This window comes from Callospermophilus lateralis, chromosome 12 (assembly GCF_048772815.1).
Source record: "Callospermophilus lateralis isolate mCalLat2 chromosome 12, mCalLat2.hap1, whole genome shotgun sequence".
Classification (NCBI taxonomy): Eukaryota; Metazoa; Chordata; class Mammalia; order Rodentia; family Sciuridae; genus Callospermophilus; species Callospermophilus lateralis.
This window is the reverse complement of record NC_135316.1, coordinates 61,512,326-61,584,414: the sequence shown is the minus strand read 5'-3', so window position 1 is coordinate 61,584,414 and position 72,089 is coordinate 61,512,326.

Here is a 72,089-nt window from a genome sequence, read left to right as displayed (position 1 = left end):
TGTAAAGCAAGTTTAATTTTTCCTGATTACCACCTATCTGTATCCAATGAAACAGAACACACTTAGTTCATCAAACCGTATAAAAACAGATTTATTACCAACAAGTAAATAGGTAGATATCAAGATACAAAAAAAAAAAAAAAAAAAAAAAAAAAAGCATGGAATCAATCAATTGTGAACCTGTCCCTAATGGCTGAAGAAATCTGCCCTGGTTGGATAAAATCTTGACTAGATATGCCCCATATAATGGCTAATTTGAATTGTTAACTTGATTGGATTAAGAGCTGCAGAGGATTGAGAAGGTATGGGTGCTTATGAGGGTGTGTTTGGAATCATTGGCATGTGAAATGCCCAACTGAAATGGAGACCCTCCCTAAGTATGGGAAGCACTGACCAATAGGATATGGCTTGTATGGAATAAAAGTTGGAAGTACAAAGAAACAGCAGTAGATGCAAGGGGTTCTTGATTGCTGCTGCAATCCTCTGAAAATATTGGATTTTCACTTCTTCACTCTTCCAAAGTAGATTCTGACAGTGATTTTCAAGAAAGCTTAGATCTCAGACTAGGGTAGGTAGCATCATTGATCTTCCCTGTTCTGGAGCTTCAGCCTCTTGGACTCTTCATCTACTGGTTCTCCATTTTCTCCAGCCTGTAAATGGTCATTTCAGATTATCCAGTTTGTGGTTGCCTAAACCAACCTAATAAGTCCCCTTTATATAATTATACTTCCTGTTGATTCTGTTCCTCTAGAGAACATGACTAATACACCCCATTTGCACCATAGGACTCTAAAAGGTATGATCCAAAACTATATAGCACATGAGCCATGTGACTCACTGGTAAGAGTTTTGAAGAACATCCTTCTTCCAGTAGAATGGAACAAAGTCCGCTCTATTCCTGGATATCCCAGGAAATTCCTTTCTGCTTCAAGATATAACATTCCTTAGGAGGGGCAGGAATAAAGCCTAGGTTGCTTCCCACTATTCTCACTTATCTCAGGACATTGCATTCTCAGTTCATTTAATAGTTATTTCAGATATTTTCAAACAATGAAAGAGATGAGAAGAGGACTGGGCAAGACAGTCCAGGGAATTATTTTGCAAATTAATGAACTTGAGGATATATCAATAGTAACAATGAATCAAAGGATAAAGAAAGAAAAGAATGAAGAAAATAAACATAGTTACAAAGAAATGTAGAAAACTTTAATGTGTGGATATGCCAGAAGGACAGAAGAGATAAAAAATGTTGTAAAAAAATCATTAGAAGAAAGAGAATAGGGGTAGAAAGAAGGGGAGGAAAAGGGGAAGTACTGGAGACTGGATCAGAGCAAATTATATTTCATTATTTTATAATTATGTCAAAATCAACTGTAGTATTATATATAATTAAAGAGAATAAGAAGTTATAAAAGGGGGCTGCAGTTACCGGCTCCGTGGTAGAATGCTTGCTTAGCATGTATAAGGCATTGGGTTTGATCCTCAGTACCACATAAAAATGAATGAATAAAATAAAGGTATTGGGTTCATCTATAACAACAACAACAAAAAAAAAAAATGGGGCTGGGATACTGTAGCTCAGTGGCAATGTGTTTGTTTCACATTTCCAAAGCCCTGGATTTGATCCCCAGTTTTAAAAAAAAAAAGAAGTAATAAAAGAATAGGAAATTATTTGAAGAAATGACTGAATTGTCTCTGAAACTGATGAAAAGATTAAAAGAATAAAATTTTACTTCTCAGGTACTGGATTAACTCTAAGTTGAATAAATGTAGAGATGAATCCCAGATATATCCTAATAAAAATATTGATAAAAAGAAAAATTAAAAAAGGAAATCTTAAAAGAAGCAAGAGAAAACAGCCCTTCATTTACAATGGAGACCAAACAAGATTAAGGAATGCCCTCTCCTCTGGAAAAAAAGAGATCAGAAGTCAAAAATGCTACATCCAGGAGAAGGATATTTTGAAAGTAAAGGTAAAATAAAGACACTTACAAAAGCTTAAAGAGAATTCCTTGCTAGAGGACTCACTTTACAAAAATACTGAAAGAATTTCTTTAAGCAGAAAGAAAGAAAACAGAAATTCAAATCCACATTGGAAAAACAGAAAACATCATTAAAGTTAATCATACGTAATTGTATAGAAGACAGTATAAATGTACATTACTAGGGCTTCATTCTCTTAACTCATTAAAAAGTAATTGTATAAAACAATATCTATATTATTATATTATTGTGCTATAACACAGAAATGTGATGCATTTAGCACTAAGAGCTCAAAGAATGCTCATAAAAATAAAACTGTTTTGAGTTAAGGAAATGATACCAGATGGTAACTAAATCCTCAGGAAGAAAGGAAGAAAGATATAAATGGAAAATAATTAGTTTAATATGAGACAATATAAATAAAAACTTGTTTTCCTGTCTTCTCTCAGCTTCATTAAAAGGCATGAACTTATAAAAATGAATATCTAATGCAAAGTATTGATAGGTTTACAAAATACATCAACATACATATATGTATGCATATCCTGGAACACACATAAATGATATAACTCAAAATGCTATAGTAAACACTAATAAAATAATTAATATGTTACATTAGAAAATATTCACTTAGTACAAAAGAAAGAGAAAAAGGATTGCTAGAATAAATATAATACAAATAAAAAGCAGAAAGTAAAATAAAAGATACAGTTTCAATAATAAAATGACAGATGTAATGTCAATAATAATAAAATTAAATATGAATAAAAAAAAGCAAACAGACTGTAAACACAAAGATTGTCTAACTGGATTGAAAAAGAAAAACCATCCATATACTGGACAGATGAGATACACTTATACACACAGAGTTAGACTAGAAGTGAATGGATGAAAGAAAACAACAAAATGATAATTCATGCAAACAGCAATCATACAGAAGGCTGTACTCATTATTATCAGGTGAATAAAAATGAATACATAACATGTCCACACTCATGAAAGTCAGATAAATCAGTTATTAGAGGGAAATTTATAGCTGTGTTTACAAATATGCTATGGTTTGAACTTGTCTTACAAGGCTCTAAGTATTGAAATTTTATCTCCATTTGTGAAGTGATAAAAGTGTGGAAACTTTATCTTTTTTTTTTCTTTAACTTTTTAGTTGTAGGTAAACACAATAGCTTCATTTATTTTTATGTGGTGCTGAGGATAGAACCCAGTGCCTCACATGTGCTAGGCAAGCTCTCTACCACTGAGCCACAACCCCATCCTGAATCATCTAGCTATTTTATTTGGAGTTGGAAACTTTGGGTGATGATTCAAGTGAGATAATATCATTTGAGTGGAGCCCTTGATTCAATGCTGGTGGCTTTGTAAGCCAAAATAAACATCCCAGCCTGTGGTTGGTATTGTATTATTACAAAAAGAAAAAAAATCAGACTAATACAATACATATGCTAAAATGTCCAATCAATATCAATCTTACATCTTAACACATGGGAAAGAAGTAACAATCAAAACTTAAAATAAGCAGAAAATGGAAATATTAGAGAATATGATAGAAATGAATATAATAGATAACTGGAAATTAATCAATCAAACTCAGTGAATGCAAAGTCTGCTTTTTTGAAAATATCAATAAAATAAGCTAACTTTTCACTAAATTGAAAAGGGGGAAAAGACGTCAACAATTAAAATTAGAAATAAAAGAGGAAACAATATTATGTAGACTTTTCAGAAATAAAAATGATTAAAAGAAATATTATGAGCATTTGCCTGTAAGTAAATTAGGTAACTTTGATTAAATGTGTAAATTCCAGGAAGACACAAACTACTGGAATTGACTCAATTAAAAGGGATAAGTCTAAGTAGATTTATTAAAGATTAGGAGAATAAAGGAAACAAACTCATGATCACTTCAATAGGTGCAGAAAATCATTTTGCAATCTAATTACATAGCAAAATATAAATAATTTCTTTGAAGAAGAAATGGGATGATTTCTTTGATAAAGGTTACCAGCAAAAAAAAAAAAAAAAAGTGGTTATCATAATACTCAATGGTGAAAGAGTGAATGCTTTCCTCAAAAGTTTCCATTTGCAGAAAACTTTCGATCTTTGCGGAAATCATGATGAAATATTTTTACAAAGCTAATAGAAACACTAAGAGAATTATAAAATACGTTGGATATAAGAGTAATATATAAATATAAATGATATTTACTTTTAAAAATTTATTTATTTTTAAATTTTGATTTGTTATATATGGCAAGAGAATACATTACATAAATGAAAGGCATTTCTGTATATCAGTGACAAATCCTCTGAAAGGGAAACAAGGAAAACTACTCCATTTGCAAATAGCATCAAAAAATAAATAAAAATAAAATAAAATACTTGGGAATCAATGAAAGAGGTGAAAGAACTCTACAATGTGAACTACAGAATGCTAAAGAAAGAAATTAAAGATCTTAAAAGATAAAAGATCTATCTTGTTCTTGGATAGGCAGAATTAATATTTTTTTTCATTCTCATGTTTCTTCAAGTTTGTTGAATACCTACAACATCCCAAGCATTGCAGAGCATTAAGGATGCATTGGCCAAGACAAAAAAAAAAAAAAGAACTGTACCTTCGTGAAGCTCAAATATTACTATAGACTCAAGAATTTTATACCAGTCCTTTTTCAAAGATTTTTGCATGAGTTTAGAACTAGGAAATGTTTGCAGAGTGACCAAGAGGGAGTGGTGACTGATTTCATACACCGTGTTGGGGGTGGGGGTGACCTTTGAGCAGACATCTGAAGAAAAGCGAGTGGATGAGGTGTTCAGGTATCTGGAGCCAGAGCGTCCCCCAGCAGGGAACAGCGAGCACCAGGCTCCTTGGGCTGGCTCCTCTGCATTCTGCTGATTCTGCCGGGTTCCTCTCCTGCCAGTTCACATGTCCTCCAAGCCTACCAGGGCCACATTCAGAACCCTGCGAGCCTCTGGGGTCACCATCTTCTTTGGCATTTCTTGGTTCGACTGCAGCCTCTGCTGTGTTCACCTGGCTTCTTCCACACATCTGGTCTTTACATCTTCCCTCTTCTTATGAGGCCCCCAGTCAGACTGGATTTAGAGTCCACTGTGACTCACCGTGGCCTGTTAGCTTGATTCTGTCTTCTGCTCAGGAGTGGCTCAGTTCTGGGAAGTGGATGAGTCATGGCTTTCCACTGTGTGGGCTGACCTTACCTTCAGGAATATTCTTGTTGGTACGAATCAGCGTTTTTGTTGGCTGTCCCTCTACTTCACCCCAGGAGCCACGTGGGTTCATACGAGGGGGCCTCCTGGTTGTGACTTTAGTCTTGTTGGCTACTTGTGTGTTCTGTGCACCTTGCCAATGACGAGAAAATGCATCCTGGACAAACGCATCCAAGAGTCAGTCTATAAGCAGGTGGAACAGGACCAGGACCCAGGTTGGCTCACTGTGAAAACATCACACCTAACTTATGTTCTGCATCCAGATTTCTTGCTTCTCTGGGCTCAAGATGCTATACCTACTATAGGCTTTGGAGAAATTGGCAGCACAGGTTTGTATCTGAGAACTAATATTGTTAAAATGACCATACTACCAAAAGCACTATACTATACAGATTTAATGCAATTCCAATCAAAATCCCAATGATATCCCTCATAGAAATTGAAAAATCAGTCACAAAATTCATCTGGAAAAATAAGAGACCCAGAATAGCTAAGGCAATACTCAGCAAGAACAGTGAAGCAGGTAGCATCACTATACAAGAACTTAAACTATACTATAGAACAATAGAAACAAAAATAGCATGGTATTGGCACCAAAATAGACTTGCAGACCAATGATACAGAGTAGAGGACACAGAGACAAACCCACATAATTACAATTATCTTATATTAGAAAAGGCACCAAAACCATACATTGGGGAAAAGATAGCATCTTCAACAATTAGTGCTGGAAAAACTGCAAATCCATATGGAACAAAATGAAATTAAACCCCTATCTCTCACCTTGCACATGCACTCAACTCAGAGTGGATCAAGGACCGAGGAATTTAGCCAGAAAACCTGCATCTTTTAGAAGAAAAAGTAGATCCAAATCTGCAACATATGGGATTAGGCCCCAACCTCCTCAGTAAGACTCCTATAGTGCAAAAGTTAATATGAAGAGTCATTGTGTGATGGACATAATTATCCAAAGTACATGTATGAAGACGCGAATTAGTGTGAACATATTTTATATACATCCAGAGATATGAAAAATTGTGCTGTATATGTGTAATAAGAATTTTAATGCATTCTGCTGTCATTTATTTTAAAAATCAATTTTAAAAAAATTTTTAAAATATGAAGAATCAATAAATGGGATGGATTCAAACTAAAAAGTTTCCTTTCAGCAAAAGAAACAATCAGTAAGGTGAATAGAAAGCTTACTAATTGGAAATCAATTTTTACCCCACACATTTCAGTTCAATCAGTAAGTAATATTTACTTTTTAAAAATATCTTTGTATATATCTCAGGAATATGGTAAATAGTAATGTACATTTCAATATTGCTGAGATTAAATTTCAAATGTTCTCACCACAAAAAAATGAAAAGTATTTGAAGTATGGATACGTTAATTTATTTAGCAATCATTTTACATTGTATCCACGAATATATACAATCTTAACTTGTCAATTTCCAATTAAAAATAAACAATTTAAAATCAATGGTATTGTACATCAAAATACATTGATTCAAAACTGAATTTAAGAAAATAATTTATTCTTAACAGCAGCAAAAGAATAAAACTACAGTACTTATGAGTAAGTATAACAAAGGAAGTATAAAACTTATACACTAAAAAGTACAAAATGTACTTGAATATAATTAATAAATAGCTAAATAAATTAGGGTGAAATTCCCATTGTCATGTAATAGAAGTCTTAAATTTGTTATGAAAGCAATACTTTTCAAATTGATGAACATATTTAATAAAATTATGAAACTTCCAAATGAACCCCCAAATTAACTTATTTATAAGGGAATTGCCAAACTTGAAAAGATCAAGTTGTAAGAGTGATGCTTCCCATTTTCAAACTTATTATAAGGCTATTATAATCAAGAAGAGTGTTATACTTATCTGTGAATATATGTTTGATAAATATATGGATATGTATCATATTAATTCAGGTGCTGAAAAAAAATCATTTATATATATACATATACAGAGAGAGAAAATAATTTATATATATGTATATATATATATATATATATATATATATATATATATATATATATTCCAGAAAAATTGAGCTGAGAATTCAGAAATAGAATAATTACATGTATTGTCAAATGAAATTGTTGTAAGTATACCAGTCAAAAACAGCTTTTTAAATAAATGCTATTGGGATAAAAATGCAATGAGACTCATTCTTGTCACCACACACACACACACACACACACACACACAAAATAACACAGAAACAGATCATAAACATATATTTAAGAGCTGAAACTATGAAAACCTTAGGAGAAAACATAAGAATAAATGTTTATAACCCTAAATTAGGTAGTGATTTTTATATGATATCAAAAGAAAAGTTACCAAAGAAAATAACAGATAAATAGCACTTCAACAAAAGTAAATACTTTCATGCTTATATCCCTGGGACAGTAGAAGCACAACCTGAAGAATGAGAAACAATATTTACAAATTATACACTTGGGCCAATTTGGAAAGCAGTATGGAGATTTCTTGGAAAGCTGGGAATGGAACCACCATTTGACCCAGCTATTCCCCCTCTTGGTCTATTCCCTAAAGACCTAAAAAGAGCATACTACAGAGACACTGCTACATCCATGTTCATAGCAGCACAATTCACAATAGCAAGACTGTGGAACCAACCTAGATGCCCTTCAATAGACGAATGGATAAAAAAAAAAATGTGGCATTTATACACAATGGAGTATTGCTCTGCATTAAAAAATGACAAAATCATAGAATTTGCAGGGAAATGGATGGCATTAGAGCAGATTGTGCTAAGTGAAGCCAGCCAATCCCTAAAAAACAAATGCCAAATGCCTTCTTTGATATAAGGAGAGTAACTAAGAACAGAGTAGGAAGGAAGAGCATGAGAAGAAGATTAACATTAAACAGGGATGAGAGGGGGGAGGGAAAGGGAGAGAGAAGGGAAATTGCATGGAAATGGAAGGAGACCCTTAGGGGTATACAAAATTACATACAAGAGGAAGTGAGGGGAAAGGGGAAAAAATATAAGGGGGAGAAATGAATTACAGTAGAGGGGGTAGAGAGAGAAGAAGGGAGGGGGGAGGGGGGATAGTAGAGGATAGGAAAGGCAGCAGAATACAACAGACACTAGTATAGCAATATGTAAATCAATTGATGTGTAACTGATGTGATTCTGCAATCTGTATACGGGGTAAAAATGGGAGTTCATATCCCACTTGAATCACAGTGTGAAATATGATATATCAAGAACTATGTAATGTTTTGAACAACCAACAATAAAAATTAATAAAAAAAAATTATATACCTGAAAAAAGTACTTTTATTCAGAATATTTCAAACTTTATAATTCCATGATCAAAAGAAAAGTAACCCAATTCAAAATGAAGAGGATGAATAAACATTTCCCCAAGGAAGATATAAAAATTACCAATAACCCATGAAAATATGCTCAACATCATTAGCTGATAGAGAAATGCAAATTAAAACAGAAAGTTTCAACTTTATAACCACTGAAATAGTATAATCAAAATGACAGATACCAATGAGCATTGGCAAAAAGTGTGGAGAATTTCTGATCTTCATACATTGCTGGGAATTGTGGAACTGTTTTGGAAAACAGTTGTATCCTTCTTTAAATTGTTAAACATTTCATTAATTATCCAATAAACTAAAAATTCCACTGCTCTGAATATCACCAAAAGAAACAAAAGCATATTGCCACACTAACACTGTGTACAGATATTCAAAACAGTTCTGTCATAAAAGATATTTGATCTTTATTCCCGGCTCCTAGCACAGAGTTCTTAAAACTCTTGGTTTTTCTGAGGGATAAAAGTGATAGAGTCTTTTGATCCAATTGGATGATGCTTGGAGGGCCCATAAAACAGCTTTGGGTTAGGGGACAAATATTCATTCAATAATGCCTGCATAACAAAATTTCAAGAACACTGAACTACAGTTTCAGGGAGTTTCCAACTGAAGACCATATGCAATTGACAGGAGGGAGGCACACCTTCTTTGGAGCCAAATATCTCTTGAGTCCTGGATCTTTGTGGACCTGGCTCTGCATATCACTTCTTCTAGCTGTTCATTTGTATCCTTTATCATAAACCAGTAATAGCAAATAAGGTGCCTTCTCAAATTCTATGAAACATTGTAGTAAACTGTCAGATCTGAGGAAATGAAAAATGCTTGATTTATAGCTGCTCAGTTACATATGATGGCATGGGACTTGCAACTAGCATCTGAGGTACAGGCAGTATTATGTAATTGAACCTTTAAACTTGTGGATATAATCCTAACTCCAGTAAGATAGGGTCAGGACTGAATTGAATTGTTAGGCACACAGTGGTGTCATGGAGTTGGAGAAGTGCTGTTGAAAAACATATAACACTCATTGTTCCAAGAAGAATAAAGCAAACATCCATTACTGTACTAGCAGAAAGTATAAATGAACCCAAATGCCCATCAACTGGTGAATTGTTAAGTCAAATGCATTATATGCACAACAAAACATTGCATGAAAATTTAAAAAGTAATGAGACTATTTGAATTTATAAGATGAATGCACCTAGAAAAGATTCCTCTAAGTGAAACCATTTTGGTAAAACACCACAATTGTGCAAATAGTCAAATGAATACTATCGAACCACTAGGATGTTAAAAAAAAGTTCTAAAATTGTTAATGGTGGTAGTCACATAATTATGTGAATATGTTAAGACTATAAAATACCCATGTGTAAGAGGACTAGGTTGAGCCAGCATATCTGAAAAAGCAAGCCATTCTGTCACTTTTTTATCATTTTTTTGCTTATATATGACAGTGGAATGCATTGCAATTCTTATTACACATAGAGCACAAGTTTTCATATCTCTGGTTCTATACAAAGTATATTCACACCAATTCATGTCTTCATACATGTACTTTGGATAATAATGTCCATCACACTCCACCATCATTCCTAACCCTATGCCCTCTCCCTTCCCGTCCGACCCCTCTGCACTATCTAGAGTTCCTCTATTCCTCCCATGCTCCCCCTCCCTACCCCACTATGAATCAGCCTCCTTATATCAGAGAAAACATTTGGCATTTGTTTTTTGGGGATTGGCTAACTTCGCTTAGCATTATCTTCTCTAATTCCATCCATTTACTTGCAAATGCCATGATTTTATTCTCTTTTATTGCTGAGTAATATTCCATTGTGTATATATGACACATTTTTTTAATCCATTCATCTAGATGAAGGGCATTTAGGTTGTTTCCAAAGTTTAGCTATTGTAAATTCTGCTGCTGTAAACATGGATTTACAAAGAAAATATCAGAGAAGAAGGGAGCCTTCAATTTTAGTGTTATTGTTTAATTCAGTTTTTATTCAAGGTCTGTATTACAATTACTAGAAGAATGGAGATAGTATTTAAGTATTGTTCCTTTTACTTCTAACCCTTTGACCCTTGACATTTCATGTTAATCAACATTTAATAATTTCAGATTATTAGATGCTGCTTACTCATTTTATTAATGACATCAGCATTAATTCCTGTCTTTTTAAGAAATTAAATTCATTGTCATTTTAAAATAAACAATGTATTCATATAAATTTCAATGCAACATGTGTGCATATTTATATGTAGTCATGTATATGTAAACAGACATATCTCTCCAATATAGAGGATTTTCTTTATTACACTTATGCTGGAAAACTAACATGTAATCAACACCTTTAATCATAATACATTTATTCATTTATCCTTTTCTTCTGCATAGCAGCCCTGAATTATGAAATAAGGGATAAAGAATGAATGATAAGATTGGTCCTTGTTCTCAAGGAGCTTAAAAATAAGTACTTATGTGATTAAATACAAAATGATATGGCACATTCCATATAAGACCTATATTTAGGATTAAAAGCAATACAGATAAGGAAATAATCTTGTCTGAGGTTGAAAGTTTAAAAGTGCTCCAAAGGGAAGCATTCTCTGATCAGGATTTGAATAATCAAAAAGAGTTCACCAGGCAGACAAAAGGAGATTAGAATTTTATATATTGTACTAAGTTGTACAATAACCAAGTGCTCATATATGCAACTATGTGAAACAAAATGGAATTACTGTGGGATTCCATGTTAAACATATCTTAACCATTTTTTTAGGAAGGGGAAGGAGAAAAGTCTAATAAATTCAATGCTTAGAAAAAAACTTTTAAAATTCGGTACTTTTGAAATATGTGTATATACTTATTAGTTGGATAATTAGTGTTAGATCTCACAACAAACTCAGAAATCTCTATGACTTATTGCACAGAAATCTCCTTGAATTATCACAATACGTATTTCTCACTTATTCAAATGAGTCTGATGTATTTTCCTTTATTCTGAAGCTGTGTTAATTGAACCATGTGGTCTCTAAAGTTGCCCTGATGGAGAAAGAAAAGGATAAGAAGGCACATCTTCATCTTTACTCTCAAGTTATAAGATATGTCATTTCAAGTGGTCCAGTGACCAGTGTTGGGCAGAAGGTCTCAATCTTCCCGAAAGGGAAGCTGCAAACTCTTAGAACGACACGAAATAACCTTTAAAACTACCTCTATTTCTTTAAACACCATGTGTTAAGTGTTTTAGGAAAACGTCAACAGTTTTTTTTTTTCCTTTTCTAGTATTCATGTCACACTTGTGATATAACTTCACAACTCTTTCTAAACAGCATCATGATTTACTATGACCAATAGAATGAGGGAAAATTATGTTTTATTCTCATTCTACCCATAAGACTCAAGGAGATTTGCATGTTTCTTCCTGTTCTTGGAACCCTACCACTGCTATGAGAATAAACTTGGGTGAGACTGCGGTATAAAGGAAAACACATTATTTTCTGGTTGCCAGACCGCAGCAAGCCAACCCCTAGACACATGATTAAAAATGCCCTGGAGGGTGGTTAGTAGATCTCAGGTTATTGAAAACCCATGAGGCAGTCCAGCCAAGATCAGGACTGTCCTCAATCATGTAAAGATAAGTAGAAATCAAGAGTTTTTAAAAAAGCATTTATTCACCCTGAAGCAGAAGGGAAAGAAACTTTTCCACCCCCTTTTTTAAAGCACTTCCTAGAAAACACTTCATTGTAAATTCTTTCTCTGACCTTTGAGATGTATATAAGTCTCTGTAAATGCTAAATAAAGGCTCTTGCCAATTTTAAAACCAAAGAATGCTTTTCTTAAGGCGCTAAGAGTCCATCTTTGATATATAATCATAAGAGAAAATAGTGTTAACCATCTCTAGGACCCTGTGGGAGACTGAAGGGTCCCAATCCAACTAGCTTAACTTCTGCATCTGACTCCAGGTTTGTAAAAGTTGCTCCTTGCCCTGAGGAGACAAAAAGTCTGTGATTCTTTTTGATAAAGGCAATTAGCTAACACTCCTATTAGCAGGTGAATTTACAACCTGTATGTGACAAATAGTACTCTTAAGTCCAGTTGTACCTGCCTATGTAAAAGGGTAAAATTTCATTCTACCTGCAAAATTTTTACCAGTTTGACTGTAATACTGACTTAATGTCTATTTGATTATAAAATTGCTTTCTTTTTCTCCTGTATTTCATGCAGAGGAATTTATGAATTAGCAGGAAATGTGTTATTTTTTAACAATAATCAGCACAACATTAAAAACCCATACAACTTTAAATGCAAGAAGAATAATAAATGGTGGTTGTTCCAACTATAAAGTTTGTATTATTTTAACAAGTAAATTCTGTATAACATTAAAATTATTATATGGAATTCCCTACATAAACAAATCTAGGTAGAGAAATATAATGAACTATATATACCCATCAACTCTGTTAAAAACTGCTCAATTAATGTAAACTCTTGACTCATCAACATACAAAATTTGTTTACCTCACATAATTTCCAAACAAATCAAGATTTCTTATTCATTCACCTATAAACCTGATTTGATAAAATACTTAGTCAACTACTTACTAAATGTATGGTTAATAAAAGAGAAATATTCAAATTAAACAAAAAATATCTGAATAGTATTATTCTTGTTCTATTAAATCTTACATGTATCTTAAATTTTTACTTTATTTTTCTTTCACTTCTGGCTATCAGACTATTAATAGTCACTGGAATATATTTAAAAATTTTGTGAATTATTATAAAAATAAATGCAAAATATTTTCACTTTGCTTTTGCAATTTTTATCACAATGAAATCTGAATTCAAATAACATACTCTCTTTGGTTTCCTTTTCCTTCTCATTTTGTTCTTTATTTTTAAAATATTAAGTTTATTGGTTTTAAAAAAATTTCTAGATTTAGAAAATATATCATCTTGCTTTTATGCCTTTTCATGATATGTAATAATGTAAGCACATTTTTTCTGATATATAATTAAGTGTTCCATAGTTATAGAAGATAAAAATTATATAAACAAAAATGAGAAATATATAGACAATATGCTATGACATTTTAATTTTCCATTTTTAAATTTTTTCAGTGATGCCAAAAATCATAAAATTTGGACATATCAATGGTATACCATTTAATATTTAACATATGTATATATTATATGATGTTTAAATCAGTTTGTTATAAGTTTTTTAATATTAACTTTTAAAATGTTGAATATATTACACATAATTACTTATAATTAATATAATTAATTGATTATCAATATGATGGTTATAATAATTATTATTATTAATTGATATAATTAATCACAATTACATAATTGTATATAATTGATAATTACTTAAAATTGATTATTAACAAGTTGTTAATCCACAGATAATTCACTTACAAAGTTTAAAGGTGATGTGTATTTTTGGACCCTGTGGTATATAGTCATTCATTTATATTTGTGGATTACTATACAGGAGAATTTTATTTGAGCTAAACATGAAGAGTGTTTTCAAAGCATAAGCACTCATCTTCAGGATCTTGTGAAAGGAAGTAAAATGGTAAAAATAAAAAATATTTATTAGAAATTTTTTTCCAGTTTTTGTTATATAAAGCAAAGCAATGTCTCCAGGGATTAATGAACTGACCTTTGGCATAAACCCTTTATTTTCAAGGCTAACTGACATGTTTTTAATACAAGATTCTTTTCTATTTAACCAAAAATAAGAGATAGCATTCTGCTTTCCCAAATGTCCATATATGTCATAATCTCTTACACACCACTGTGTTTTTTTGTGGTTCTTTCTCTATAAAATGAATATAGAGAAACGTAAATTACTCTCTACCTCTTATTTACTCCTACTAGTCCTTCAAGCTGGAAATTTGAATTTCATTAACACAAATGTGAGGATAATCTATATAGTAGACACATAGTAAGTACTAATAATTGTAATGACAGCTACATTCACTATGTAATGCTTTATTTCATATTTCTGTCTCTATAGATTTTTAAGAAACTATGAAAAGTGGACACTAAGTATTTGCTTATGCCATATCTGAGAGAATAATAAAGTGGATGATCACAGGGTTTACTCATTCCACAAAGCAAGATGTAATTAATGCTGCTGTCATAAATGAGAGGGGAGAATGAAAGTATACAAAAACACATTAAATACATTATGAAGAAAGTGTGCTGCATCATATTACCATACCTATGATTTATTCCTTTCTCTGTGACATTCCAAGTCATTGACATGTGACCCCTAATGCCTTCTGCTGACTCTGAATTCACTCATTAATGTCATATTTTGGCATGTTACTTGATTTTGCCAATAAAATATGAATAAAATAAAATTATGTTTTAGAGTTATCAGTCTTTCCATAGTTCTATAACAAGAATATCCTCACAAAAAACACTTGTATATCCTTCAGTCTGAGTTGTGGTATGAGGAAGGTAAGTGAAATAGAGATGGAGAGATATAGGCACCTAAAATTGCAAAGCTTTTTCAACCAAAGACAAGAAACTTATATTGCTTGTTTTAAAACAATCATAGAAACTTCAATAATAGGCCTTGTGTTTTTAATAAGTGAGGACAAACCAAGCCTCTATACCATCTATATTATGTCTGTCTCCTGAGATAATTGATAGCACCAACATTTTACAAATGAAGACTTAGTTACTCTTAAGAATAATAACTTCTTAATGATGCTGAGCTCTAAAACTTGAAATAAAAGTTGCAGCAGAGATTTATGGACACATATTTAAGCAACAGTTCAAGTAAGACTATTAACCATCTGAGCTTTATATTGGGAAAAATTTACAGCGTGGAATAATAAGACCTCATGGAAGAACCAGATGAATACATGAAGATATAATGTGTTCAAAGAAAGCTTTAAAATAGGAACTCTAGTCTTGCTTTTGAAATCTATTAAGTGAAGAGCCAACATACTAACCTGGGTATATGTAAGTAGGTATACAAGGTATTCTAGTAATAGATTGAGGGGAATTTTATACATCTTTAGAATCATATTATTCTGCTTATCACACCATCATTGTTTGTTTACATGGCAGACAGAATTATGAACTCTACACAAAAACAATCAGACAAGTTAGTCAATAGTGGTCAGCATCTGTGCCAAACAACTTGCATTTAATATTTGAAAGAAATTTGTCCCATAATATTCCCTAAAATGACTGAAACAAACAGGTAAAAAGTCTGATAGGCTCTTAAAAATCTAATTAAATAAAATGAAAAATAACATTATCCTGAAAATTTAACTAAAAAGAAGATAAATACAATGAGCAGACTTTAAAAATAAAAATAGATATTCTTTTCCTATTGTGCTAGTTTTCTATTGTTGTAGTATAAATGATCATAAACCAGTGGCTTATAACAACATAATTATCTTATTGTTTTGTAGGTTAGAAATCAAGGGACTATACTAAAATCAAAATCTTGGCAGGACAGTATTATTTTCCTGAAGCTCAAAGGAAGAATCTGTTTCCTGCTCGTTTGTGTCAGTAGAATTCAGATCCTTATGATCATTACAAAGTCAGCTATTCCCAGCTTCTATAGGTCACTTGCATTTCTTGACTTGTGGCCTCCTTCTTCCTCCTTCAAAACCAGTAAAAGCAGGTTAATTCTCTGTCAACCTTTATCCTTCTTCAGTCACTTTGCTTTAACCACTTAAGAAAGTTCTTCCCTTTTAAGGATTCCTTCAAGAGATGGAGCCTATATGAATAATTAAGGATATATCTCAAGATCTATAATCTTAATTCTGTCTGAATTTTTATTTTGCCATGTAAGGTATTCTAGTCACAGATTGAGGGGAATTTTATACACCTTTAGAATCATATTATTCTGCTTATCACACTTTCTAAAATGCCAAACTAAAATTAACAAAAGAGTGAGGAAGGAAATGTATATAGTTAAGAGAACATTTAGGATAAACTCTGACACTTGCCTACATTACAGGGAACCTGAAACTCCCACGCATCATAAATGTGGATTTAAGGGTTCCTCAGATATCTGTGATAAAGAATAAAGGCTGATAGACCCACCTTTATTGATATCCTACTTCCATTTTGCTGCTCCTACTATACAGGATCTAAAAGCTAAAACTGAATGTTCAGATGATAATACTCATAATACTGAATTTTATCTGAATCTATCTTAATGTTTCTGTAAGTATCATTTTGGATACACTTGGAATGATTGTTAGTGATATAGATCTCTTGGACTCCCCTACATATTGATAAGAACTTGGGAAATGTCCAAAATCAATAAAATAATCTCATTTACAATAACTAGCAAAAATAAAGCACTAAAGAATAAATTTAATCAAAAACGTATAAGGAAGGTCCTTCCACTGAAAACTACACTGATGAAGAAATTAGAAACAAGACTTCTAAAGCACAAGAAATAAAATCAAGAATTAATAAATGTAATGAACTCAAACTAAAAAGCTTCTTCTCAGCAAAAGAAACAATGAATGAGGTGAAGAGAGAGCCTACATTCTGGGAGCAAATTTTTACCACACACATGTCTGATAGAGCACTAATCTCCAGAATATATGAAGAACTCAAAAAAGTTAGCACAAACAAAACAACAACAACAACAACAACAACAAAAAAAATCAATAAATGGACTAAGGAGCTGAACAGACACTTCTTAAAAGGTACACATTCGATCAACAAATATATGAAAAAATGTTCAACATCTCTAGTAATTAGAGAAATGCAAATCAAAACTACTCTAAGATCTCATCTCACACCAGGGAGAATGGCAGTTATTAAGAATACAGACAACAATAAATGTTGATGAGGATGTAGGGGGAAAGGCATACTCGTATATTGCTGGTGGGACTATAAATTGGTACAACCAATCTGGAAAGCAGTATAGAGATTCCTTAGAAAACTTGAAATGGAAAAACCATTTGATCCATCTAGCCCACTCAGTCTATACCCAAAAGATTTAAAATCAGTATACTATAGTACCGCAGCCACATCAATGTTTATCGCAGCTCAATTCACAATAGCTAAACTGTAGAAGCAAACTAGATGCCCTTCAGTAGATGAATGGATAAAGAAACGGTGGTATATATACACAATGAAATATTACTCAACATTAAAAGAGAATAAAATTATGGTATTTGCTGGTACATGAATGGAGTTGGAAAATCCCAAAAAAACAAAGGCCAAATGTTCTCTCTCATAAGTGAATCCTGACTCATAATGCCTGAGACATGTAAAAAATGGAGGTGCTTTGATGGGACAAAGGGGAGGAAGAGATAGGAAGGGGGTTTGGGGGCAGGAAAGATGATGGAATGAGATGAACATCATTACCCTAGGTACATGTGTGACTTAATGCACATATGATGTGATGCTACATTGTGTGCAACCAGAGAAATGAAAAGTTGTGCTGCAATTGTGTACAACGAATCAAAATGTATCCTGCTGTCATATATGCCTAATTAAAATAAATAAGTTAACTTTAAAAAAATAAAATAGAATACACAAATAAATGGAAGGATATTTTTGAAAGAAAAATATTCTTAAAATGTCCATACTACTTGAAGTGATATACAAAATCCTTGTGATCATTTTCAAAATTCCTAATAAAATTCTTCTTGGTTTTAAAGGTTTTTTTTTATTCATTGTAGTCACACATAATAATGGGATTCATGTTGACATGTTCTTACATGCATGAAATATAATTTGCTCCATTTCAATCCCCAATACTTCTATTCCCTTTCCTTCTTTCTTTCCCTTCTTCCCCTTCCTCTACTCTACTGGTCTTCTGTGTATTTATTTATTCTTTTTTAATTGAGACTTTATAGTATATATAAGTGGGTTTCACTGTAGTGTATTCACATATGTACATACCAAAATTGGTCAGTTACATTCTGCAACTATCTGTGTCCCTCCCACTCAATCTTTTCCTCTATTCAACTCATCTCCCTTTTATTTATATGGTACCTTCCATTATGTTTACCTTATTTCTTTCTAGCTTCCACATATGAAAGGAAACATTGAATCTTTGACTTTCTAAGTCTGGCTTATATCACTTAGCATGATGTCCTCCAGTTTTATCCATATTTTAGCAAATGCCACAATTTCATTCTTCTTTTCAGTGGAGTAAAACTCCATTGTGAACATACACCACATTTTTCTTTATCCACTCATCTGTTTTCAGGTACCTATTACTTGGTTATTGTGAACTATGCTGTTATCAACATTGATATGCCTGTGTCATCATAGTATGCTGGTATCAGAGGGGGTTTGGGGATAAATACCAAGGAGTTGGATTGCTGAGTCGTATGTTGTTTCCATTCCTAGTCTTTTGAGGATTCTTCTTACCACTTTCCAAAGTGATTGTATATTGCAATGTTATCAAAAATGTGTAAGTTTATTTTCCCCACATTCTTGCCAGCATTTATTATTATTTGTATTCTTGGTGATTCCCATTTTAATTGAAGATGAGATCTTAGTTTTGATTTGCATTCCCTGACTGTTAAAGATGTTGAACATTTTTTTCATATATATGTTGGCCATTCATATTTCTTCTTTTGAGAAATGTCTGTTTCGTTCTTTTGCCCATTTATCATTTGGGCTATTTGAGTTGTTTTTGAGGGTTTTTTGATTTTGCAATTTTGGGGGTGTTGTTTTGTGTTCTTTATATATTCTGGATATCAATCCCTGGAGATGGTGGGGAACATTTTCTCACATTCTGCAGGCTTTCCTTCCTTTGCTGTTCTGAAGTTTTTAATTTGATATCATTCCACCTATTAATTCTTGGGTTGATTTCTTGAGCTTTAGGGATCTTGTTAAGGAAGTTGATGCCTATACCAATATGTTGACCAATAAGTTGATGCCTATACCAATATGTGTTGACCCTCTTTTTTCTTGTAAAAGTTATAAAATTTCTAGTCTAATTCCTAAGTCTTTATTCCACTTTGAGTTGACTTTTAAACAGGGTGAGAGATATGGATCAAGTTTCAGTCTTCTACATCTGGGGATCAAACCCAAGGCTTCACACAAGATAGGCAAATGTTCCACCACTGAGCTGCACCTCCATACCCTCTGATGACATTCTTTACAGAAATAGAAGGGAAAAAAAAAACATTCCAAAACTATATGAAACCAAAGAAGACCCTAAATAATCAAAGAAATTTTAAGCAAAAGCAATTGGAGGAATTGTACTTCTTAATTTAAAAATAGATTATATCCAGAAGCTCAGGAGGCTGAGACAGGAGAATCATGAGATCAAAGACAGTCTCAGCAAAAGCAAGGCACTAAGAAACTCAGCGAGACCCTGTCATTAAATAAAATACAAAATATGGCTAGGGATGTGGCCTCAGTGGTTAAGTGCCCCCTGAATCCAATCCCTGGTATCCTCCCCAATAAAGGAGGAAAATAGTTGAAAAAGTTATTGTAAATAAAACTAAATTCTTTATTTTACTAGCATAAAAACTGATATATAGGCCAATGGATCATAGTAGAGAGACCACAAATAAATCTAAGCATGTACAGCCAGTTTTTTTAAGTTATTAAGAACACACAATGGAGAGAAAAGGTTGTTTCAAATTAGTGTTATTGCAATAACCAGATATCTGCATGTAGAAGAATGAAAGTAGGTCCTAGTTCATATCATAGGTACAAAAATGAACTCAAAATGAATTAGACTTAAATGTAAATAAATATCATTGAGAAAACAGGATATTCACATGCAAAATATTGAAACTGAAGCGTTTTCTGACACAAGGTGATTCAAGACTTCAACTAGAAATAAATCCAGGGAAAAATCTTCAAGGCATTGAACTTGGCAATAATATTTTATATGACACCAACAGCAAAATGAAAGTAAAAAATTAACAGATCTGATTAGTTCAAACTAAAAAGCTCTTGCATAGCCAAGCAAAGTATCAACACAGTGAAAAGACAACCTAAGTAATGGCTGAAAATATTTGCAAACCAATATGTAAAAAGAAACTGATTCATACACAAAATATACAGTTGTTCCTCAGCATCCATAAGGTATTGGTTCCAGAAATTTTTGCACACAAAATCCACAGTTACTCAAGTTTCTTCACATAGTTAATTTTTTGCAACCTATGCACATCCATTCATACACTTTAAATAATATCTAGGTTAGTTTTAACACCTAATGCAAAGTAAAAACTAGGTAAATAGCTCTTATGCTGTCATTTTCAGGGAGGAATGACAAGAAAAGTCTGTACATGTTCAGTACAAACACAATTAATTTTGAATAATTTTAGTCTTTGGTGGAATCCACAGATGCAGAACCCACACATATGGAGAGATGATTATATAAGAGCATAAACAATTGGATAGTGAGAAAGCAAATAATCAGATTAAGAAATGGGAAAAGGACATGAGTACACATTTCTCAAAAAAAAACAAAGCATAAAAGTTGTCAACATGTATATGAAAAAATGTTCAGCATCAATAATAGTCACAGAAATGTGTATTCAAACCACCAGATGTCAACTCACACCTATTAGAATGACTTTTACAAAAAAATCAAAAGATGCAAAGTGTTGGTAAGGATGTGGAGGAATAGAAAACCTTGTAAATTGTCAGTAGGCTTTTATTTATTAGTATAGCTCTTATAAATTAAAGTGTGAATATTCTTCAAAAATTTTAAGTCAAACCACCCTATCATCCAGCAGTTCTCTCACTGATTATATGTCTAGTGAAAAGGAAATCAGGCTAGAGAAGTTTTCTGCACAGTCATGATCACTGAATAATCATTCACAATAGCCAAGATATGGAATTAGAGTAAGTGTCTATGAAAAGATAAACGATCAAATAAACTGTGAAGGAACTGTGTACACACACACACACACCACACACCTCCATAGAATACAGCCTTTAAAAAAGTAAAAAGTATTAGATTAAATGTAGTCATTAGTGACAATATGGATGAATTTGTAAGACATTCTGTTAAGTGAAATAAAGCATTCACAGAGTGACAAATGCAGCATAATCTCACTTATATGTGAAATCTAAAAATGTTGAACTCATAATAAAAGTGAAGAGTGGAATAGTGGTTACCAGGAGCTTGGAGGTAAAGAGAGGCTGAGGAATTGCCATTCAAATGATACAGAGTCTCAGGAGAAATATGCAAAAGGATCTATTTTACAATATAATGACTATTGTTGATAAAAAATGTATTCTTTAAAATTTTTAAAAGAGTGGCTTTTGAGTTGTCATCACCAAATAATAATATGGGAAGTAATATATATGTTAATTAGCTCAATTTAGCCCATAAATAATGTATGCAAGCTTCAAGACAATATTTTATACATTATACACTTACACAGTGTTCAATTAAACAAAAAATATGGATCAAAATTTTAAAAATTTAAAGTAAAAAATATTAGATTAAATACTTCAGGAGATAATTATTCAGTTTAATTTAGTAATTATCTTTTCTTTTAAAATTTAATATCTAAAAGATAAAGAACAAATAATGTTCTAACAGGAAAGGACTATAATTTTATTTTCACTCATCTCTTAAATAATTAAAGGTATAATCTTAGGTAGCATAACCATGTCTTTTTACTTTAAAATTATCACCAAAAATTTTATGTTGATAAATTATATAATCTGGTCTACTACACAATAAGCATATATCTTAATGCTTATTAATGAGAAGAGACAAATCATTGCTGGTTATTTTTAACCTACTCTTCTGAATTAAAAAAATATATATCTATTAATTTATCATCCATTTGGAACAACTATTATACCTACAGGTTGTACATTTAATATTTTAATTTTTATATTAATCCAATACTGCTGTTTTCTGATCTGAAATAAAGAATTTAAGGAGTATGTGGAAGGAACTATTGTTTCCATTCACATTATTTAAACTTACTCCAAAATAGCTCTTTCATATTTTATATCTTTGTAGAGCAAGAGAATTGTATGCACAAAGTTGTTTCACGTAATTTGATTTTCATTCATCTCTTAAATAATTAATGGTTAAAACTGAATCCCACTTTGGAGACAACAACATTGCTGAACTATCAGGTGTCAAAGGACTTTATTTTTCAAATGTAACATGCCAAATTCTGAGGAATTATTAGGTTTGTTGGAAAAACATGTACTAAATGTTGCTGCATAACAATTAGTTTGTCATCTTTATTTCACCTTCCTATACCAACAGAAAACAATTTTAAGGGTGTTAAAAAGTAGGAGCAAATTTCCAATATCATTTTTCTATGCTAACAGTAGAAGAAAAAAAATCTAATTAATTCAGTCTACAGTGGAACCATCACAGAGAGATTCCGATGAGGGTGTTAATAAACAAATGCCTAGCCTTGTAAAAGGTGTCAGTGTGATCTATGCATATGCACATAAGAGGCATGGGAAACTGTGAAGGAGGCCACCAGCCTGAGCTTTCAGTCACCCTGTAAATCATTCTTGCTTTATTCTCTAGATGATAATGGGACCAGAAATGAATGAGCAGTAGCAGAACTCATGAAGATTTACGAAAGATGCAGATAAATCGTCATAGCCTAACTATATCAGAGATAACATGAGACAGCAAACTTAATGTCAAAGTTGGGGGGAAACACTAAGTATTGAAATTATAGTTTTCTAGAATTTGAGGATGAGAAAAGTATCAGCAGGAAACATCCTATGTCAAATGTAGCTATTTTAGAACTTCCCAACTTTTTATACCAGATGTTCTTAGGTGTAAAATGGTGTTCCAGTACATTTGTGTAAGTATTAAATCTAATATTGATTGATTGATCTTGAAAGTAACATAATTATTTTACTCAGTAGATAGATAGCATGTATATAAATCTTGTCTAGTAACAAAATTATATTACCTAAATTTCCAACTCATAAGCTATTGAAAATTTTATTAGGCTGATATCTTTATGTTGGAAACACTGAGATATATATGATCAGGGAGTATAAAACCAAGGGAATTAGAATATTAGGTAAAAACAAAGACTTTTGAAACAAAAACAAAGAATTTAAAGCAAAGTCTTCCAGGGAGATAATGAGTAGTTTCTGGAATTATGTTCTTAGCCCAAGTAATTCAAGATTGTAGATATAGATCAGGGACCTCAGTGTTTAATGAGGGACATAGTAAACTGACAGTTTCAAGTTTTATATACAGAAATTTTTACCTTAATGGTGCTTAATTAATATGCCTACCTTTTTGTTTCTACACATGGAAATATGTCACCTGGTCATTTATCTAAAAGTTATAATCTTAGGTAGCCTTAAAAAATAGAGGTATCTTTATCCATTCATTTGTTGAAGGGCACGTAGGTTTGTTCCACAGCTTAGCTATTGTAAATTGAGCTGCTATTAACATTGGAGTGACTCTGTCACTAAATGTGGTATATATATACAATGGAATACTACTCAGCCATAAAGAGAAATGAAGCTATGGTATTTGCCAGTAAATGGATAGAACTGGAGACAATCATGCTAAGTGAAATAAGCCAATCCCCCAAAAAAACAAAGGCAAAAATGTTCTCTCTGATATGCAGATGCTAACTCACAATAAGGCGTAGGAGTGCAGGGAAGAATAGAAGTACTTTCGATTGAATGAAGGAGAATGAAGGAAAGGAAGGGGGGATGGAATTAGGAAAGAGTAAAATGAATCTGACATTACTTTCCTATGTTCACATATGAATACATGACCAATGTAATTTCACATAATATACAACCAGAAGAATGGGAATTTATAATTCATATATGTAATAATAGGTCAAAATACATTCTACTGTCATATATAAGTAATAAGAGCAAATTTTAAAATTAAAAAAAAATGAAGGAAACAATAAAAACTAGAGGTCTCAGGCTTTAATACCTGCTCCATACTTATGAGGCCATAGTCATTAATAAATCAGTATTCTCTCAATGTTTCAGAGTCCTACCTATATAAGCAAATGGGTGTGTTCCATTCACATTCCTTCAGACCCACTAGGGTATTTCTGAGTCAGTTCACATACCTTTGCTCTTCTTTTGCTTTGCCTCTCATATCCCACAGTTACAACTTCAGAAAACTGACCTTGGTGTCTGAAAGCTGGAAGAGAGTCAGAAAAGCTCCAAAGTCCTGAAACCTGAAGCCAAAATTGATGGGTTAGCAATATGAAGCCCGGTTGCTTGCTTGTGTTTCAGGTAGAAACTGAGGCATAATTTACACCCTAGAGCATCCCTGCCATGTAAGGCTGAAGCAACATTGAGATTTTGCATGTAACTGCACTATTGTCATCTTCTTTGATTTCTCCCCCTTCATTCTGGCTTCCTTTGCTCCTTCACTGGATTTATCTGGGAACACTTCCTTAATAAATAATTTATACAGGCATATGTATCTCAGGATAGGCTTTTTGAAAGCCCATCCTAAAACACTTACCAACTTCTAAAATGACAGTATTTGAACACGGAACTATTTATAATTAGATATTTCTCATGGCTATAATATTCTGTGTGTATTATAAGTTCCAGGTAAGAAATGAAAACAATAGCTTCATACCCTCACACTGAACCTGGGTGGTATATTTTTACTTTCTTTTGTTTGTTTTTTGGAAACTTTCCTGAATCTTCTACTACTAAAAAGGACTTGAAAACCCTTATAAAACTACAAAGCACTATGCCATTGTAACACATAATTGTAATTATATATTCAACAAATATTATGCAATATCCACTATTTGCCACTATGCATATTTCTCTGGCTTCATGGATCCCTGAGGGGGAGGTTTTCCCTAAATAAATAGTCATGTTCATAATTGTTACAGAGGTGATATTGTTATGATAGATAAGTACAGAAAACTACTAAAGTATATGAAAACATGTAATTCATGTTGGAATATCAGGCCAGTTTCCCCTGCAGAAGTAACATTACAGGTAAGACTTAAAGAATTGCCAAATCAAAAGGGTTGAAGTTTAGGGAAGGTTTAAGGTATTTGGAATGGACAAAATTTCTAGGATTCAAAAAAACTAGTAAACACCAAAAAGGAAAAACAAATACTACCTCAGTGAATACAAAATACATTTATATTTTAAATATATCCTTTCTTCCTTTACGGTTTTTCTCCTTATATTTCAGAATAATGCTTATGCAATAAATTTAATTAGCACATAATCAACTAAGCTTCCTAATTCATGCAATGGTGTGAGTTAGAATGTGCACATTCTTCACCGGTCTACACATCTGGCTATTTGTTTTCTAGCTTTGTGAGTTTAAGTTAGTATCTTCTCTAATTATTTTTATTATAATGTACTATGTAATCTACTAGAAATATTAAAATAGAATGTGAATTACTTATTAAAATTATAAATGAAACCTCCATATTTTAACTAACCACCTTCATAAATGTGAATGTTAAGAATGATAAAAAGATGTTTCTATTTAGTTATGACTTGTGGAAATAATTCTGCCTTAAAAAAATGCCAACCCTGCTCAATTTCCCCAAATCTATGATTCAGAGAATTCATGGGCAGCAAAAAAAAAAAATTGTATAAAAATGCATATCCTCCAAGAATAATAGTAGTGGTGGCTATACATACTATTCACAAGTTCACACAATAATAAAATGTGGGAGCTTCATATTTGTATGTAATAAATAATCAATTTTACTTTTTAACAAGTAAAAAAGTTTAAGTAAATTTCAATCTTTAAAATATCTAAAAACATCATTGTACTTACAGAAGATAGATTATTCAAGAAAAAAGTTCCTGATACCATAATTACTCCTTTTCTCTTGTCCAAGAAATATTTTAATAGTTTTCCTCAGATGTCCATGAAGGAAAACAGAGCCCTAAATAGGCTAGGTGTTCTCTTTTATTTTGCCTTAATTTTCATCTATGCGTTCTCCTCAAGAATCTCTGTACTAGTCAATGTGGATTTGGTGTAAAATCAGATAAAGTTAATAACAAAGGTGACTACACATCTGTGCCATTTGCTATGCATTATTCTAATGAAAGAAAACAAGGTATTCTCTTGCATTGCACTCCTCATCCTAGCATTGTGTTTGAAACAAAGATCATACACTTACGTTAACCTTTTTTTAGTTGAGCAAAAAAGAAAACAAATGTTTTGGTGAAGGTGGATGGGAAGATAACTCTAAACAATGCTTATGGACAGCACTTCATATCAACAAGTATTTCCAACAATAACTGAGTTTACAAAGGTGAGATGGAGAGAAAAGCTAACCTTCAGTGGAAGGCATGGTTATACTCATAAATTTTAAAATTATTTATTCTCAGGGACAATGCCTTCTAAAATTTACCCTGAGATATTTATCCCTTTAACTGCCCTCCTCAATCTGACTGACTTCTAAAGAGACCAAATTTATGTGGATTCAAGCAATGCTTCCCAAAAATAAATCATAAGAATAGAGTAGTGTATAAACTGCATAGGAAATGTCAGCCCCGAAGAGTGATCACCCTTGGAGGATGGAATAATAAAGGGCATGAAGGCTAAATTTTGACATAACCTCAGTGCCACTACCCGCTTCCATCTGACGTTCTTCAAATACCTCTTTTATAAGCTGAATTACAGATACAGAAGTACTATATAAAATAATAATTATCTCAATGATCATTATTAACTCTCAATGAGTCTAAGTATCTCAAGTCTTTTGCAACTATAATTATCCCATTATTTAACATTGCTAAACCTCTCTAAAGTAATAGAAAGGTAAAGTACTATTTAACAATGTAATTGAAGAGACCCTAAATGCTTTGACTCTCAAATAAACTGTAGATCTCCAAGAGACTATTGCAATGACTTTCATAATTTAATAGTTATTTTTGTATTTATTATAGTGCTTATGACAGTATTGAAAACAATTTTAGGTGTTCTAAATAATATTTAATGAATTCATGACATATGTATGGCTCCTTTCCTTCTATATTCACCAAATCTTACCAAATAATATCTGAATTAAATTTTTAATTGCTATGTGGTAATAGAGCACAACAAAAACAGTGTATTAATAGAGGAAATATCTTTAATGTGCACACATGGGTGTGCTTGTACACGCGTGTGCGCGCGCACACACACACACACATTCCTTGGCTTATAATATGGGTTATGTACAATAGAGGGAAGATGAGAGGGAAGGGGAGAGGGGATAATAGGGGATAGGAAAGGTAGCATAATACAACAGTCATTAATATGGTATTATGTAAAAATGTGGATGTGTAACCGATGTGATTCTGCAATTTGTATTTGGGGTAAAAAATGGGAGTTCATAACCCACTTGAATCAAATGTATGGAAGATGATATGTCATGAGCTTTGTAATATTTTGAACAACCAATAAAAAAAGAAAAAAAAACGTATTTAATACACATAACCTGCTGAAAATTATGGCTTATCAACACAGAGCAGTGTAGAGTATTGGCCATTTATCTTCATGATCGTGTGGCTGATTGGGAACTTCAGCTTTCTGCCACTACCTAACATCTCCAGGGTGTATCATATTAAGTATTATTAGTTTACAAATTATCAAACTTCAAAATTCAAAGTACATTCTCCACTGAATGCATCTCTCTTGCACCATAATGAAGTCAAACTATCCAAAGTTGAGGACAATCTGTGTTTGCGTATGTGTGTGTGTGTGTGTATGTGTGTATCTATATCTACTCAATACAACTGTAAAAGAGACTATCACATTAACTTTTACACATGAGTCAACAAAGTTCTAAAAGATGATGTAGTTGCCTTTGAACTCATAGTACTAACAGAGAACAAATTTGTTGGCTGCCTTAGATTAAGGACTTTTTCCCAGATTCTTTAATTGAACATTGAATTCCTATTCTCTTTTCATTCTCTCTACCGTTCTTTTCCCCTCCTATACACATATGTCAGACATCATCTTTCATTACAAGGAACAGTGATCAAACTAGTTGTATGTCTTTGACAAGTTCTCCATAGATACATGACCACAAAATTTCTGTGGTTCATGATTACTGAAGTAATTGATAGAATTCTAGAGTACGAACTGGATAATAAGTAGCATAAAAAAATTCATTGATTCATAATTCAAAAAAATGGCTATGTTTATTTTTCTCCCAAATCACACACTGATAAAGCAGGAATTAGTGTGCTTGAGTCATGACTCACTATTATGTATTTTTATTCACCTACACTGTGTTGAGACATTTACTCTAAAATCAGTGTAATATCTGCATATATGAAAGCAAAATATCACAGGGAATTGGGCTGACTTTAAATTGAGGAAGTTTGGTAACTTTGAAATTGTTACATATGGTTATGTAAGCTCAAACCAGGGTTGGTTACCACAGAAGTGATTTACTATACTTTCCCTTAAATATTCCTTACCTCTCAGTGTTCATATATTATAGTTACTTTGTAGTACCCTAAAGGGTAAACAAGGGATCTGAGAATTACTCCCATATGATGAAGACATTATATTTTCATCTTTCACCAAAATATGAGAAATAATTCATCACAAAACTAAGATTTTTTAAATAACTATATAACTACTAAGCTATCACTTATGAATCTTATATGGATAAAAATATATAAATTATAATATTGCTCTTCAAATATTGCCTAAATTGAATTTCCTTAACATGTTTTAGAGAAAGCTATGGAGAACTCAACACAATAGCCTCTTCAAAATTCTTGACAGTATGAAATGGAAGGTTGTATTCTTAGGCAGGTTTTATTACTTGAATATAATGAAAATATATCAAAATAAAACTTTCCATTTGCAATTTTCTCACATCAGCAACTGATTTAGCAATTTATTTTGAAATTCTTTTTTATAGCACAGATAATTTATCTAGCCCCTGAAACAAAGAGATAGAATTGGTTTTGTTTGTAACTGAAAAAGCTTAGGATACTTGGAAATAGATATTTTAGCATTTTTTATGAGTTTTAGACTAATAAGGAATGCAAAAATTGTCCTCCACAGTTCCAGGAAATAAAATAGTCTTTGTTACAACACTGCGTACACACTCTGTAACCTTCGTAACATGTGTGGGATTACATTTTCTCCTAAATGAGCTATTCCTATACAGTTTCTTAAAAATATAGTATTAAAATAACCACCCCTTTGAACTTGCAGGCCTATTTTCCTAAGCTTAGGTTTTTCAAACCTTGCGTTTGAAGCCAATATTAGAGGGCATATAATTATCCTGTCATGTTTTGTTTTCTGTATAAATTTTCTTAAAATTCTACCTATGGGTCTTCAATATTTAGGGGCAAACATTCTTTTGTCTACTATTTGTGTCTTTGATTCAGAACAAGAAAAAATGACAGAAAATACATAGATGTTAGAACAATGTCAGTAACAAAAATACTTAAGTTCCGGCAGTAATAGCTTTTTGCAGAATGCCAAGTTGTTGGTTACATTACTTTTCATTTGCCTAGAACCTGACAGTTCTAAAACTATGTGGGGAATATAGCATTTTATTTAGGTTTTCATGTACTAAATAACATATTTAATGTTATTTCCTTCCATTTAATTCATGAGAAAATAGAGCCTCATATAACCTAAATCTACCAACATCATCATGATTGTCTCTTAAATGAAAAATTTAGCTTGTCCTCCTCTGGTTAGATTTTCATCCAACTTTAGCAAACCAATATGAGCATCTGAAGATATGTCTTTAATTTTAATTGACAAGACTATACAAATATATTTATAACTTATTAGTGTCCATATTTAACATCATTCCATTCTGATTTTCTATATGTATTTTAAATTGTCATTGGTTATTTTGTTCTTTCTACTGTGTTAGATTATGGCAAAAATATCCTGCAGATAAATAAAAATGTATCTTGAAAATGTCAATTTGAAGTTAGAGGTGACACAGTAACATCCATTCCAAACCAACCTGAAGGTTATGTAGATGCTAATAGTGCCTGTCAAAAGTTGGTCTCCATTGAATTCTATTTCAGAATCACAAGAAGATGAAACAATTTTCTGGCCATTTTAGAAATGCATATTTTCATTGCATTTATATAAGAAAGTCAGGGAAGTTTAGAAACTGTAGGGCCTAGGGACAGTATACTATGTTTTTTGCCTGAGATGTTCATGACAGACAGGAGAGCAAACTCATAACAGAAGTGATGGTAGTGTAGATGGTGAGAATTATTAACAGGCAGTAAAACTAGGAAGGGGATATGGACCAAGTTGATTACCTGTGTTGAAATAGAGTAGTAAAGAGGAGAAAGTACAGGGCAGGAAGAGAAATTCAAAAAATAAGAATTAAGAGAAAAAAAAGTTTCTGTGTATGAATACAAGAAGATAATGATTTAGCAAAAATAAGGTAAAAATGTTTGGAGCGTAAGTCAAGGGACCATGTGGCTAATGTTGGAAATGGATTGACAGAGTATTAAAATCATCAAGATAAACACTCCCTATAATTAAATAAAAATTATAGAACACATATAATACATTCCAGAATAGAGGAAACAAATACATAAGATAATTACTGAAACAGAGTAACTTGCATTTATTTATTTAATGATTGATTTAATAAATACTAATGGAGTGTAGACTATACATGAATTGGGTACGATCATAAAGAACATATTTCCATTTCCTGTTCTCACAAAACTTAAACTCAAGGAAATACATAAGAAAAGAGAAAACAAACTTATACAAAACTCTATGTCAGAACAACATGATTTATGTTATAGTGACAAATACATCTAAATTTTTATGAGCTATACCCACTAAAAATTAATTTCTTTTGATGCTACATAACCGATAAATTTGATAGGGGAGCTCTTCTCAATGCCCGAGATTGACCTAAGTACTATTTTGTACAATGTTTTCATAATTCAAGAAGAAAAGTCAAGGTAAACCACTTATTGCTTCTATTTAGAATCAATATAATTTCTCCCACTGACTTTATACAACCGTGATTAATTTCAAACATAGTCAGAAAGTGAAAATTTACCATCTATCAAGGAGGACAATGGGAAAAAATGTGAATAGTTCTAATGAGTATAGGTTCTGAAGGAGGGTACATGAATATTAAAGTAACACCAAGTGAAAGAAAACAGAATATGGCCCTGTAATCCACTCTTCTTGGTGGTGTGCATGCCATGTGTAAATACCTCCCGTTGAGTGTAGATGCGACTATGACTTGCTTTGAACCAAAATAATATTACAGATATGACATTCTGACCTGTTATAAAAAATATGACAGATTGGCATAAATAATAGTATTTTTTTTTTTACAATTCTGGACACTAGAAAGTTCAAGATTAAAATTTGGGCTGATTTTATTTCTGGTGAGGGTTCATTTCCTGACCTGTAGATGGCCAAATTCTTGCTATAGCCTCACATGGCCTTTCCCTGGTTCATGTACTGAGAGAGAGAGGGGAGAGAGAGAGAGAGAGAGAGAGAGAGAGAGAGAGAGAGAGAGAGAGAGAGAAAGAGAGAGAGAGAGTTTACTGTACTGACTGGGTGTTCTTTTAAAAATATGAATCCTGGGCTGGGGATGTGACTTAAGCAGTAGCGTGCTCACCTGGCATGCGTGTGGCCCAGGTTCGATCCTCAGCACCACATACAAACAAAGATGTGTGTCTGCCAAAAACTAAAATATAAATATTTTTTTAAAAATTCTCTCTCTCTCTCTTTCCCTCTCTCTCTCTCTCTCTCTCTCTCTCTCTCTCTCTCTCTCTCTCTCCTCTCTCTTTAAAAAAAAATATGAATCCTCTTGGATAACAGGCCCACCCTTAGAAACTTTCTTACATGCCTGTCTCCAAAAACAGCTACACTAGGAGTTACAGTGTCAATATATGAAGTTTGGTGTGACACAAACACTCACTCCACAACAATGAAGGATGTCCCTTCAGTGACATTGTTATACAGGATTGTAACATCTATCTTTCTGAAAGACTGTCTCTTTCTGACTTTGATGATGCTAATTGTCATGTTGTGAACTGGTTTATGGAAATAGCCACAAAGCAAGCAACTGATGGTGACCCCTGGACAACTAGCACAAAACTGAGATTTTCATTCTGACAGCCTGCAAAGAACTCTGAATTCCAGAAACAAAGAGATGACTTTGGAAGCAGATAGTCCCCAGAACAGTCCAGATGCAAATGCAACCTTGATCAACACATAGATCACTGTTTTAAGCATTTCTCAAGCAGAGAATTCAAAGTCATGCCCAAACTTCAGACTAACAGAAAGTCAGATAATAAATGTGTATTATTTTATTTACTGTATCTGTGATAATGTTACACAGCAGTACACAAATAATACAAGTATGGATGATGCAATGACTAATTTATTGTTAGATGATATTACAGAAGTCTTCAAAATTAGGATTTTTTGGACCTAAGCACAATTTTTGAGGGTGCAGGAGGACAGGTACCACATGATCTTCACTTCCAGGTCTTCCTCTTCCTCTTTCTCATGCCAAATGTACAAGAATGCAACATCTCCAGATAAGAAAGAAATGTCCAGAAGACCTGGCCTATGTCCTCTGTCATCTAAGAACAGGATGTTCTACAATGGTTGAGCTCAGAAAACCAAGTTGTGCATAGAGGATTTTGAGGTTTCTTCAGTTCTGGTGTCATATAGTACATATGCAGATGAAACCCCATCCACCCTAGTCAGATTCCTGAGTTGGGGAGCAGGCTGGCTATTGATCCTAGATCCCTGTTTATCCTTGCTGCATATTATATGTGGGTAATAAATTTGCTTGTTTGACTTGTGTGTTCTGTCTCACCTGGACATACCTAAGAAATTACAAAGAGTAAGTAGGAGCATATAATCCAGGCACTATTAGAAGGGAAACAGTTATAACAAGGCTTATAAGCTGAAAAATATGTGTATGGAAGGAAACAGAAGTAGTCAATATCACTAGAGTGAAAGAAATATGTACAAGTCAATGTGAAAGGAATATTAGATAGAAATCTGCCTAAAATCCAAACAAAAAAGACAGAAGTATTTAGAGTAAATGAGTGTTGTGTATAGAAATATGGGTTATATGTACAAAAGCTATTCTTAATTCTGTCCAAAAAAATACACGTATAGTTTCCAGGCTTCATTTTAACAGCCATCATATCTTATAACATTTAAAATATATAAATTCTAGAAATCATTCTTTAAATATCTTTTTAAATATAACTTGCTTCATCTATAATGCATGTATTTATATCTAATAAAACAACCATTTTATTGAGCAACCATTATATGCTCTTTCTTTCTTGGAATACTTTTAAATTAACTAACAAATTTCTATAGAGAAGATCATTTAAATATAAAACCTTCAGATATTTCAAAGATATCTCAATTACCTATTGCTGCGTAATAAGCCACTCCAAACCTAAGTTGGTTGAAACAACATCCTTTTCTGTTTCTTAAAATGTATGGGTTGACTGGAATCTGCCCACTGGTTCATCTGTTCCATGAATCTTTTAAAGTGACTCAACTTGTTGCACTCAGCAGGTGACCGTGCTGTGGCAGAGATCTATGGAAGCCTCATACATATAACTGGCACCTCAGTTTTCTACCACAGAGCCTCACTGCAAGGCAAGTTTGTACTTTCTTACAACAGTAATCTTAGCACAACCATTCTTACCAGAGGATTAACTTTTCCAGGGGAGACATGACTGCAAATGCCAAGTCTTCTAAAGATTAGGCACATAGAATTGAAACTTATTTTTTTCACATTGTTTTTAGTCAAAGCCAGTCAAGCTCATTATTCAAAAGAAGAAATAAAATCTCCAGAAATTGATAGGAGAAAGTGGTGATTGATATTGGGAATTTAAGATTATTATCTATCACAATAAGTAAATAATAAGGAAAGTTTAAATTTTAATGGAATTCAAAAGAAGGCATTTCTATAACCAAATATTATAATTTGAAGAATTGGAAGACTCCATTTGAAGAGTACTAATAGAACAAGAATTGAAGTAGTCTTTAGAATTTGAAAATAAAATTAGGCTTATCCCAGTCACTAATAGCTTTCATTCATACCCTTAATTTTTTATCTTTTTAAAAATAAATACTTCAGTGTGCAGGTATACCATGCTTTCTTTATTCATTTGTCTGTCGATGGGCATCTGGGATGGTTTCATAACTTGGCTATTGTGAATTGCACTGTTATAAATATCAATGTGGCTGAATCCCCATTGTATTATGATTTTACTGAACCCAGGTGTAATTTACCTCTGTGCTCCATCCCCAACCTTTTTTTTTTTTTTTTTTTTTTTTTGATACGGAGTCTCCCTAGGTTTCTTAGGATCTCATTAAGATTCTGAGACTGACCTGGAATATTCTTCTGCTTCAGCCTCACAAGTCACTGGGATTACAGGTGTGTGCCATCTCACTCAGGCTTCTACTATGCCAATTTTAGTTTCCTTGGATATAGACCAAAGAGTACAATAGCTGGGTCATATAGTGGTTCCAGTCTTAGCTTTCTGAGGAATCTCCACACTGCTTTTCAAAGTGCTTGTGCTAATTTGCAGCCTCACCACATCTTTGTCAGTATCATTATTATTTTTATTCTTGATAATTGCCATTCTGACTATAGTGAGATGAAATCTCAATGTCATTTTGATATGCATTTCCCTGATTTTCCAGAAATATTCAACTTTGGGTTTTTTTCAATGTATTTGGTAGCCATTTGTCTTTCATCTTTTGAGAAGTAACTGTTTAATTCTTTAGCCCATTTAGTAACTAGGTTATTTGGAGTATAACATTTTTTGATGTTAAATTATTTTAGTTCTGTTTTCTGCTAGATCTAAATAAGGGAGAAAAGCAGGAAAACATTCCTAAGAAAGAGGGGACGGGTGGAGAAAAATGAGAGGATTGAGAGAGAAGGAGGGAAGGACAAGGGAAGAACTGCATAAGCTATCCTATGTGCATATTTGAATACACAGCAGTAAAATTCACCTTTATGTATATCTATAATGCACTAATATAAAAAACTATAAATTCATACAAGAAAGACCAGTACAGTAAAGGAAAGGGAACAGGGGAAGCAAGGAGAGAAAAGAAAGGGAAAGTACTGGAGACTGTACTGGAGTAAATTTTATTAAATGCTTATATAATTATGTTGAAATGAGGTTAAATATTATGTATAACTACAATGCACTAATAATTTTTAAATAAAGCTACATATGACTATAAATTTATAATTTTGTGTTAAAACCATTTTGAAAAATAATGAAGGATATTTCTCTTCTCATAAAGTATGATAATGCATATCAAAAGCTGGAAATAAAAAGTAATTTTAATGAAATGGCTTAATTATATTCTTCGTCATTCAAGATATAAGGTGACTGTAAGACATCCCTTCCTCAGAAAGAAGAAATATACTTGAGGACATGGTACTGAAACTGCATAGATTTCTGGGACTGTTATGGAAAAAAAGGAGATCAAGAGGCAGAGTGGAGGGATGAGTAAGGGGAGACGATACAGAATGAATTTTTTAAAATCATGTTATATGCATACATAAATGCACCACAGAGAATTTTACCATTATGCATAAGTAAGAAGGACCAAACAAATATAAATAAATAGATGAGCAAAAGAAAATAGAGTAGAGGAAGGAGAATGGGAGAGGGGAGGGATGGGAGGAAAGAAGGGGAAGAAAAAAGTGGGAGATCATGAACTAAAGTTGAATTTCACAGAGGTGTGGGTTTGTTGGAATGAATCCAACTAGTATGGATACCTGTAAAGTGATAAAAAATATTTAACTGAAGAAAAATAAATTGTGTGCAAAACTGTGTATATATTTTCTTTCTGGAAAGATTGTTCTCATTTTTGAACACACAAAATATGTGTAAATCCATCAAAATTTTACATGTCTCATTATCTAGTATTAAAAAACTATATTTGAACTGTGATTGAAACAAATCGCTGGATTAGTCTGAACCAATTTTATAATTTCTCTATATCAAAAACAATGCTATGAAGTTATCACTTTTGAATAACTACTAAGGAAGGTATTAGTTCCTTTCAGAAGTCATGGTTTTAAATTATTGTATTTGTCACATGTGGTCAGAATAAAAATAACCGGTTATTAATTGCTTGTCATGTGCCAATAAATCTCTTAAATCATTTTAAAGCTTACCATTTTGTCCTCACAACCATACTACGAAATAGGTTTCATAAAAATTCTGATTTTATTGACATGAAAATTGAAGGATTAAAATTTCTACTTTTCAGAATTTCACTTGATGCTACATGGGTGCCTCAATGTTGATAGTATTTTATTTCATAAATATTTGTGATGTGTACCTTTAGAACAATTATGAATCTCCTTCTTATTAAATTTAGATGTGGCAATGTGATTTTCATTGACCCATAAGCATATAAAAAGGGTTCATCACTCTGGGCATAAGCTTTCAGAATCAGTGTTATCTATCACATTCCCTTGTTTCTGCTTCTGTAGTCAGGGAATATGTGCCAAGCAAGACATTTATGAGACTGAGTAAGGATTGAAGATGTTTGGTAGAGTCCATTAGAAAACCTAAAAGGATAAATAAAGTAGAAATTCACTTGTTTATCTTAATCCAATGAAATTTGGGGATATGTTTGTTTCACAGCAAAACTTACTCTGCCCTGACAGGTACACAAAACCAGAATGTGGGAAAGTTAAAATTAGAGCAAAAACATTCTGTTTTCTAAGTCTGAACTTTTAACTACCCTGCTGCACTTCTTTCTTGATTTTGCAAATGATCTTATTTCCTTTTTTCATGCATATTATTTCATTAATTTCTTAAGTTTTCTTTTATATGCATAGTGCTAGTTTGTAGAAAACAATAAGTAAGTATAAGATTGTCAAACCTCTTTAAGAGAGCAATTATGAAGTTTAGGATAAACTCCAACATCAGAATGAAAAATTAATTTGAATATTAAAAATATTTATGCAAAGTTAGGTGAAAGAAGCATAAAATATATTTGGGCCATCAGTAATCCATAAAACATCTACTATTAAATTGATATTACTCTATTAAAAAGATATTAAAACAGCTGGGTGTGGTGGTACATACCTGTGACACCAGCTACTTGGGAGGCTGAGGCAGGAGAATTGCAAGTTCAAGGCCAGCCTGGGTAACTCGGGGAGCTCCATATTGAAAAAAAAATAAAGTTAAAGGGCTAAGGGTGTAGTTTAGTGGTATAGCAGCCTTCAATTAAATTTCTAGTACTGTACACACACACACACACACACACACACACACACACACACACGTGAAACAAGTACAAAGCCAGATTAAAAATTTTATGCTATGTTTTTATAAACATATTTATATGAGTTTTTTAATCTTTTACTGTACTACTGCTAAATCACTAAAATGAATTAAGATGGTAAAGCAGATCCCCTTCATGAAATAGAGTAGTTAAAAATTGATTTAATGGAGATGAGGGTGAAAACAATGGTGCCCAGGGTATGAGGAAAACAACAGCAAACATATATCAGGTCTTAAGATGTGCTAGGCACTCTACATTATTTGCTTTCTAGCAACTTTATAAGGTGAGTATAAGTACAGCAGCTCTTACATAGAGGGGAAACTCACATAACTAATGAAAATGTGCTGAAATTAGACCCAGGCAAACTGACTTTAAAGGTTTCATGCTTAATTATTCTGTTATGCTTATCCTGTGCAATTGAGACACAATCTGGTTTCCTCTCAGGTAAAGATTTCCTAGGGTGTGGGATCACAGATTGAAGTTCTTCACCAGAAACTCACTTCTATTATTTCTGATGAGATGGGAACCGGCAAACCTGTAATTTTAAAAAGAATTAGATGTCCTTCAGTTAAAAGAAGTGAGGGTCAATGGTCTTCAAACCAAGTGCTCACAAATTTTACATATTTTTTCACTTGTATGACAATATTTTTTTCTTCACTTCTAAACTGAGAATGCAATAGTAGTCTCCTAAGTGTTCATATAATTTGGAAGGTAGAGCATGATCCTCCAAAAACTGATTTAGACTTCTGCTGTATCCAAAATCAACCTTTCCCAGTTAGAGCTTGAGTGACTCAAGATGCTGCCTTGAAAAAGATATTTGGGATGCAGCAGGAGAATTAAAGAAAGAGGAGAAACATTTCTGAGAAATTCTACATCTTAGATCTCTTTCCTTTGTTTCAGTTTTATAAGTTTATGGCCAAACAAGCATTTATTTAATTATGTAAAGAAATAACTAATTCAATCCCAAACTATATAGACATTAAAGTATTTTATTATTATGCACAAGGTTTTGTGTGCAATATGCCTACCTTTGGAAAACAAACAATAAAAGCTGAAAATACTACTTGGTAGATTTATTTTTTCTCAGAAATTATTTGTGAAAACAGGATATTGTGTAAGATTAAATTGGCATATTTTCCCCTGTTTCTTTTCCCTAGATTTCTAGGGGTGAGGGATACTTTTTTTTTTTTTTTTAAAGAGGTATTAATTTTAAAAAATGAAGACTATAAAAATGGATTTGAAAAGCTTTAATTTAGGTAAATAAGGAAATGCAAATACAGTATTTGTCACAGCTGAAGAGTGGCTTAGCTTTGCTCTCTGATGCCTTTCACCTGTTCCTAGTTGCCATGGCTTCATGCCTATCTTGTTCCTGACAAGCATTCAAAGCAGGAATACTGTAGGCAGATCGCGTGTCTAGGAACACACATATTACTTAAGGCCTTTATTTCTGGCTCACTGACACTATTCACCTAAACATACAATAAACGGTCAAACAAGCAATACTTATCTTTATTCTTCTTTTGTCAAATCAACATCAGGGCCCTATAACTCTGCATGTTTTATGCCGAGAAGCTTTTCTTTCTTTGTTCCTTATGTGTCATCAAATCAGTGCCTCCTAGTGGTCAGTGAGGGTCATAAAGCCATTTGCAGTGGAATACAAAAGTACCCAGGAGCCCCCTGATGTTATTTGGATCAGCATGGTTAGTCTAACACTGACCAACACTTTACTAACTTAATAGTTTATTGAATATGCGAATCGCTTTCCTGCTTCCTCTGTAATTATAATATCTACACGTGTGTTCATCACAAAGGTCTATCAAAGTATTGTCCAATGCAGTAGCCATAGTCACATGTGGATTTTTATATTAAAATGAACTAAAGTTAAATTAAAACTTTAGTAACCAGAAAGTTCTACTGCATGTGCTTATTTCCAAGGCAAAGAAACAATATGGGTGATATATATTAAAACAAAAATTTATTGCAGTTTTAAGCTAAACACTACTATCAACATAATCTATAATTTCTATTTATAACATATTACTGTTTCATAGGAACTCTTTTTGTTTTCAAACATATGTTTAAATTTTCAAACCTACTTTGAAAATCATGACTATGTAGATTTTTCCCCCTTAGCCTTTTTACAGAGAACATGCAGTATTTTTATCAGGAAATAGGAAACAGAAACATTTTTATCACTTTGACTTTTCATTATAGCCCATTATAGTTAAAATAGCATTTTTTCACCTGCCATAATTCTATTAGGGCATTTCTAAAAAACTATTATATAAGAAATATTAATATTATATATATATATATATACATATTCTTTACTAGAACATTTTTTCTTTAAAATTGATGATGCATACAAATATAAGAATATATAGATTGTGTATCCTGCAAGTTCATGTACAGACATATGTATATATCATACATTATGTATGCATTTCTCCTGGCTTGAGTAGTATGCTATGGTTTGGAGCTTAAATGTCCCCGAAAGACTCAAAGGTTTGGTCACAAGCCTGTGGTACCATTGTGAGATGGTAGAACCTTTAGGAAGTGGGTCCAAGTGGAAGAATTTGGGGTCATTGGAATCATGCTCTTGAGGATGATATGAGCACTCTAACACCTTCTTCTCTCTCTTTGCTTCCCAGCTACCATGATGTGAGCATTTTGCTGTACCATGCACTCCCTACTGTGATGTTATGACCTCACCAGAGGTCAAGAGCAATGGGACCTAGTGACCTGGGCTGAAATCAGTGAAACCATAAGCCAAAATAAACATTCCTCATTATAGGTAGATTTATCTCAGCCATTGGTCACAGTGACAGAAAGCTAATTCATACTAGTTTTATAATCACAAAAACATTATTTAAAAATACAACTGATATTTCTTCTAATAATCTACAACTTAAACTATGTTTGTTTTATCAATATTTTGTATGTATATCCAATCCATAAATATATGAACGTGTATACAAGAGACCTAAAACTATTTTTATTAATATTGCTTCAAGAACAAGAAAGGAACAACAGCAAGAAATATAGTGACTTTTATAATTTGTTCAACTTCCATAATGTATACTCCTAAAAATAAATTCCACTAGATCTCATTACCTATAGCAATCTTTTACTACTTTAATATGTAAAAGCCATTGTCTTTGTTTCACAATCTAAATTTAACATAATGCACTACTGATAAATTACCATCTTATCATGACAATAGTAACAGTCCATTATAGTAAATACTTTTACAATTCTTCCATTAATTCCTAATATGAATCCAAGTGTCATCAGCATAAGAATCTAAATGAGACATTTTCATATCTATACACAAATAGTTGATGTTATGATTTTGGCCAAATTCCTTTTCAGGAGGAAGATTTATTCCTTCACTACTTACAGTGGTGATGGCAGGGAGCCTTCAGCGTTTAGCCTCTTTGGTAATTATCTCTGCTGAAGATGGCTTCTTGCTCAGGGCATGCCCCTATAGAGGGCAGCCCATATCCAGTAGCCAAATGATAGATGTCAAGATGTAGCAAGCAGGATCCTACTCCTGATTTTGATAAGTTCTAAATGCCATCTCAACTTCCAAAATCCCTGGGGAATGAACTAAGGCCTAGTTGAGCATGTATTTTAGTCCGAATTCTCCTTCTGGACCTTACTGCTTTCTTCTCTTCTAAAAGTCACACATGCATGCTCTTTTTGCCAACTGATCTCTAGTCAAGCTTTCTTTCCTAAATTATGAAAATGAATACATCAGCCCACACTTTCTTTAAAATTGAAATTTATACATGTATCATCTCCTGTGAAGTTAGCTGCAATGCTTTATTTCCCCCAAGCATTAGTTTTCTCATTCTTAATGTGGGACTATTAACTTCTGAGGCAATCAGAAGATTAAATGAGAAGATCCATGTAGTTAGTCCAATACTTGGCAAATAGGAAACATTAAATAAATACAAATTTTTAGGAAAATCAGACAAATTTTGACTAATTCTTCCACAGATAGAAAATAACATGTATTACATAATTTTGCCATTTTTGAATGGCCTAAATAATTACACACATAAATTGGAAATTATAAGGAAAATTCTCTGTTTTAACTAGATTATTACTTATTATTAAAAGAAACAGATCTCCATGTACATCTTATTGTGAATATACTTCAAAAACCATATTGCTGTATCTTGAATCTGAAGTTTCCATCAAATAATTAATGAAAGAATCCTCAAGAGGAAAAAAATGGCTTAACACTCTGTAATTTACATTTCTCAATGAAAACTAATATTATGTTTATATTATAGCTCAGATAACATTATTAGCAGAATAATCGAGCCAAATGAATCATGACTGAAAATCTGATTATCAGAAGGCACCATGCTGGTGTTATAGACCTCACACACTTTCCTCTTTCATCTTCTTGCAAGATCATATTTCTTCTGCTATTTAGTAGGTATGCTTTGGTGTCTGGGATTTCTTTTCATAACTATTGCTTTGATATTATAATACATTTCTTGTGAATGATGAGCCTTAAATTAATTTACTATTTCAAAGGAGAATCTACAAACAAGGACAACTGTTTCTAATAAATTTATTTACAACTAACTAATGTGCAATTTGTTGCTTGTCAAAACATTGAGAATTATGTTCTTGTTTCATGTAAAATATAATTAGCAAATGCTTTCAGTAGTATGTGTGAACAGAGGAAGCATTACCAAGTTGGAACTCTATAATCTATATTTATTCTCTCTTTGATTTTAAGGAAAAAAATAAAGAAGTCTTATCTTCTGTTCAAACAAAATAAAATAAAATAATTTAGCATACAGTCTTCATGTCTGGCTGTTCCATTTCTGATATCATTACAAGTGGTATAAGTAAAACCACTTTTACTTTTTTACAACAAAAAGCACATACTAGGGAATATATTAGTTAATGAAACAAATGTTGAATATTCTATTCTGATTATATACATTTGAATATTCAGATATATACACATAGTTTGATCAAGACCAAAATCCTAGTGTTATTGAGAGTATTTTATTTTAATATATTTTTGAATAATGGAAAATAAAGGTAAATATACTCTGGAATCATAAGGTGGAAATCTTTCCATGTATGTTCCATACTTAATTTTTTGGATTGCTTGTAGTGTTCTATTCTCTTGCCTCTTAATCATTCAGTGCTCTCTTACTCTTAAACTTCCTTTGAAATGCAACCAGAAGCATAAACTATGTCAAAATAGAATTTCACATCATATTAGAACCATCAAAAGATGATCAAGATTTGAATTACTACCATCAATTAGTATTCATTTTGTATCCATAGAGATTTTTGTACCATGTTATGCATCTGACCTTCTTTTTAGATATCAAGTTCCACACAGACCTTATTTCTGAGTCACAATGGAAACATGAAAATAAACAGAAAACTTCAAAATTTGCAATAAAAAATAATTTGAACACTGAGTGCACAGAGTTTGGTTCTGTAATACAGTGTGAATAGAGGAAATTTACAGTAATTTAAGACCAGTTCTATTCTGTGTACATAATTTCCATCCTTTATCAAGCTGAAACCAAAGCAATTTCTGTGTTCCCTAGGATGCATAGATCTGCTTACTTCTTTTTCTTTAAAAGTTTTCCCATCACATATGAAACAGTTCCTCTTTCTTCTCCCTCCCCATCAATGTTCTTCCCCCTCTCTGTTAAATGAAGCCTGCATGAGGTTGTCTCAGAGACATTTATTTCTGCATTCAATAACTTAAATTTCCCTAAGTCTTATTTTCCTGCATCATCTTACTTAGAAAGAGCAAATTCACATCATCTCATTCTCATTTATATCATCATTTCATAAGGATTAACCCTTCTTGAGAGGCCCATCAACTTATCAACTCAGGCAAATAGTGTGAATAAAATGAAATAGAATTGGAAACAAAGCTTAACCCCCAATTTGTAGTGGGCTTAGGAAAGTTATTTAACTTTGTTAACCTCTATTTCTTTATCTATAAAATAATGGCAATGATACTACACAGATTCTGAATACCAAACAGTTGGATATATAGTGTGAACCTAGGCTTAAAAGTCAGTCACATTGCATTTAAAACTTCCTAGGGCTTGGGCTCAATGACAGAGTGCTTGCCTAACATGTGGAAGGTTCTGGGTTTGAATCCCAATGCTGTAAAAACAAATAACTAAAAATGTTAAAAATTAAAACTTGCACAACATTCATTCATGTTCAAAATATTAGAAAAACTAGGGATAGTAGGAACATACCTCAACATTGTAAAAGCTACATATGCTGGACCCAAGGTCAAAATCATTCTAAATGGAGAAAAATTTAAAGCATTCCCTCTAAAATCTGGAACAAAACAGTAATGTGCTTGTTCACCACTTCTTCAATATAGTCCTGGAAATTCTAGCCACAGCAAATAGACAGAAGAAAGAAATTAAAGAGGTATGAATAGGAAAAGAAGAGCTCAATGACATGCCAATGACATGATTTTTATATTTAGAAGATCCCCCCCAAAAAAAATTCCACTAAAAAAACTTCTAGAACTCATAAATGAATTCAACAAAGTTACAGGATATAAAATTAACACCCCATAAACCAACTGTATTCCTATACATCAGTGATGAATCAACTGAAAGATAAATTAGAAAAACTATCTCATTCACAATAGCCTCAAAGTAAAAACATATGTGGGAATCAAGCTAACAAAAGAGGTGAAAAACCTCTACAATGAACGCTCCAGAATGCTAAAGAAAGAAATAGAAGATCTTAAAAGAGAAAGCTCTCTCATGTTCTTGGATAGACAGAATTAATATTGTGAAAATGGCCATACTACCAAAAATGCTATACAGATTTAACACAATTTCTATTGAAATCCCAATGACATTCTTCATAGAAATAGAAAAAGTAGTCATGAAATTCATTTGGAAAAATAAGAATAGCCAAAGCAATCATCCTTAGCAAGAAAAATGAAGCAGGAAGCATCACAACACCAGAACTTAAATTATACTAGAGCTAGAATAACAAAAAAGGCATGGTGTTGGCACAAAAACAGACATAAAGACAAATGGTACAGAATAGAAGACACAGAGAAAAACCACATAAATACAGTTATCTCATACTAGACAAAGGCTCCATAAACTTATATTGGAGAAAAGAGAGCCTCTTTAATAAATGATGCTGAGGAAACTGAAAATCCATATGTAACAAAATAAAATTAGAACCCTATCTCTCACTCTACCCAAAACTCAACTCAAAGTGGATCAAGGACCTGGTCATTAGAACAGAGATCCTGTGCCTACTAAAATTAAAAGTAGGTGCAACTCTCCATTATGTTGTCTTAGGAAATGAATTTGTCAATAAGACTCCTAATTTCAAGAAGTAAAATCAAGAATCAATAAATGGTATGGTATCAGACTAAAAAGCTTCTTGCGGCACACAGCAAAGGAAACACTCAAGAGGAACTAAGGAGACATTCCACAGAATAAGAAACACAGTCAAAAAAAATATATAAAAAGTGTTCAACATCACTAGCAAATAGAGAAATGCAAATTAAATCTATACTGAGATTTCATCCTACTCCAATCACAAAGGCAATTATCAATACAAGTAACAATAAATGTTGATGAGGATTTGGGGGAAAATATTCACTCATACATGGCTGGTAGGACTCTAAATTGGTGCAATCACTCTGAAAAGCATTATGGAGAGTCCTCAGAAAACTTGGAAAGGAAGCACTATTTGAACCAGTTATCTCAATCCTTGACATATAACCATAGGACTTAAAATCAGAATACTGCAGTGATGCAGCCACATCAATGTTAATAGCAGCTCAATACACAATAGCTAGCCTATGGAACCAATCTAGGTGCCCTTCAACAGATGAATGGATAAAGAAAACATGATACTTATACACAATGGAATATTACTCAGCCATAAAGAAGAACAAAATTAAGGCATGGATGGATCTGGAGACCATCATGCTAAATGAAATAAGCCAATCCCCAAAAACCAAAGGCCAAATTTTCTCTCTGATATGCAGATGCTGATTCACAATAGGCAGGGGCAAGGGTGTCACCAGATTGGACAGTGTGGTGAAAGAGTGATGGAAATAGGAAACACAGTGGAATGAATTGGAGATAACTTTACTATGTTCATATAAGAATACACCTCAAAATGGGAAGTTATACTCCATGTATGCATGATACATCAAAATGTGTTATACTGACATGTATAACTAAAAAGAACAATTTTTTAAAGGAAAATAACTAAAACTTACTCATCTCAAACCACTGCTCTATGACCTTTCGTTTTGTTTAGTTTTATTTCCAGAGCAAGAAAGAAAATCCGGGATCTTATGCTTGCTAGGATAGTGCTCTATCACTGACCTAGTCCACTATATGATGTTAGACAAATCACTCTATGCCTCAGGTTTTGCCTGTACAGATGGGAGTAAATATGAGTACCTAATACATGGAGCAGTGATGCTTCAATAATACAGGTAAATTGATTAATGGTTCCACCATGGCTGACACAAAATATCTACTCAATCAATGTTAGGGTTTTTTTTTATCTGAATCAAAATACAGCAGAAATATCTGATTTAATAGCTAGATGATTTTTAAATGGTAATAAGAAATGAGAGAGGAATAAGAAACAGAAGGATACAGTCATCACCCACAACTACCATTCTTTTTGTTCTGAGTAGACATTAGTAAATCAGGTTAGTTCTTACATGGAGTTTTCATCTGGTGTTTGTTTATGAGTCTTAGAGGATATAAGAAAATATACCTTACCAAAGAGATACCTGCACTTCCTAAGATATGCAATTGACCTAAAGGCCCATAAAAATATGCATGGATAAAGAAAACAGGATAAAAATACACAAAGGAGCATTACCAGCCACAAACAAGAATAAAATCCTGTCATTTTTAGCAAAAATGGATGGAACTAGATGCAGATAGATAAGTACTACATGCTCTCTCTTATATGTAGAAGCTATAAATCTTTTAACCTGAAAGAGGAACAGTGATTACTAGAGATTGGGAAGGGTCTGGGCAAGAAAGGGTGAGAAAAGAATGCTTTAACTTGACCAATGCATGCAATGTGCAAGTATAGCAATACCACACTGAACCCCGTTGACATGTGCAATGAATGTTCATTAATAAAAACATAATTTTAAAAGTAGAGTGGGTGCTTCAAAAAGAAATCCTTGCAAGTGCAATTGTGTGAACAAACCAGAACAGAGAAATTCCCTCAGAAAATGTTGTAGAGGAAATCACAAAAAGGAGGTTCATAGAGAAGTCCCTGAATGAACACAAACAGACCTAAAACTTTTCTATGACAGCCTATCTCATATTATTTTCTGGTTTTATTCTATGTATTTTAAATATTTTTTAGTTAAAATAAATTTGCAAACTTGATTATTCCTGAGAAAGACGTGAAAGAATTTAATAGTCAAAATGTAGGGAGAATCCAAGCTTATATCATAATATAGCTCACATGGAAATGAAAACATGCATGGCATGTGATAGAGAAATCAGTGAAGTGGTATTTGAACAGTCAGATACAATTTATCATGACTGGGTAAGGTAGGGAGCAGGATGTGGAGCATAGAGGTCCAGAGGGGTATAGAGCACGAATCTAGATCCCCATTAATGAAAGATTTTATAGGATAGCAACGCCTCATCCACAGATGACTCATGGATTTCACAGATTTAAGACAAGGCAGGGAAGACAGAGCACTGGGGGATAAACAGAGGACTCAGCCTGACTGGTTTCTTGACTCTGAGCAAGTATATGGTGTACTAGAAATTTCTGAGGAGGATAAAAGTCTTACTCAATGATCAAATAGAGGAAAGGTGAAAAAGTACAAGCATTTGTTTTCTGATGAACTAATCCTATAATAATAAGTTCTGCATAGAACAAAGGCTACGCAGTCAGTGATTGCGGTGTAAAATGACATGACTCAGGCCACATAAAGAGGAAGAATGCCAGTGCCATTCCTGTGGGTTGACCAGGCTCAGGACACCCAAGAGCCAGAGGTCCTTCCACCCCAATCCAGGAAACTTCCCATTCTTAAAATATAAAAGAAATGAAAAAAGAAAAAAGAATGAGAGCATTACAAAACAGAACATAAAACAGAAAAAAAACTCTCTCTCTCTCTCTCTCTCTCTCTCTCTCTCTCTCTCTCTCTCTCACACACACACACACACACACATATGCACAGACTCACCCCACATAAAGCAATAATAACAAAGAGAATGCCTGCAATAACATTTGCATCAAGGCCAATGTCTTACATAGCAGAGTGTGAAAAAGCTACTAAATAAGGCAGTAATTACAATTGGAATTGGACATTTCCAAGACATTTGGGGTTGATAACAGATTCACTGAAAGAGTGCATGATGTACCTACTTTTGGAGAAAATGTTGTCATTTAGTATATGTTGTCTTTTAGAAACTACTGACTTTGCCAAAAGTCAGTTGAATCCCAATAAATAATTGGCTTAATACTGATCCATAAAACTGAAATGTAAAAGAATCATACATTTCATGACCTACATTTTGAAGACCAATGGGGCCACACTTTAGGAATATATTCACCAAAAGGAAAGGAGAAAAGCCATCCTTTATAGTAGACCTAAGGGAACAACAAATATTAGTTTTTAAACTCCATTAGTGATAGATTCCCCATGTTTCTTTACATGATCTTCCTAGCCAGTGAACTAATATTTAACTGAATTTTAATAATCTGGAATAATCCCAAAGTCTCTGAAGGAAGTTGAAGGTCTAAGTCAGAGCACCCTTGAACCTGAGATAGACCAGAGAGTTGCCTTTTCCTGATTCTACCACATGCAGAATGTGCTTAGATCTTTAGACAATGATGAAGCAGCACTTGGAAGGGATTACAAATGTCAATGTCCCAAACGACTTTGCTAAAGCAGCACCAGAATGATGAGGACAGAGTTTTGATTTTTCAGGTTCACCAATGTCAGGGGAATAAAAAGGGAAGGTGAACGAAAAGCCATCCAACAGCAGAAAAGTGTTCCCTCTTCTTCAATGGGAAGTGAGCCAAGCAGCAGCTTAGAAGATATTATATTAAGCAATCCGGAACATCTACAAGTCTGTGATGGAGGCTTTAAGAAATAAGATACTTGAAACATCAGCTAATGTTATTGCATCTCCTTCTTGGTGTCTGTATGCGTCCTGTGGAGGTGTTTAAGAAGTTTAGGAAATTAGAATTTATGCCAATGAAATAAAACCGACAAAGACACTGCTCTCCAAATTCAGAAGTCTTTCAGTTGTCTAGAAGAGATTCAAAGTTAATATATTTAAGAAATAATGTCTCATAAACATCCCATTATGGGAAAGATAAGGATAAATAAGATTTCACGTATTTTGAGTCAATTATTGTATTTGAGAAACTGCTTTGGCTCACTGGGTAGAGGGCATTGTTTCCTAACAATTCAGATATACTACTAAATGTGGACAAATTTGGGTTTGAAAGGACTTTGCAGAAATATTTTTAAAGATTTTATATGAAATATAAGAAATCACTGTTTAAGGTAATTAATAATCTTGAGGTAGGGTTGAAGCTCTCATTGGACAGTTAATAGTGTTTTCTGAGTTATCCATAGAGAACACATCATGTCCATCAGGAGATGATCAGCAGGTCCAAAAAGATGTGAATTTTTTTACCTATTGACACCATAACATCAAACTTTGAGTATTAGGAAGAAAAATATCTTCTACTAAGAAAAATAAACAGGATGGATGGTGACAGAGAGTGCTATAAAGTAGTTTGGACAGGGAAATTCTCAGTGAGGAGATGACATCTGAGTGGACAACTGAATTTAGTGACGGAGGGAGCCATAGAGTTTCCAGGGGAAAAGCATATTGGACTTAGAGAAGAGCAAGCACAATTTAGAAAGAGACTCGCAGCAAGGAAAGTTAAGAGGCATTCCAGGGTGGCAAATATTATACATGTATAACCAAACCTTTATTAATGTAGCTCAAATGCATCGATTCTGCACTAGAACAGCAGGAGACGAGTCAGGAGTGGCTGTGAACACAAGAAGCTTAATGTTGCTGACTTTTAGCAGTGAATAAGAATAAATAGGAAAGTTTGCTCATATCCATTCAGAATTCATGTAGGCCATCTGGACAATGCTTCTGGATTAAATGTTATGAATGGCAACTAGACCTACATATGATACAAAAATGAGAGCTTGAAAGGCTTATGGTAGGACACTTGCTGAGGAAAAAAATAATCTATGACCATTTCTAGCTAGAGCCTCTCAGAATAGAAGGCCTATCAACCTGCTGTTATACATAAGTACATGGTTCAAGTATATATGATTCTATGAGCATGTAATGGCTTAGTTGTGAATTAATATGAATATATTTAAAATGCACACATACTCACACACACACTATCAGATTGCACACTGTGGCAGCTTAAGCCTGAAAGAGAAAAAATACAGGAAATGTATGAGTCACATAGAAAAGAACATTGTTGCTATTATTTCATAACTAGTTATGGTAAGAACCAGCTATGATAACAAGACATGAAAGATTTTCTGTTGGCACAGAGCTCTAACTATTTAGGAAGACATAGTTTCCTAGAAAAGACATAGTTTCCACATCTCCTGCTGTCCTAGAAATAATGATATTTAAGGGATTAGTAGAATTACAGACACACTCTTCCTTTACTCTTATCCTGGTTAATTCTTACTAATCCGTCAATTCTAAATTTCCTGAAAACTTTTCAGTAACGGTTTTTGTACTTTCTTATAAATTTGATTTTTTTTTCTGTTATTATTCTATTTCATTCAATCCCATTTTTCATAAAAATTGGCATATTCTTATTATATATCTATTTGTGTTTTATTCCTTTTTTAACTCTTATCTTTACAACTAGGCTGTAGGTTCTGAAGATTGGACACTAAATTTATTTTGATCAAAATACTCATCAGAGAATATTTGTTGAATGAATTAAGTAAGCATCAACTTGGAGAAGAGTGTAGGTCAAGTATGAAAAATATAATTATTAGGAAGAGTCATGAAAAGCCACAAAAGGGAGATAGAGCCTAATGTATTCATGAAACTGGAAGGCATTCCTTTCAGGTAAAGTACCATGAGCAGGCAGCCGTCACTTGGGAAGCACAGCTGTAAAGATTAACAGGAAATCACAAAGGGCATGAGAAGCAGTTTACCAATGCAATGTAAAACCAAAGATGCTTGTGATTTTCAACAGCAAAATAAAATTAACAGGTCACTTATTATGAGGCTTGAAGGATTGATTGTAAGTGACAGAACTGGAATCTGAGAAAAGAACAAAGTAAACAATACAATGATGTAAAAGAAGTCTGGGTTGGTTGTATTGCTAAGGTGACAGAAGACACGAGAAGTGAATGGACTCAGGACAAATTCAGGGCTGTAATCGAATTTCCATGATAATTAAATTTAACAAACTTCAAACTAAAATTCTGCAAATTATGAATGAAAGGATAATTTATAAATTTTAAATTGTTAGAAAATACTAGAAAGAAAAATATTGGCAGTTTACTGTACTAGATATGATGATGACACAAAAGCATTCTGAAGACCCCAATATAAATACTATTCATATTTAGACAGCACATGTTGGTTCCTAGTGATTACCTATTCATTTTTATATTCCCATAAACATACCTTAGTAATATTTTTACTATAATCATATTAATCATTTAAATTCTTCTATATTTTCCCTTGTCCTTCATTTCTTTATTATAATGATGAACTATTTCAGACATACTAAAAAGGATAGAGCCTTTATTTCTTAAAGTATTCATTCCTTATGAAAAATTAAATATGTATATATACATGTAATATTAGTCATGTTTATTTAGTTTTTTTAATAAAATACATTGTGTGAAAATTTTTTTGCTAAAAAGTCAAAATAAGGAAAATTCTAAATTACAGTATAGTTTCTCATGTTTATACTGAACACTTAATACAATTTGAGACAGTATGTTATATATTTAAAGAGCATACTCTTTTCAATGAAACTAAAAGGAATTTTAAAAAAAACTTCAACTTCTTACATATACATTCCTATGAACTTCTTTTATCTGAGATTTAAAGTTTTCTCACCCCAAACCCAATCTTTAATTACAACATAATTAGAATGTCAAATCAAATACATTTACTTGTTTAGGTTTCCATTAAACCTGAACAAGTGCATCAGGTGATGATAAATGTTTTGAAGAATTTTATCTAGAGCCTTATTAAAACAAAGGTCATCCAAAAAACAATCAAAGTTACTCAGAGAGATTTTTATTTGCTCTAGAGTAATCTAAGGCAAAGTAAGACCATCATTCTTTGCAAAGAGGAAAAAAGAGTCATTCACATGAGCTTACTGAAGATTTTTTTCTATTTTATTTTAGTAATAATAAAGCTATGAAGATGGAGTTTTCCAATTATAAAATCAGATGGCTCGTTGGCAACTTAGTAGTGGCACCTGACAGAACTCTTGTGCTTAATTAACTCTGCTCAAAAAATTAGTAATGTGTGTACACATACATGCATATATGTGTTTATATATAACCCTAAAATATTACATGTAGATAATATATATTTTATATTGATCTTACACACACACACACACACACACACACACATATATATATTAAGATATATATATATGTTAAGAGAGAGAAAGAGTTTACTTTCTCTGAGAGTATAAGAAACTATGTTGATGATAAAACATTGTAAGAAATGTCTTTACACGAAGAAACACATTATGCCTCAAAATGTTCAAAACAGTGAGAAAACCACAGGATAGCAAATCCACCACAGTACAATAGAACAAGCAAGCCTACGGATCAGACATTCATTGAATGCACTAAGGTGTAGAAATCTCAAGAAAGCTAATAGAAAGTTTCACTGCACCTTTGGATATCATTCAAACTAACACAATCTTCTGAACAGTAGGAATAACGTTAAGGACATGTCATAACTGCACAGGTGGATACCTCACACCCAAATTCTACAGAACCACGTAGTCCTTCTGTGCTGCATATTACAGATACTATGGAAGAATGTCTTCCTCACAAATAAATACACAACCAGAGTGCAGAAAAAGCATATAAAAAGCAACAGTATTGAAATAGTCTCTTGTTGTCTCCATATTTGGCAAGTGACGAGGATGCTTTAAGCAACATCTGACACTTTAATGTTAGGAGGTGACAATGGATGAATGTGTCTTTGTTGAACCCATTTAGCATGGTAATGAGAAATATATTGCCATAGATAACATCTGTGAAGTAATATAAAAGGCCACAAAGTGTCTAAAAATGATGGCAAAAGGAGATTTATTCTTAACTCAGAATGTTGAAATTACTATGAAGCTGCCTCTATTTTTTTTCCCCTACACAGAATTAACACTAATGCCTAGCATAGAAAGATATATGAAGACTAAATTGGGCAATTACTGCTTACTATTGACCAAACAATGTTGCCATCCAATCAGCCCACCAACATTACCCAGTGACAATGTGTTTTCAAGGAAGTAAAAAATGATCGTAACTGCTTAATAATGTGTTAAATGACCCATGAAATATACATTAACCCAGTATTTTATTTTTTTCCATTCTTAGTACATATTCAAATAACAACAGGAAAGTAAGAATAAGTTAATCGTCAGACTTTAAGCACTTTTTTTAGGTTAATTTTATAGTATAGCAAAGCAAACATTAAACTAACATTCATTAACTACTTACTTTGTATTCAGTCTTTGATGAGGAAAGTACACTTTCAGATCAATTTGTGTATCAGGCTGTCGTTTCTACTGCCATAAATTCCACCTTTCTTGGGTGAGCATTCTATAATCAACTTTCACCATTTTTTAAATTCATTTCTTCTTTAACATTTTGACATATCATTTTTATCTCAAAATCCCTGATAAAAATGCCTTCTCAAAGATCACCAAAGGACTTATCTGATGGTATTCAAGTGGTCTCTTTTGTGACTTCACCTCTTGGAACTCACCAATAGTCATCATCACCCATCTTTAGCCTCTTCTTGGGTTATTCTAGTACCAATTCCTCTAGCATTTTTCTGAACTAGAGTCCACATATCACAGCAATCCTTTGTGGGTTTTGTCAACATTTTCTTTTAAAAAATATGAATCTTGAGGTGTTGAACATTTTTCATATATTTTTTGACTATTCATATTTCTTTGTGAAGTGTTTGTTCAGTTCCTTTGCCCATTTATTGATTGGTTATTTATTTTTCTGGTGTTATTGGGTTATTTATTTTTCTAGTGTTATTTATTTTTCTGGTTTTAGAGTTCTTTGCATATCCTGGAAATTAAATCTCCAACAATTAGATAAATTCAAATTAAAACTACACTGAGATTCCATCTCACTCCAGTCAGAATGGCAGTTATGAAGAATCCAAGTAACAATAAATGTTGGTGAGAATGTGGGGAGATAAATAATACTCTCATATGTTGTTGTTGGGAATGAAAATTGGTGCAACCACTATGGAAAGCACTATAGATATTCCTTACAAAACTTGGAACAGAGCCACCATTTGACCCAATTATCCTACTCCTAGGTCTATACTCAAACAACTTCAAAATAGCATACTACAGTGACACAGCCATATCCATATTTATAGTTGCTCAACTCACAATAGCCAAGCTATGGAAACAACCTAGGTGTCCTTCAACAGATGAATGAATACAGAAAATGTGGTATATATACACAATGGAATATCACTCAGCCATAAAGAAGAAAAATTATGACATTTGCTGGTAAATGGATGGAACTAGAGAACATCATGCTAAGTGAAATAAGCCAATTCCCAAAAGACAAAGGCTGAATGTTCTCTCTGATTTATGGATGCTAACCCACAACCAGGGCAGGTAGGGAGGGGAAGAATAGAAGTACTTTGGATTAGACAAAGGGAAAGGAAGGGAAGGGTTGGGTGAAGGGAAGAGGAAAGACAGTAGAATCAATTGGTTTTAACTTTCTTAACCTTGTATTGGTATATATGACCAGGGTAACCACACATCATGTAAAAACACAAGCATGGGACCCTAAATAGAATAAATTTTACTCTATGTGTGTATATTCTGCCAAAATATATTCTACAGTCATATATAACAAATTTTTTTAAAAAAAATTAAATTTAAATCTAAAAATTTTAGAGAATTAAAAAAATTGGTTACAGCAACTTAACACTAGTTTATATGACCCATGAAATAGTCACTTAGTTTTATTTTTTGACCTTACTACAGATTAAAATAAAAATAGGAAAGTAATGATAAATTTCTAATTTCTTACTTATAATAAGGAAGTAAGAGAAAAATTACATTTCTACTAAGAAACATAATTCAGGGCAAAGTAAAGGTGAAATTTCCCAGCTCCATCATCTGTCTTTAGCAAACATTCCAACTTTGCTTCTTACTTTTAGCATTGATATGATAAATGCTGCCTTTTCTTCTGGCTTCTGATTTCTGGAGCACCATTGACTTCCCATATCCCTATGGAAGTTTTCTCCCAGGCTTAACTTTCCAGGCTCAAGTCATTAATATCACTAAGAAACCCCTGCAAAAATGAACTTTAGGCCAATCCGCACTCTTCCTGTCTTTCTATATCGCTTCTTTTTACACCCAACTTACAGCCACAGTGAAATGGTAGCATTGGAATATGCACCTCTATTTTCTGGGCTCAAGTCTTTAAAAATTGTCACCTCTTCAGAGATCATGTTGTTATTTGAATTGCAATCCTCATTAGTTGTTGGTAAGAGATATTCAATTAATATTTTTAACTGTGTGAATGAATGAATGAATGGGTTCTTGTTGGAGGCCATGCATGAATCATGGGTTTGTTTGAGCCATCACAAAACCAGGAGGTTGCTTTTCTAGGAATTCCTGGGTGAAATTCCCAGTTTGGAGAATGCCTAGGTTATGCTGACGCCCTGCCTTAGCTCCCAGCCCTAGGTTCAAATGCAGCTGCCACGGAGGTAGAGTTGGGAGGCCTAAACTGCTAGGCTCCAGCCCAATTGCTTCTGCCATCTTCTTCCTGTTTCTTCAGGAAGCTCTTTACACTGAATCCTATTGGTGTTCCCACTCATTTAAATAAAACCCTTGCTGGGAGCCATCAGCCAAGTAGGTATGACAAATTCCTTGCCAGCTTACTCCCATGCTGTCTAGTGGAAGGACTTCTGAAAGGTGACCTTGCTCAAGGACCAGGGCAGGATCCGAGTTTAGGGTGTTCCCCCTTTAGAATAGGGCAGTTTAGCATAATAGGAGAGTAGGGTGTTTCCCCTTTAGAATAGGACGGTTTAGTAATAGGAGATTAGGGTGTTCCTCTTTTGGAATAGGGCGTATCCTGCTGCTGAGTTCCTCTTGAGTGCTTAGGGTCAGACAGTATTTTTTGAGAGACAGAAGCCCATGCGGTGTGGATTTAGGCAGGAGAGGATTTGGGCAGAGAACGGAGTGGATTTGGGCAGAGAACGTGGATTCCCCCAGAACGTGTTTGTAGACGGCCGGTGTGAGTTCGGGAATAAAGAATTGCTGTTTGAATCTACAAGCTGTGTGGAGACTCGTGATTTGTGCCCAGCCAGAGACTGCGGCAAACCCTCAGACTTCATTTTGGGGAGTTAGACCCAGTCTCTATCAGAGTTGGTCCCCATTGGATCCCACTGGCTTACTTATTTTCATGTCTCATCTTATTTCTTAAATTTCACCTACCTTTAATACTTCTAATCTGACTCACCGCCCTAGCTCTGGGAAACTTAGTAAATGTCATGCAGGTGGTGACAGACTCTAGACTTATAACTGCAGTTAAGAAAGTAAATAAGCTATACAATGTGTCAAAATGCATTCTACCATCATGTATAACTAATTAGAACAAATTTTTAAAAAATAAAAATAAGAAAGTACATAAACAATGGAATATACAATTTTTAAGTCACACTTGTATTTTTCATACACTATAATACTCCACTGTCTATTGAATAATATTGCTTTCTATACCTCTAATTGAATTCACTGCCTGTCATCTCCACTCAAAGAGCAGGGTGTCTAATAATCAGCTGCATTCCCTATCCCTGCATTCCTTGCATGTGTCAAAAGGCAAAGGATATTAGTGAAGTTATTATAAATTTAATAAAATGTAAACTCAACTAGTATTCATATTACTAAGAATATTATTCAGTGGAAATTTGAAGAAAACTGCATTTTATTTCCCATGTGTCAGGGAAAATAAGAAAATTTTCAATTTGAAATGCCATATACCAATCTCTATAATTTAAGACACATTTTATAATATTGCCAAGAAATATAACTTTTTTTTTTCAAAATGCATATATTGCTTGTTCACTAACTTGTATTTTAGATACCTTCCCAGAAGGAATAGAACTATCATTACAGTGAATGGTTTACCACATGGCAACTGTACTTAGTGTTTTCTACTCTTTTCTACTTCTTTTTTCCATGATGCATTGCTTTTTACATCTGTAATTGTTCAGCATTTCAGCAGCTGTCTGAGGTGTGTGAGAATGTCAGAGTGTAGAAATGTGGCTGTCTCTGTACATTATAAGTCTGCATTCATTACACAGATGTCGATCATGCTGTCATCTCACAGGGGCACACCAACTTAAAATTTCCCTAGTTCAGTTTTTATGTAAGAAAAATGTATTATGCAAAATGAAGAATTGGCAGTCAAGAGGTAAATGCTGCTAAATGTCAGTTGACAAAATCATGCATGCTTGCACACGAGAAACTATATATTTTTATTATATGCCAGTATATTAGCTGGAAGAACAATCTTCTAAAGATTAGCAAAAATCTGACTACATTCTTGATTCCTTCGAAGCAAGCATCTTTAGGAGAACAGAAATTGATTGCCTGCAACTTTTTCTAGTTAGGGAAGTTTGTCTGAGTTTAACAATATAACCTAACATTTTTACTAAATCATCACATTAATACATTTGGGGGGAAATTTTTAGACAAGTAGAAAATAATTCATGAAAATATTAAAATATTTCAGCTCAGAAAATTTTAAATGCATGATGCAATACTTTATAAAATTAACTATAAAAAGTCCAAACTAATATTTGGCCATTTTCCTCTAGTGATTTTTGTTTTTTTGCTTGTTTTGTCTTTGCTTCTGTTTTCATACTGGGGATTAAATAGAGAAGTACATTTCCACTGAGCTTCTTTCAAATCCTTTTTCATTTCATTTTTTAAAAATTTTTATTTATTTTTATTTTATTTTTAATTTTGAAACAGGTTCTCACTGAATTGCTGAAACTAACCTTGAACTTGTGATCCTTCTGCCTCAGCCTCCTCAGTCACCGGGATTACAGGTGTGTGTCACCATGACCAGCTTCTTCTAGTTTTATGTAGAGTTTCATTCTTTTATTTTCAATTTATAAATGCTATCACATATACACACAGTGCTGTACAGGATACTTCATGAAGTAATCACTGATCATTGACACATTTTTAATAAAATTCAATTATGCAAGTTGTGAAGTGTTTTTGTGTTTTCAGATTAATCTGATTGTTCCAGTTTTCCATTGTATCACCAGTATGATAGTTTCCTAAACTATTTAAAGTTTAGAATATATTTTATTATCTGGCTGTGTAGTTCTTCACTTTTTAATCATTATTGTTTATTTGGATTTTACATATGTTTTGTCCATGTAAGACATTTCTATCAATAAAAAAAAATGGCCTTGAATTTCAGTTGCAATTTCATGAAAATGTGACATTTATTCAACATGAATTCCTTGCTAGTTATCACTTAATGAATAACAACTATCCTCAAAACTTGGTGACTTAAAATAATAACAATTTTATCACATCCTATGAATTTGTGGGTCGATAATGTGGACAAGGTGTGGCAAGGCAGTTTTGTTCCATGTGGTTTCTACTGCTACCATCTGGTGCTATTCCACTGTGATTGGGCTGCTCTGCGTATTAGAAGACAGTTTTCTTCACCGCACTGAATACCTTAAAATATGTGGTTAGAAAGCTACCTCTCCATTTAGTCTCAGGGCCTCATCATTATGGTCTCTTGGTTAAGATTTTTGAACTTCATTCACAACATGCCAGGGTCTAAGAGACCAAGGCAGAAGCTTCCAGCCTTTTAAAAGCTACATGTTCCTGTCATGTGTATCTAAGAAGAACAAATAAAAATAAAAGCTAGGTGTTACATAGCAAAGATCCCTTTTGCTATATAGTTATGCCCCAGCGCCAAAGGGGGATTCGTTCCAGCATCCCCACAGACACAAGGGTGGTCCAGTTACTTATATGAAGTGGAATAGTGCTTATATAACCTATGCACTTCCTCCCATATATTTAAAATCATCTCTTGATTACTTATAATAAATAATACAATGTGAATGCTATATAAATAGTTTTTACACTGTATTGCCCCTCTGCCCACAAATTATTTCTACTCTCCCAACATATCAAAAAAACATTTACTCACTCTCAAGACTCCCAAACTCTGGTTCCATTACAGTCTCAGATCAAAATGATGTAATGGGAAATTTTCCATATGGAATGGAATGTATCATATAGGTTATAAGACAAGGCTGGCATTGAACCAACACACATTTGTGATGCTACACTGGATGGTGAATTATTAAAGCACTTTCAAGAAGTTTTTCTGCTTTAATTCCTCAACTCCCTGCTCAAGTCTTCATCATCACACATACCTTGTGCCCCTCTCCTTGATTCAGCTATTAGTGTTAATGCTTTCAGGGATATGTCTCCAACATCAAAGCTTTTTAACCCTATAGTGCCTCTCCCTGGATCGTCTAATTCAATATTATTAGTATCAACCTTCACAAGAAAAGAGTAAAATTTATAAATAAAAAGGTTTAAAACCGTACTATATTTCTTAGGCAGTAAGCAGATTTGATGAGAGTCAGTTATTTTTTTTTAACATTTATTTTTTAGTCCTAGTTGTACACAATACCTTTATTTTATTTCTTTATTTTTATGTGGTGCTGAGGATCGAACCCTGGGCCTCATATGTGCTAGGGGAGCGTTCTACCTCTGAGCCACAACCCCAGCCCAAGAGTCACATCTTGATAGCCCCAGAGAATCACTCTCTTCCTCTTTCAGTACCTTCATCAAGAGCTATTTTGCCTGAACTATTCTTCACTATTTATGCCTGGTAGGAGTTGTTTCCATGGCCTGGATATTCAGTGCTGGTGTTCACTGTGCACATTCCTCATCACTCTTTCCGGATGACCGTTATACCATCATTTGGAGAAGCTAGGTGGTCCTGCCTTCTATTAAGATACTAATATGAATATGTAGCGTGCTGTGGGGATATCTTCCCCACTCTTTCCCTGGGTGTGCTGACTGCAGGCCTAGAGCTCTAGATGAAGGTAGACCCCTCTGCTGAAACCTTAGCCATAGCCATCACAGAAGACCTTTTTTTCCCTCAATGTTGTGAAAGAGTGCAAGTTCAGAGGACAGTCTGCTCTATAGTACTTCTTTGATTATTTATTATCCTCTTAAAATCTTTATGTCTGCACTCTCAATCTGTGATGCACTTCACCCCATGTGACAATATCATCCAGTGAAATGATAAAGGACAAAGGTACTGTCATTTTTGCATCCACTAAACAATCTTTGTTTGCCTGAAGATTGAAGAGATTTTACATAAAGCGCTTTTTGAAAATAGACATTTATTTATCAGCTTAACTACAACTTTGTTTTTGACATTTCTACTTCAGTCTATATATATGGAGATTCTTTAGTCAGAAATTCAAGAACTGCACTCTAGGATATGTATGACATATTATGTCAACATGAAGTAGCTTCTGACAGAGTCATTTACGACCCATTAATTGCAATTAACACCGCCCATATCATCATTATGTGAATTGAGCTGAAAGACCTAAACACCTGCTCATTTGTACAGACCACATCATGTCAGTTATGAAGAATTTTATTAAATTATTTTTTAATTATTAACAACATATGACTTTAAAATGAATGATCTTTGGAACCAAAAAAAATTCAAAAAATGTCCAATGCTTAGGTCCCACTGGAATTTAGATTTTTGGACAAATAATATTCTTTAATTTATATGTTCATTTTCAGTTATGAAAAGTGAACCCCATTCTATTAGTCAGTCTTATGAATTTTCATGAAACATAATAAAATTATGGGTTTTTTCATACTTACAAAAATAATGACAGATCTACCAATTTTTCTGAGGATATCTGAATTATTGTTCTATCCCTGTCTATATAAAACATCTTACCTTTTGAAAAAAAAAGAACAAGGTCTGTAATTTTTTACAACAGTAGTATAACTTGATTTTTTATTATTATGTTAGATCAAACTTAAAGACTAAAATAATAGTAAACGTATTCCTTAAAACCAAATATTAATGTCAATAGATACCCTTAATGTGAAAAATAATCAGTAAGTTCACATTTTGTAAATAATTTTTATCAGTGTCATATATTAATATGCTATTTCCCCCTTTCTATTTCCATTTGAGATTTTTGTTTTATACAATTTCTTCTATGTGAATGCTTGATTCTGACCCCTATTTTCCTCATTTAAATTGTCTTTGAGTTTTTTATTATAAACATGTGACATACTTACTGAATTCATATACATTTTGAAATTCTTTTAATGGCACTTCCATCACCACAGCCCCTTAAATAAAGCAAGTTGTCTGATAATTGTTCAGTTGTTATCTTCCCATTTAAGCTCCTTAGATTGGTCTACTTTTATCATATGTTGGAAAATGTTCTTAGTTCAATATATTTCTATGTCATGTCTTAATTTCAATGAATTTTCTTTAGCACACATTTAAGTCTGGATTTATAGGAATATGTTAATACAGAATATCTTTAGTTTTTTATTATATCTTTAAATACTGTTTATGTTCAATACCTTCTATTCTCTTCTCCAGCAAAATCAATTACCTCTTACATTTTTTTCTATGCAACACTCATTCAGTCATCTGTAGCATTCATGTCAACATGAGTTTTATATTACATTTTGTTCTACAGTTATTAATTTGTTTTGTTTTCCTACTTTCTATATTATTATTATTGTTATTATTATTATGTAACTACTCTTTCTAGATTATGAAATGAAGTAGGAAATATCCAAGACTGAAAGGGGCTTTATTAAGACGAACAACAGGGTAGATTTATCCTTGTGTTCCTTGTTGGTAATATTCTCTTTTCTCATTTTAAGCTTACCTGACTGGGAGATATAAATAAATGTTTTTATGTTAGTGATTATTGTCATTTCAAGAAGCCTAAAACCTTTATCAAGACAAAATTCTTTTTCCATGGACACTTTGAATCATCCAAAGAATTCAACATAACAATGAGCACCTATGTTTGCCCAATTTAAGTATGATATAGTGACCCTATGAAGATAAAATGGTCAGAGCAATAAAAATTCTTACTTCACATTCTCTATGCATATTCAGAGTTCTGTATTTGAAGCCATTTATATAACATGCATTGCTTCCTAGAAATCAGTGGCTTATAATAAAACATTCTTTTACACCCTCCCAAACTGCTTATAACCAAACATTCGAATGTCCTCTTTTATGCCCATCCACTGTAGAATAGCCTCAAAAATTTTCACCAATATAGGTTGTACAAAAAAATTAAAGCATACAATTTTAAATGCATTAAAATTCAAGTGAAAAGTAACACAGATGAATGTTACACTTGCTCTTTCAATCATATACTACTCATCTAGAAGAGCCATTGACCCAAAAATGAGCAAACAGTGCTAAAGTTAGCAAGGTTCTTTTTATGACATTCAGAAATTTACTCCTTTTTATGCAGTTTCACAAGTCTTAGTTTGTTTTGACTAACCTTTAGCATTCGAACAGTCTAATGCCCAATATCTATTTTACATCTCTATCTACCTAGTCCCTGATCTACTATGTCTAGTAATTGCTAATATTAAAAATATTGACTTGGTATATGTTGCTGTCTACATTTTGATGTTTAAAAATAAAATGGTTCATAGTGTGTGTGTGTGTGTGTGTGTGTGTGTGTGTGTTTATGTATAAATATTTTAAGGTACAGGTCATAAGATTTCCTTTAGCCTTCATTATTATTACTTAGATAGAGTTACCCAGTGCATCCTTAGGGCCATCATTGTATTGTGTATATGATTCTTAAGGGTATGTCTTATCTCTCCAATTATAATGCACCTCTTTTTGTAAATAGAGGTAATAACTTATTCATCTTCATATCTCCAGTTCTTAGTATGCCACTGAAAACTATTAAATGAAATAGACAGTTTCATAAAATGTATGGAATAGGCTCTCCACCTCATAATCTAGGACTTATTGTTTTTTGTAGGAAAGGTATCAGTACCAGAAACCTGGGTCAAACCCCTGTTTTATTACCTAAAACTGTGAATTTGGGGACAAACTAATGCCATAAAATAAGGTTAAAATTTTTGTATACCTCAGAGTTTTTGAGAATCAAATGATTAGGGATTCATAAACCACATAGCAAGTGCTGAATAATTGTAATCCATTATATTTATCGAGGTATGCCAGCAAAAAATAGTATGCAGTATTCTAAAGGGCAGCATTAATATTTGTAGAATAACTTTGTAGTGAGTTGTCATCAGAGTAGAATTTAATATTTTGCTTGTTGGTGACCCAATTCTAGTAATTAACATTAAGTGGAGTTTATAAAAAGATCAGTGGTAGATTTATATGACACAGCCATAAGGAAGATTTGAAACTCCTAGTGCTTTGTAGTGCTAAAATGCAATAGCTCATTAAAGCATATTAACACGTCCACATGTTTCTAAAGAGAACATCGTGATCTGGGTGTCTATTACTCCATCAATGTTTACAACTCAATTTAGTGCATCTCTCTAGGCTATCATTTTATCTTTAAATCTCCCATACTGGGTACAATGTTGTCAGATAGACACTCAATAACTGAATTTAGGGTAAACAAAACCAAAAAAAAAAAAAAAACACTTCTGCAAAACAATGTTGTACTAATCAGAAACTCGAGTTATTAACCACAAAACTGTACTTATGTCATTAAAATTTGTGTTTTTAATGTTACTTGGTCCAATTTCTCAAATTTCTTTTATTTTTGCTTCCTTGTCTTTTCTTTAATGGTTCCTTTGTATTTCATGAAGAATACTGTAGTGAGAACAAAAATGAGAAAGGATGTCTGACCAATGTAAGCTTTATGTTTTACCAAAGGTAATTTTCTTAATTATTTGAAAATTTTTGTTAAGATTCAGTGGAAATACTTTTAATAACAAGAATTGGGATGTGAATAAAATTTGAATTTCAGTATTATAAAGATATACAATCATCAGTAAAATCCCTTAAAATAGCTTCAAGAATATTAGTGTTCATGTGAAAATGAGAGAATGTTTTAAATGTTAATGAATATTAGTTATAAAAGAACAGAGTATGATTGAGCCAAAAGGCATAAAATATAATATTATCTGTCTTTGTCTGTTTTTAATTGATTAACTTCTCTCAACAACAACCTTTTATTAAATTTAACTCCAGTAAAAAAGATGCATGTATACTCTATTCTATTAAATGCCTAGGACATATGAGAGGATCTATTTTAAAATTAATACAAAAATACATATTAGTAAAATTAAAATTTTTGTTGAGAAAACATTTAATTATATAATAACTTAATATTTTGCATTTATTTGAATCATAAACAGATCTAAATCATAGTAAATAAATTCTACTCTAGATAGTTGAGGACTGGAGAATTGGGCATCGGATTCATTTCTAGAATGGTAATTGAACTTGTGTTTGTAATTTTTGATTAATGGATCTGAATTGGTCTACTAGTGCTTTCATAACAGAATACCACAGACTTGGTGACTTAAACAACAGAAAATAATTTTTCACAGTTCTGGGGACTGGAACCCAAGATCAAGGTACTGGCAGAGTTGATTTATGTTGTGACCTCTCTCCTTTTCTTGAAGATAGCCACCTTTTCTGTGTGCTCTTACATCAACTTTTCTGTGTGAGCATAAGTCTTTTGTGTCCCTTCCTCTTCCAAAAAGGACACCAGACATATGGAATCAAGGCACAATTTTTGTGACCTTATCTAACCTTAGTTAACATTTTAAAGGACCTGGGCCTAAATACCATCACCATTGTTTTTTCTGCTTCAACATATAAGTCTTGGGGAATACATAAGAAGACCTAATATCACATTTCACTTTCAGAACAATTCAGGAATATGGACATGTAGATAAGATACTGATCATTCAGAAGATTCATAGGGAAAATCAACTGCAGAACAGATGTGAATTAAAATATTAAGGTATTTTTATTTAAATTAGACACCTGTGAACTATAATGTTGACCATAATTGAATATAAGAAAAATAGGAAAGATAAATATTTGGCTAGGATTTTCTTAGAATTTGCTCTCATGTTTCATATATATTTTGTCAATATTTAAATAGTAGACTGAATATAGCCTTACATTTGAAACAATTTGTTTGAAGGGAAAATTCATAAAACAATAGTAATGTTATCAAAGCTTGTTAAGGGTAGGGCTTACATTTTTAAAAATATCAGTCTGCCGTATTCCAGCTGCAGCAAAATAACTGGGGGGTGACGAGCAATTTGTGTAGATTGATACAGCAGGAGTAGGAGCCCTTTATTGTAGGACCGGAGAGGTATATATACATTCCACACAGCTTATCTTAATTAACATAAACTAGATACAGCAGTCAACCAATAAGGAATCTCCACGCTTAATGGCTCTCTGGCGTTACTTCACAAACCACTCCCTCTGGCAAAATACCAGGCGCCATCTTAACTTGTTCACAGATCCTAACATTAGTCTTCATTAGATCCCTACTTTGGTGTAATGTTTGACATTTAACAAACATTTTACACATATTGAATGAATTATTTATTAACACAGTATTGAGAAAATAAATCAAATTTGTTTTCATAAATATATTCAATTATATAATGATACCTCTTATTATTAATTGATCATTTAACTTAATAAAAGTTCATTTTGTGTTCCAAAGGCCAAGGTATACCAATAAATAGAATTATTAGTTAGACCCAGTCTCTGTTTTCTAGGAGTTCTTAGTACAGAAGGAGATACATTATTAATAAATGACAAAGTTCTATGATAAGTCATCAAGGATATTTCCAAGTAAAAATAAAAGCATAGAAGAATGAGCAACTAACTAAATCTAAAAGTTTCTGAGGAACTTTACAGAAGCCAGTGACAAATGAATAAATTGCAAAATATAAACAGATAAGAAATTTCAAAAAGTGTTCTCACTCTCATATATTATATGAGAGTTTGTGAAACAACTATCAGAGTGATATGCCAAAATATAGTGAGTTTAAAAAATGTTTTATGAAAAGGTATTTTTTAGTGACATGGAAAAGAGATGGTTGTAGATTAATAGTGTGGAGTTAGGCTACAAAAGACTGAATTTTAGCCTTTACTATAGCATCAACAAAATTATTATGTTAAAGGCAGGATAGTAAATACCATAGGTCTTCTGAGACATATGATCTCTGTCACACTTGCTCAACTGCACCATTTCAGTGTGAAGCAATGTATAGTACAGACAATATGTAAATAAGTAGATGTGGCTGTATTCCCATAAAACTTTATAAATATAAACAGGAAATGAGCTAGTTTCTTAAATCCTGTTCTAGCCTGTGGGTTCAGAAAGAAACATCAACTTTTATTGAGTATTACAGGAAAAACAGTTTGAAAATATTAACTTAATTTTTTTAATTTCCCCTTCAAATAACATTTTTTTTGCAAGCTTCCATCACCAAGGCCAAGCCATGAAATGTATTATCTCAAAGAAGAAGAGGTCATTATCTTGTGTAATAAGAAACCTAATAAGCCAAATTTCATTATCCCTTTTATCAAATCAAGACTGGAACTGAAAAACCTGATAACAAATGTTTAGATAAGGGAGAACCTGACCAGACAAGAAAGAGAAAATAGAAATATTAGCCCTTCCAGTCTTAGAGGATTGTATTAAGAATAAGTGACAGAAGAGCAGAAGAGCAAGGTACTCAGAATATGTCCACTGCACTTCTTCAAGATTCAGTATTATATAAAAAGGTCATGCTAAGGACAGAGGTTACTGCATGCCAATTCTATTAGAGATCGATTTCTAGGCAATGTGCACGCAAACACACAGACACACACACAAATCTAGAGGATAGACCCAAAATAGTATAGTGCTGTATACATCATAGTTAGGGGGAGTCCAGATTGCATTTCACTAGTTGCTTCTGTTCCCAGAACCAGTACATAGTCTGCAGAATCTCCTGATGCTCCAGAGAGGAGACAAGAAGATAGTGACAAATCAGGTAACAGCTTGCATGATGCCTGCTGTTTCAAAGGAAAGTCAAGGCTGCAGCACATCATGGTGATTACAGTTAAAAACAATATGTTGAATACTTTAAAATTGATAAGGCACTAGATCTTAAGTATCCCTACCACCCACACAAATAAAAACAAACAATAAGTATGAAATGTAACACTTATATTAAATAGCTTGATTTAGCTATTTCCCAATGTACAAATATACTAAAACATCATTCCATTTATCATAAATATATTAATTATTAACTTGCTAATTCTAAAGAAATAAAAAAGTCAAGAGTGTGTGACAAGACAACAAGTCCAGGATTCTGATGGAGGTCATGGCAGAAGTCCTGAGAATCTGGGTCAACTTACATAGTACTCAGTCAGCAGCACTGTAGCTGGATGCGCTGTGAGGTACCAGAGAAGAGGGACTTAGAGTCAACCCAGCAGAAGCCACTAATAAGGATAAATGGCACCTGCCCCCATATCACCACAAGTCCAGGTGGTAGAATATGAATAACTAAATTTAAAAGGTTGATCATTTTTCTCCTTGAATAAGTAAATAAATCTATGCATTAAATTACTATTTAAATTACTACAATGAGCCAGGAGCAGTGTCCTGTGCCTGTAACCACAGTATAGAGGAAGGCTGAGGCAGGAGGATCAAGAGTTCAAAGCCAGCCTCAGCAACCTAGTGAGATCCTGTCTCAAAAAATTAACAAGACTGAGATGTGGCTCAGTGGTTAAGAACCCCTGAGTTTAATCCCTGGTACCAAAAATAAATACAACCATACATACAAAAATCTAAATTTTCAAAATCAAATTAAAAATTAGTTTGTTTTTGTTTGGGGGGGTATGGGAGATTGAATCAGGGGCACTTTCCCACTAAACCACATGCCCAGCCCTTTTAATTTTTTTTTTACAGGATCTTGCTAATTTGCTTAAGACCTCACTAAGTTTCTGAGGCTTGCTTTGAACTTGCAATCTTCCTGCCTCAGCCTCCTCAGTCCCTGGGATTGCAGGCATGTGCCACCACTCCCAGAAGATTGTAAAAAATAATTATTTACTAAATAAAGAAACTTATAATATTGAATTAGCTATATACCAAATACAAAAGCTCAAATTTGTTTATACTTCTGAGTAGTTTTAGTACAGTGTAATTGATATGCAATTCTTCTTCAAAAAGTGTCTAAAAAGTGACTTTTAGGAAGTCAAATGAAGTAAAAACAAAAATCAAGAAAAAGAAAGCATAGAGAAAAGTTTCTATGTTGGAAAGAATAGTCAGAATATTGGTACATTATGATGAAAAGCAACTGAAAAAATACAATAAAAATAGTGTACAAAGTTTTATGATTTAATATAGAACCATTAATATAAGTGATTGTTATTAATTAAATAATTTAATTAATTAAATAATGTGATATTCTTTCTTTACAAGGAAACCAAATTATTATGCCATTTTCTTTATTACTTTTTTTTTATTCTTTTCTTGACTCACATGATCTAAAATATGAATTGAAGTCAAGTGCCAGATGAAAGTTTAAGCTATATTCCAGAATCTATTTAACTGATAAAATATTAAGACATATTGATGGATTTGATTGTGGAATAGGTAGTAGAGGGAAAATGAGCTGAAGGATATCAAAAATGGCAACTCCCAGCAGAGGGAAATGATAATGCTCCAAACTGTCTGACCCAGAGAAGGAAGGCAATCATTCAACCTCTCCCAGTAAATCATTTCCCAGTAATGAAGGGCCCTAAGTGCGGGGGGGGGGGGGGGGGGGGGGGGCAAACATTCATCCCTTCCCAATACAACAATGGGTCCTGAAGGGAGGAGGTGGATATTGAAATGCTGGGCCTCGATTTTCACCCTTTCCCATTATAGATGAGTCCAGGAAAGAGAGAGCAAACAGTGAAGCTCTGGGTAACAATGGATCCAAGAGGAAGAAAATAAGCAAGGAGAGCCTAACTCTGAGCTTTATTCCTTTCCCAATAACGATGGGTTTCAAATTTTTACAACTCTGCACAGACTGACATGTTTTGCCTGAGCCTCTGATGATTAACCACTTATATTGTAACCTATAAAACACAGAGCACCTCTGTAACCAGGGGCCATTTTCCACTTTCCACTCCAAAAATGAGCCCCTCTGATGCCTGTGATTGACTTTACTGCTGAATAAAGAAAAGCTTAATGATCCATTTGAAGTCTGATCCCATTTTTGGTTACTTGTGCTTACAGGAGAAGGGGAGGTTGACACTGATATTTTGTTTGTAAATAAGTAAATGAAGATACCATTAAGAAAAACAGTAAGTACAGAAATGGCAAAATTTAAAAGTTGAATAAGCAGTGATCAATTTCGATTGAGCTATGTCAACTTAAAGTTGTCTAGGAGCTACCCAGACTGCCAAGGAGCTCAGAATAAAGGAAGAATAGAGATATGATAATCATCCATAGATCAGTAATCATCAGAATGGGTGAATCCAAAGATGAAACCACTCAGGAACAACATCTAGAGCAAGACATCAACCAGTGAATGAACAGAAGGCACCACATTTTTTCAATTTGAAGAACAAGAGAAAACTGTTAATTGTAAAAAGAGCAAAAGAGCAGTTATATTTATTGATAGAAAAACCTGAAAGAGCAGAATCGTGAAATGCAGAGAAAGAAGAATTTCACAAACATAGTACCTGGGTCAATGTCAATGTCAAATGTTTACAATAGGTCAAGTTAAATGAAAAATTAAAACAGGTTTTTGCATAGATTACTTCAGTAGTGATGGAATTTGAAAGTAGATGTCAATGTCAATGGCCAAGAAGTGAATTAGTTTGAGGAACTGGGAATACTTGGGATTTTGTAATTGTTATTATTACTTTTACAGAGTCTGGACATGAAGAGAAATCAAACAAAAATAGGAAGAAGGCCAATGTAAGAGGATTTAGATATACATGTTTAATTTTAGTGCATCAAACATTCCACTAACATTTAAGTGAAAATGTTAAAAAAAAAAAAAAGCAACAGACAAAAGGCAAGTAAATATTGGACAGAATTCAGAATGGCCTTGGAATTGTGATGTTTAGAAGTCATTAAGTTATCATTGTCATTCAATTCTCTTGCTGTATTACATTCAGTCCACAATGCTACAGTAGGCTAAAAGAAGGAAATTATAAATCCCTTATTAGGAAACCAAACATGAGACAGATATTCTTTGGAATTTTTCTTCAGTTTATCTCATTTCCTTGTGAATGGAATAGTTTAGCAAGATGTTTACCAGCAAATACAAAAGAAATCATGTTTCTTTTTTAAGGATATGTAGGGGTAAGATGTATGTCAAAGATGTCACAGTTTTATTGGAAAGCAAAATTTTACTTCAAAATTTCTTAGAATTAATAACCAGTTTATTTTTTACTTTTACAAAACTGCATGGGGAATATTCACCACCTGCAGAGGCAGATCTCTTACTATAGTAACCATAATAAATGAAGATTTAATTTAGGAACCTTGAAAAGGAAACTAAAATTAATGGCATACACTAATAGCTACAATGGTGTCCTTTATTTTTCTTTATGGTATAGAATATCTGCATGGTATAGTTTTTAAAGCCAGAGTTAGCCAGAGAAGATTTGGGTACAAATTATGGTTCCTCACCAACACTTATTTTATGTGCAGCCACATCAACAGTTAGAATTAACAATTTGCTTGGTTCTGTCCTATTTAGACCACAACTGAGAGAGTAGGGTTTTGTTTTGTGTTTTTTTTTTTTAATCTATATTTGAATGGGTTATAATTTGAAGGAATAGGCAAAGTATTAGAAACATAATTGGTAATAATAATAATACCACTTACTATTACCATTTTTGTATTAATTTTTCTAATGTATGTTTTACTATAGTCTGTATCTCTCATGCTTAAAGTTTAGGCAGAGTTTGTTTCCTACAAAAATATGTGTGTGTGTGTGTGTGTGTGTGTGTGTGTAAATTTCCCTTTGCTGCTTTAGATTGATTATGCAATGTTCCATAGATTGTGAATATACTGTGTTTTTAAGATCAACCAATATGAAAATATATAGATTTACTCTTGTGAAAACCATGATCTCTGGTTTGTCGCTAGGAGGTCAAGATAATTTAATGTTACAAAAATGAGAATAATGTTAAGTTGAAAATGAATGATGTTACAGAAATTTCACATCTTTAGCAAATATTTCAAATACTTTCCAAACAATACAACTTTTATTTCCTCAGATTAAAAAAATTAAGTGGAAAAGCAAATTCAAACAAACTCTTCACATAGAGTTGGTATGCTTAATAAGGAATTTATTACAATATTTGTGAAGTTCTTTGACTAAAAGCTTAAACTTTCTTCTTGAGGTGATAGTTTAAGATAACTTTTAACTTGATTGTTCTAGACATAAGAACAATGAGATACCTATACAATATTATTTCTGTGTTATATTGAAACACAAAATAACATACACACACACAAACACACACCTTGTTAGAGTTGTATTCATTAAATTTCATTTCTGGCTCTGTTAAAGTAATATTGCAATTTACAAAGCTCTGTTAAAGTAATATTGCAATTTACAATCTTTGTTCAGAACACAACAGGGGAATTATAATTCTCAAAAGAAATGGTTATGTAGCTAGTACTACAGATTTTATCCTCTAGTTAGTGGTTCTCCATAAGCTAGAGGATATCCTACCTCCTCTAAAGAAAACAAGAGCAAAAGCTCTATGAAAAACTGCATTGGAAAATCAAATTAATTTCATTTATTTGCAAATGGACTAGATCCTTTTGGTTGTTTGTTTATTGCTCAAATGTTAAGAAGCTCTGTTGTAAAATGGATGTATCAATTCAAAGCAAATCTTCTCTACTGATTCTG